General features: G+C 37.1%; 3 protein-coding genes across 3 annotated transcripts; all 3 read left to right on the top strand.

The window, feature by feature from the left end:
* The first annotated feature begins 47,264 nt into the window (after nt 1-47,264).
* On the top strand, nt 47,265-47,867 carry LOC141608195 (uncharacterized). Its single transcript, XM_074427558.1, has one exon. It carries the CDS (start codon nt 47,265-47,267, stop codon nt 47,865-47,867), a length of 603 nt encoding a protein of 200 aa, XP_074283659.1.
* A 5,037-nt stretch (nt 47,868-52,904) lies between these two features.
* Nucleotides 52,905-53,450, top strand: LOC141608197 (uncharacterized). Its single transcript, XM_074427559.1, has one exon. It carries the CDS (start codon nt 52,905-52,907, stop codon nt 53,448-53,450), a length of 546 nt encoding a protein of 181 aa, XP_074283660.1.
* Nucleotides 53,451-56,805: 3,355 nt separating this feature from the next.
* On the top strand, nt 56,806-57,838 carry LOC141608198 (uncharacterized). Its single transcript, XM_074427560.1, has 3 exons — nt 56,806-56,965; nt 57,153-57,425; nt 57,729-57,838. Exons 1-3 carry the CDS (start codon nt 56,887-56,889, stop codon nt 57,836-57,838), a joined length of 462 nt encoding a protein of 153 aa, XP_074283661.1. The 5' UTR covers nt 56,806-56,886.
* The last annotated feature ends 4,129 nt before the right edge of the window (nt 57,839-61,967 follow it).

Below are 61,967 nucleotides of genomic sequence, written 5' to 3' on the forward strand. Positions count from 1 at the left end.
TTTATAGGTAGCGGGTTTATTACTCTCCAGGAGTAAAACGTCATTCTCCTCGACCATACCAATGTATCTTTCCGGAGGATTAGAGACTCTACCCGACCTCCTAGGTTCCTCAGGAATATTAACCGTATCATCAGTTAGAGGAACAACTTCCTCTATCTGTTCCTCGGTTGTTGGTTCAGGAACCTCCGACAGCTCGAAGGTTCTATTACTTGTCTTGTTCTCGAGAAATTCTTTCTCTAAAAACGTCGCACTAGCCGCAACAAAAACTCGATGTTCGGTAGGCGAATAGAAGTAATGACCAAATGTTCCTTTTGGATAACCTATAAAGTATGTCTTGACCGATCGCGGGCCGAGCTTATCCTCGTGTCTCCACTTTACATAAGCCTCGCAGCTCCAAACCCGAATAAAGGACAAGTTAGGGACCGTTCCCCTCCACATTTCATATGGAGTCTTGTCGACAGCTTTAGTCGGACTTCGGTTAAGTATAAGAGCAAAACAAAAGAGCATAACCCCATAATGAATCGGGCACTACCGTGTGACTCATCATGGATCGAACCATATCCATGAAGGTTCGATTTCTCCGTTCGGACACACCATTTAATTGAGGTGTTCCAGGTGGAGTTAATCGTAGTACGATTCCACGATCTTTAAGGTGTTGATCAAACTCATTTGAAAGATATTCGCCACCCCGATCTGAACGGAGTGCTTTAACCTTTCTACCCAGTTGGTTCTAAACCCTGTTCTGGTATTCCTTGAATTTCTCAAAGGACTCACTTTTATGCTTCATTAAGTAGACATATCCGTATCTACTCAAATCGTCCGTGAAAGTGATAAAATATCTATAGCCATCTCTAGCGGTAATTGACATAGGTCCACAAACATCAGTATGTATGAGTCCTAATAGGTCACTAGCGCGCATTCCAACACTTTTGAAGGAAATTCGAGTCATATTGCCAATGAGACATGATTCACACGTGCCATATGTAGAAAATTCGAATGCGGGAATAGTCCCATTATCGACGAGTTTCTTTACGCGTTTCTCATTTATGTGTCCCATTCGACAATGCCATAGATAGGTTTGATCTTTGTCACCAACCTTTAATTTCTTATTATTCATGTGTAATTCTTCCATGGTTTGATCTAAGATGTAAATTCCATTCATGGAAACTGCTTTGCCATAAATCATTTCATGAAAAGAAAATACAGCTATTATCCTTTATTGAAAATGCAAAATCGTCTTTAACAAGTACGGAAACTGAAATAATGTTCCTAGATAAACTGGGTACATAGTAACAGTTATAAAAATAACTCAAAACCACTAGGGAGTTGGATTACGTATGTTCCCTTCGAGACTGCAGCAACTCGTGCTTCATTCCCGACTCGCAGGTCCACATCACCCTTTTCGAGAGGCATGATGTTCTTTAGGTCCTGCAAATAATTACACAGATGAGAACCACAACCAGTATCAAGTACCCAAGTTCCGAAACTTGCATGGTTTATCTCAATCATATGAATATAAGATGACATACCAACAGGAACGACGCGGCCTGCTTTTATGTCCTCACGGTACACGGGACAGTTCCTCCTCCAATGTCCAGTCTTGTGACAATGGTGGCACTCAATGTCATCGCCCTTGCTCTTTGTCTTGCCCTGTGAGCCACTAGTCTCACCAGGCCCACTCTTACCGTTTCCTGGCTTCTTGAACTTTGGCTTACCTACAACTAGGTCGCCATGAGCCTTGCCCTTACCTTTACTTTTATTGGAAATCATGAGAACATCCTGCTTCATGCTCCCACTCAATTTCATATCCTTCTCGGTCTGTACAAGAAGGGAGTGTAGCTCATGAGGACTCTTTTTCAAGTCATTCATGTAGTAGTTCGCCCTGAAAAGGGCAAAACCATCATGAAGAGAATGAAGCATTCGGTCAATGACAATGCTCTCGCTGATTTTGCAATTAAGTGCCTCCAATTTCTCGACATTCTCAATCATGTTAAGAATGTGTGGGCTAACCGGTTGGCCCTTTTGGAGTTTCGCATCAAAGAAGCGACATGTATGCTCATAAGTAACGATTCTCGGTGCCTTTGAGAATTCGTTAGTGAGCGTGGTGAAAATCTTGTTTGCACCTTGGGCAATGAAGCGTCTCTGCAAATCGGTTTCCATTGCAAAGATGAGTACGTTCTTTATCGCACCTGCTTCGATAACGTAATCACTATGAGCGAGTGACTCGTTGACTCCTGCATTGGGGCTTGGGTTTACCGGTATTGGCTCAGTTAAGTACCTGAGCTTACCGTCAGCAATGGCAGCATTCCGTAGTCTTTGCCTCCCGATCCGCAAAGTTGGACCCGTCATTTTTCGAGGCGTGTGAACTTATTCATGTTGTCCATAAAAACTTTCAGCCAGGACGCGCGATCAAGTGTGGCACTTGGCATTGGGATTTCGTTATTTCCATTTGTTGTAACAAAGAAAATTAACGTGTTCTACACTGCGAAAAAAAAATTGAATAATAAGCCTATGCATCGATTTGATTTTTAAGTCTAATGCAATACTGTTATAACGTGAAGACTCATGCATTTATACAATTGACCTTCCTCAAGAATTATATAAATGATCCCAAGACTCAATTTCTGTAAATTGATAAGCCCACCTCTTGGTTAATTCTACCTTTAGAATTCTTGGTCGATAAATTTCTGTAAATTCTATCTTTAGTCCATTATAATCACGAGAAACTCTTCGGACTATAATGTTGAGATAAACTAAGTCAACACAAACTACTTGCCCAACGTAGAAGGGGTCATATTATGCCTACCGACGAAGAAGGGATTCATAGTTGTTTGCCCTTATAAAGACTAATCTTAATTTCCGTTTTAGAGGAATATCCCATCAACTTTATTTTAATTCATTTTAAGTGAACTAATATCTAGCATGCGTGAATGAATAAACTAAGGTGATGGCTTAATAAGTATGTGACATCTGTATGTCCATGAAAACTAACATACAATCTATATGAGTCAATTTTCATGCATTTTAGTAGTAGGTGGTTTGGTTTAGGCGGAATATGATGCATTAACTAGCATGTGAATGAAAAACAATAAGAATAGTAAAACGTAAAAACAATAATAAAGTCCTAGTGTGGCCTATCCTATCAAAATGAACATAAATACAAGTTTGGAATCCATCCTTGGACCCGAGAAGCTTGTCTTGATGTTCCATCTTGATCCATGTAGCGGGAGTGAGCTCCAACCTCCATCTTTAGTCTTCTTTGAAATTACAATAAATAAAATTACATAATAAACCTATTTATTACATTCTAATTTCAAAAACCCAAAACTAAAGAAAAAAAAGGAGATTCGAGATCTCATAATTACATAAAAATTATGTTTCCTTCATTACGAAAACATAATTTGACTAAGGCCACACTAAGTATTACAAATTACAACCGATTGCAAAAATACGTAAATTAAACCATTCAAACACTACTACAAATCCAGGCAACTACAACGCCCCTTTAACAACGTTTATGCACGAAAATCACAATAGACGTTGTAGAATGTATGGCGCGATTTTTACTAAACTTAATTACAACGGGTATTGTTATATAACCGTTGTTATACGTTTTAACAACGGGTTAAATTTGCACAATCGTTGTTAATAATTTGGCGCAAAATTGGCGCAAAGTTAGTGAAAAGTAATCACAACGGGTATTTTTAAACCCGTTGTTAATACTTATTTGACAACGGTTGTTGATTTACAACCGTTGTTAAAACTTATTTAACAACGGTTGTTGTTGAACAACCGTTGTCAATACTTTCAATACTATAAACCACACAAACACGATCATTTCATGACCACAAAACACATACATAACCTAACACAAACACAAACACAGACAAACACAAACATACACAAACACAGCAAACACACTTTCTCATCGTCTCTTTCTCTCTTTCTCATCGTCGCTTTATCATCTCGCCGTCACTGTTGGTTTCATCGTCTCTTACTTTCTCTAATTATCGTAAATCTCGCCACCTTTGTTGGTTTCATCGTCTTTCATCGTCATTGTTTTCTTTTTTTAATTATTTCATTTGCATGTATATATGATGGGTTTTTATCGATCATTATTATGTTATTATTCGCTTAATTAGCTCGTAAAACAAATTAAATAAAATAAAACAAAGAAGAAGCAAGATGATAGAGAGGAATGCATGATAAACTTAATTAATAATTCATTAATATATATATATATATATAAATACATAAATTAAAAAAAGAATTACATTTCTAAAAATGCGATTCTTATATTTTCATAGAGAGTCTTATTCTCTTCTATGATATCCCTCCTCTCCTCCTTAGCTATTTGGAGGTTTCGTTCGCATGATTGCTATATCGTAGTCATATAGCCGCAACAATCTGTTGCTCTCTGTCAAGCCATTTCTTTTGGCGTCCTTGAGTGCGGCTTGAGCATCCACAAGATAGCTCCTAAAACTGTCCTCGATGTGGAGCAACCGGCGGATGAAGCTGTTGTTGTTCTCGGTCATAGTAAGAGTTTTAAGGATGTAATCGTTCATTTTGTTGATGAACTTTGGAGTTGTTAGTTTGAAAGATTAATTAGGGGTTGGAGATTGTTTTAGCAGTTAGGGTTTGAAGATAGTGAGATAATGGAATGGTGGTTGAGATAATGTATGTATTTATACTAAGTAATGTGTCCTTTGAGTTGTTTTTTAATTAATATAATATATGCATGTTTAGGAAGTTGTGCCATAATCATCATATCTCCCTGCTTCAAATCTAATGTAAACCCTTCTCATTCCATATATCAGTAATAATGCATGCATCGGAATTATAACGGGCCCCGTAATTATGCATGCATCTAGTAATATTTAATTTTTTTTTTATTTTGTAAAAACAAACAACAACGGTTATGTAGATACAACCCGTTGTCTTTAGTTATAACGACGGTTCCTTGTAAATTAACCGTTGTTATAACTTTCCCACCAAAATTGAGTCACACTTTCCACAACGGGTTTTGATACTTAAAACCGTTGTTAATAGTTTTAACAACGGGTTGCTTAAGAAAACCAACCGTTGTTAAAACCTTTTACAACGGACGCTTTAACAACGTTCACTATTTTATATAACAACGGTTTTTAGCCGTTGTTATAGCCTGTATCTGTAGTAGTGAAACGATTCATTCAACTAAATAAAATACATCAACTAAAAAAAATTAAACATGCAAGACATAATTCTTTAATTATGTAGATTAATTTTATCCAAACCACCCATTTAAATTATCAAATTAAGTGACAATTCCTCAATTAATCACATTAATTTCAATCTTAATTCATATTAAACTTGTAATATGAATTTAATCCGTCAAAATTTTAAACTTCTTTAAAATGATTAGGTATCCATGAATTATGAACCGCTTCACAATAATTAATTTGCCACAACAAACCCAAAAAAAATTTTCTTTAAAATTTATCTCGGTAAAAACCGAAACAACCCAAAAAAAAACTTTTCTCGATTTTACAGCTAAAACTGAAAAAAAAACAATTTTTTTAAATCATCCAAAGACGTGAACGAAAGAAAAACCCAAATTTTTTTTTTTTTTTTCTCTCTCTTGGATAGACAAAACAACAAAAACAGCCCGTTTTTATTTCTTTCTTCTTGCGGTTTTTCTGTAAAAACCATAACAAAACAAATTTTTTTTTTTTATTCTGGCCACTGTGAACAGTAACCACATGAACAGTAACAAAAAAAATTTTCTTTTCTCGAATGCTTTTCAAATCGGCATAAACAAAAACAGCCGTAAAAACTTTAATCGGTTTTTCAGGAGAAACCGAAAGAAAAAAACGGATTTTTTTTTAAGTACTGTTCATCCGTGAACAGTAACGGAAACGAAAAAAAAAAAATTTCACGGCTCAAAAAAAAATCCAGCCGATTACCTTTTTTTTTTCGCAAACCCTAATTATTGTTTACAAACAATTTTATGAAAATCATCAAAATTAAAATTCGTGGCCTTTGCTCTGATACCACTTGTGGGATTTATCTGTATGCATCCCTTTAAATATAAGGACTATAACGAATTAATCATGATGAAAGCATGTCATAAAATAAATTGCATAAACAAAAAGGGTAAAGAGATGACGAAATAACCTTCGGTCCTAGCTAATTCGGCCTATGAACAATATCGCAATGATATTCTCCTATCAGTTGCACCCAAGATGCTCCGAGAAAAGCCCTTTGATTTTGCTAGAATCGATTCCTAAATTTTCTGAAAAATTTTAGGTTATTTTTGTGTTTTTTCTGATGAGAGGAGGCAAGAAGCAGTGAAAAATTAGGTTAGGATTATCAGGGTAGAACAATGAGCTCCCTCTTCCTCTTATTCTAACCGAAAAAGAGGAGTGAATGGGGAGATATTTTTACCCTCCCAATTTTCGGCCCAATGCTAACCGAAATAAGAGAGATCCATTTCTATTTTTTTTTTCGGTTTTTCCAAAAATGTATAAAATGTGTTAAATTGTCATGTAGTGAGGATCGAACCCATGACCTCTTGGTTTGAGTACCCTCACTATTACCACTATGACACATTCATCTTGTTGATATTAAATATAACCGATTACATTTAATTATGAATTAACAGATTAATTCGTCCAAGCTAACATTACATACATTTAATTAAATATAACTTATTATATTCAATTTACGAATTGACAGTTAATTCGTCTCAACTAATATTATTTAATCTTCATTAAATAATTGTCTCATCAACACATTGACTAACTGTTTAGTCATATAAGGCATCAATGTGATTATATTTCTATAACCACATCTCTCAAACACATCCTATAGGTGTGACCTTTAGGGACCAGTTGATCACCGCCATCTGTATGATAATAACGTCAAACTTTCTAGCAAGCCAACCGTTATTAGGTAATCGTTAATCAACTGATTAAAATACGAAGTATACCCTTGTGAACCTTTAAGAGATTTATTAATATTATCACACTAATTTGTGGAGGACACAAGCTCCAACAATTTTGATTTCCAACAAATCTAGTTACCAAAATGATTTAACGTTTCAAAGTACTTAACTCAATTAAGCATGTGAGAAACAATTCATTGTAAGTAGATATGTTAGTCAAAAATCAAAAACCCTTTTGATCACGAATAACTTTTATCTATACTCTTCACAAGAGATCCTTACAATGGATAATACGAGGTTTTTAGAAGAAAAATTCAAATTTTGTCTTTAGTTACGATGTTTTAATGGAGATTTGAATCAAAAATCGAAATGATATCGTATATGAATTGTGGTAAAGAAATAGAATAATATGATAACGGAATAGTGGAAAACTTAACATTTATCGTTTTATTAATACTTGTAAATAACAAGTAAAGCATTTACATAGTGACCTCTACCCAACTATGATAAATGATTCCAAGATCCAAATTCATATTAACTTGGGGCACGGTGTGCCGAAATACCCTTTATTAACATGACTCGGTGGATTAACTCTTTAATCGATTCTAGTTTTAGAACTCTTGGTCGATAAAATAACATTAATATTTATCTCTAACCCGAAACACATCCGGAAATCGTCGTGAATACTTTCGTTGAGTTCAACCCAAATTTCGAATAAATGTATCCATGATCCAAATTCATATCAACTTAGGGCACGGTGTGCCGAAATACCCTTTATTAACATAAATTCGGTGGATAGACATTTATCACCCACTTCCCCTACGTAGCAAGGTTTGTACCCCGGTAAGGCCGAGTGCACTCCCTCACGAAATAGGTTTTCATGGTTTCTAATTTTTGGTAAGGCTAAGTCTCAATTGTTTATTTAAGCGAGAGGTCATGTCAATTTATTATCTATCACGTTTTAAGTGAACTAAAGCGGTGAACTACGATAATTGTAATTGACACGGTCGATTAACTCGATTTAAAAATGCATGTTTAGTTATGGCGATTTAGCGATGCATGCAACATATAAATAAAATGTAAAGCATAAATAAAATCCTAGTATGGCCTTCCTAAAATAGTAAATCTAATAAACTATTACACATTCGGAAACCAACTCCTTTGGTCCCTTGAACTTCGGTCTTGGCACGCATTTCAAGGCAACACTTTCTTTGATGGATCGCCTTCTCGAGTGGCACCGTCTTCAAGGTACTCCGGAATAAATAAATTACATAATAAATTACATAATTTCCTATTATACATTTGTAATTAAAATAAAATAAATCTATTAAATTACAAAACGGTGATACGAGATCACAATAATTACAACCGAATCGATATTCCCATACATTTCGGGTAATACCAATTAAAACTAAGGCCATACTAAGTAAAATTACATAATTCAAAAATTACATAAAATTAAAATATGACAATCATAAATAAAATGCAGCATTATAATATGTATGAACATGCTAGATTTTATGCTAAATCGCCTTTAAAGAGCCAATATCGTATATTAATCGGTTTTTACGGATTTGCGTGATTTAACCTTTTAAAATAACAATAATTACATAAAATCATATTTATGTACAAGTTAATTACCCTAACCATCTTAGGACTCAAAATTAGTCTCCAATAACATTTGACAATAATTAACCTAGATTTCTTAATATTGTTCATGAATGGACCTAAAATACAAAATTATGTCATAAACTTCAAATTAAATCATAAAAAATTTCAAATAAATTCAAAATTCAAAATTTAAACTCATGAACATTCTGGAAAAATAACATGACACTCATAATGTTCAAAACTTAGGTTAAAAATTTCGAAAATTTATCGAAAAAAACAATGTTGCGGTTTATCGGTATTAACAATTATGACCCTAAAAATATGAGAAAAATTATATTCATCAACTTTTCACTTTTAGATCTGAAATATATGATAAAATGCAACATGTGACGTTTTTCCTTTAGTCATGAAGTATGTTTTAGCATTATTACTAATTATAGTCACTATTTATGTGATTTTTCATCAAAAATTCATAAGCATCAAGACTTCATTATAGCCAAATATTTTACACACATCTTGTAAAATTTCATGTGACAACATACTAAATTTCCATGACCAGATTCGAAATATAACTCATATTAACCTATTTTCCCATTTAAATACGATTTTAACTTGAAAAATCCATATTTCGAGCAAACCAACTCATTTTATCATGAAAATTTACAGGCTATCAGTAGATAATATATGTGAAAACATATCCAAAAACCACTGGAAAAATCGAAGTTTAGCTATTTTTAGTCCAAAAATGACATTTTTATCATAAAAATCACATTTTAGTGCCATTATTATATAAAATGAACACTAAAATCCATAAATAAACCAAAATATCCTAAATACATTTTAGGACCAGAAACTTTAACATGCAAATAAATTTCGTGATATTTCATAATAAACACAAATTTATAAGTTTTGTTTGTTAATCTTATAACTCGGAAAAACAATAACTGATTTGCATGCAAACAACCTAAGGCTCTTGATACCGCTTGTTAGAATTTTTAATCTCATTAATTTACATATTCATATATGTGAGAAATTATTAAGTCATAAAATAATTACAAATCTTATGCATGCAAACATAAATAGAAGTAGAGAAGAAATCATCAATCTTTACTTTGATAGTTTCGGATTTTGGGCACAAGTAAGATCTCCTTCTTACTTATTCTTGAGCTTTCCTTATAATGGATGAACAAGTTTCAAATTAGAACCTCTCCCAAAAGCATATACCCAAGGAATACCCTTAATAGATTTTATTAACATAAAACTAGTATTAATAAAATCCTTCCTTAAAAATGACACAAATAAATTGTTATTTTGCTCTTGAAAAATCGGTTCAAGAGGGAGTAATTTTGTGAGGTTTCTTTCTCTAAGTTTATTTCACAAATTGTAGAGAAATGGTAGTATTTTTCTCACTCTAGAAAAATTGTAGAAAAGTAGAACGAATAATCTAAAAATGAGAACAATTCACGTCAATAATGGGGAAGGGGAAACCGGTTTTTAGGAGGGAGGAAAAAGAGTGCCAATGCATGCACATTTGCTTTTTAGGTTGTTCTATTCAAGAGGTAGGCATGCAACCCTATCATGTAGAGGTTGATCATGATGCCTTCCACTAAACAACTTAATTAAGGCACACTCACCCTTAATACTCCATTTTCGGTCACCCCATATAATATGGTGGTCCATTTTATTTTTTGTCATTTGTCAAATGTGACATATGTGACATGTTACAAGACATGTTTGAAGGAAATGTAGATTCATATACATAAATAACATACTCATATATGCTAAACTAATTTGTCATAAAATTAAAACGGATTTTATGCATGCAAACATTAATAAAAGAGAAGAGAAATAATGTCCTTACATTGTAGTATTTCGGTTTAGAGGGCACAAAAGAGATCACCTTTCTCTCTTGTTCTTGAGCTTATCCTTATGGAAGAACAAAGATCTAAGTATAAGATCTCTCCCTATGTATTATACCCAAGGCTTCTCTTAATTTGATTAATATTACAAATACTAGTATAATATTAATCTTATGAAAAATGAACCAAAAATTATTTGGTTTTATGCTCCTAAAACCGGGTAGGAGAGGAGAGATTATGGAGGATTTTTTTACCTTTCTAAAACTCTTATTTTAGATGAATAAGAATAATCATTCACTAGTTTTTCTCTAAGTGAATAATAGGTAAAATAAGAAGAAAAATCACTAGGATTTTTTCTCTTCCCAAAACCGGTGGGAGTGGAGAAGAAGGAGAGCCAATGCATGCCCATATTTGTCTTCACAAGATGAATAGGGTTGCATGGCTATTATAGCTTTTTCATCATTGTGTTTTCCATTTTAAATATTAACATAATGTTAGCCTAATGCTCCTCCATTATTTCGGCATTTTGACATAATATGGATTCCATATTATTTTGTCAATTGTCAATATGTCACATGTCATGTGTGACATAAATTTGTTATGTATTTTTAACACATTAAAAATCAACGTATTAATAAAAATACGTCACATACAAAAATCGACTTAGTAATTTCATAATTACTTGTGCCAAAATATTTTACCAATTTATAAATCGTATTTATAATAATTCATTCAAATCCAATTGTCACATTAAACAATTTATTTTATCCGAGTAATTATACAGTTTAATTACTCAGACCGTATCTTATTTAATCACATTTCAATATGATACGTAAATTTTACTTCCAAAATCGTCCGTCAATTTTCAAGTAATTTAATTAACTCGCAACATTATACGATTAATTAAATGATCAATTAAGAGTATTGCCCTTTAGGTATGACCTAGGGGGTCAACTGATCACCACCGTCATACGACAGTAATGTCAAACTCTAGTCAGCCAATCATTACCGATATATGTTGACCAGTTGACAGTAACAATATTACTTCCCAATTGTATTCTTAAAATGAGATTTAATAATGATATTTAAATCACGTGATCGCACTATTGTTGAGGACACATTTCCCAACAATCTCCCACTTGTCCTCGACAAGTGTGCGTCACCAATTCTCTTGTCCTATTACTATCTCCCACTCAATGCAAGGTGTCTTTCAGGTCGTACTTGCAAGTGATCATATCGAGAGTGGTTTCCTCGATCTGGAGAATAACTGATTGACCGGATTTATCCACTCTGGATACCTTCCGAGCGTGGCCACGCATTTCCAGTTCATTGCTCCTCGAGTGGCCCTGAGATATTGTTATAACCCTGACAAGGGGTGGACAATTCCTATCGCACTCATTCCCTTCGACTAGCCACAGCCATCATAACCCAAAATATGCCCATTTGACCCCATTTACGAAGGTCGTAGTAACACAAATCAAAGTTAATCTGAAACTGTGCCATCTTAGGCGAATAATCTCTAGTCAAAAGAATCGACTCATTAGAACACTATAGTAGCTCTCGCCACGACCAGGCTATATATAAATTTGCCAGAACTCTATAAGCGGTCATTAGGCCCGACAAAAAGTTCCTAACAGTCTGCCTATGTGATCGACTAGTCATCTCACATGACTGCATGGCACTTGAACTTGCCATCAATCGCCTCACACTCTAGTCACTTCGAGACGTCACCTCATATAAGTAACTATGGGCAAAACAATGTTAATCCATGTTCACTTTAACGGGGTTCAATTGTCTCTACAACCCGTTTGGATGTAACAAAGTATAAATTAAGGATAAAAGACAAATGTGATTATGAACATGAACAAAAATAATACTTTTATTTCATTTCAAAATCTAACAAAAATTTGGTACACGTTTAAGTCCCATGGACGCAACATGCCCATCATGCTTAGCCTGCGATAAAGGCTTGGTGAGCGGATCGGCTATGTTGTCATCCGTCCCAACCTTACAAATCGCAATTTCCTTTCTTTCAATGAAATCTCTTATTACATGATACTTTCTAAGTACATGTCTAGATCTATTACTAGACTTTGGCTCCTTAGCTTGGAAGATCGTCCCACTATTATCACAATAGAGAGTGATGGGATCATCGGCGGTAGGTACTACTTTTAGACCTTCCGTGAATTGCTTGATCCACATAGCTTCCTTGGCGCTTCGATGCTTTGCTATGTACTCGCCTCCGTTGTTGATTCCGCGATTCTGACTTCCTTGAAGCTTCTCCAGCTTACGGCACCACCATTGAGCATAAACACGAAACCAACTTGTGATTTCATGTCATCTCTATCTGTTTGAAAACTTGAGTCCGTGTATCCTGTAACACGCAACTCAGTGTCTCCTCCAAACACAAGGATAGAGTCCTTAGTTCTTCTTAAGTACTTAAGGATGTTCTTGACAGCAATCCAGTGACTCTCACCTGGATTTCCTTGATATCTACTCGTCATACTCAAGGCATACGAGACGTCAGGACGTGTGCATATCATGGCATACATGATTGATCCAACAGCGGAAGCGTAAGGGATCAACTTCATGCGTTCAACATCATGGGGTTCGGAGGGACATTGAGTCCTGCTCAATATCGTTCCGGTTACCATAGGTACCAAACCCCTTTTGGATTTGTCCATGCTTTGAATCGTCAAGAATCTTATCAACATAAGACTCTTGACTTAGTGCCAATATCCTCTTGGGTCTATCTCTATAGATCCGGATACCTAATATGCGTTGTGCCTCTCCTAAATCCTTCATTTGGAAGTGGTTACCTAACCACTTCTTAACAGAAGACAACATTGGAATATCATTTCCAATGAGTAGTATGTCATCGACATACAAGATTAGGAACACAACATTGCTCCCACTGAATTTCATGTATAAACATGGTTCCTCAACATTTCGAGTGAAACCATTTTCTTTTATAACATGATTGAATCGATGATTCCAACTTCTAGATGCTTGCTTAAGACCATAAATGGATCTCTTAAGCTTGCACACTTTGTTAGGATTTTTAGAATCAACAAAACCTTCGGGTTGTATCATGTACACCTCCTCTTCTAAATGCCCATTTAGAAAAGCGGTTTTGACATCCATTTGCCAAATTTCATAATCATGAAATGCGGCGATCGCTAACAAAATCCGTATGGATCTTAGCATGGCTACGGGGCGAAGGTCTCATCATAATGGAGACCTTGGACTTGGGTAAATCCTTTTGCTACTAGCCTAGCTTTGTAGACATCGTCATGTCCTTCTATGCCATTTTTGACCTTGAATATCCATTTGCATTGGAGGGTCTTGCCCCTTTAGGCAAATCTACCAAGTCCCAAACTTGGTTTTCAAGCATAGAATCCATTTCGGACTTCATGGCTTCAAGCCATAAGGTGGAATTAGGACTAGAGATTGCGGCCTTGTAGGTGGCGGGCTCGTCACTTTCCATAAGTAACACATCGAGTGTTCCATCTTCTTCGATAAGTCCCACATATCGATCGGGATGGCGAATTACTCGGCCCGTCCTTCTTAGTGGAGGAGGTACAACCGCGTTAGACGACGAAGGAACATCTTCTTGCGTCTCTATCTCGGTTTGTGGCTCTTGAACTTCATCAAGTTCAAAATTTCTCCCACTCTGTCTTTTAGAAATAAATTCTCTTTCTAAGAAGACAGACTCGCAAGACACAAACACTTTATGATCTTGAGGTTTGTAGAAGTAATACCCTCGAGAGGTCGAGGGATAACCTACAAAGATGCATTTTTCGGATCTTGGGGCTAGCTTGTTGTCGTTCTTAGTTTTGACGTAAGCATCACATCCCCAAATCTTCATATAGGATATATTTGGGATCTTACCCGTCCACATCTCACATGGAGTCTTTTCGGTGGACTTTGTGGGACTATTATTCAAAGATCGAATTGCGGTTTGTATCGCAAATCCCCAAAACGAGTTCGGTAACTCGGTTTGACTCATCATGGATCGAACCATATCTAGTAAGGTTCGATTTCTCCTTTCGGCAACACCATTAAGTTGTGGTGTTCCGGGTGGAGAAAGTTGTGATATAATGCCACAACCTTTCAAGTGTGAATCAAATTCAAGACTAAGGTATTCACCACCACGATCGGATCGAAGTGCCTTAATCCTTTTGTTCAATTGGTTCTCTACTTCGTTTTGGAATTCCTTGAATTTCTCAAATGCTTCACTCTTGTGTTTCATTAAATAGATATACCCATATCTACTTAAGTCATCGGTGAAGGTTATAAAGTAGTCATAATTACCACGAGCGGTGATGCTCATTGGTCCGCATACATCGGTGTGTATGAGTCCTAATAGCTCACTAGCTCGTGTCCCTTTACCACTAAAAGGATTACGAGTCATTTTGCCAAGTAGGCAATATTCGCATGTACCAAATGATTGATAATCAAATGGTGCAATCACATTAGTAGAAATTAATCTTTTGATGCGATTCTCGTTTATGTGACCTAATCGACAATGCCAAATGAACGCTTCACTTGTGTCACTTGTTTTGAGTTTCTTTGATTGTATGTTATAAATATCATTTGTTGGATTTGAGGTCTCTAAAATGTAAATGCCATTAATGGAAGAAGCTTGGCCAATAACCAAATCATTCCTAGAAATAGAGCAACGATTGTTCTTAATGACAAAACAAAAACCGTCCATGTCTAGCATGGCGATTGAAATAATGTTTTTAGAGAGCGTAGGAACATAAAAACAATTATGCAAATACAACTCAAAACCGTTTGGCAAAGCTAGAACATAAGTTCCTTTGGATTCGGCCGCTACCCGAGCTCCATTTCCAAGTCGAAGATCCACATCTCCTTGCTAAGCTTCTCCACATCTCTTAAACCCCGTAAATGATTACAAAGGTGAGAACCACAACCGGTATCTAGTACCCATGTCGTAGTGGAAGTATAATTTATATCAATAACATAAATTTCTTTAGGAATTGTACCTTTTGGAGTAATGAGTCCTTCTCTTATATTTCGCAAATACATAGGGCAATTCCTAAGCCAATGTCCCATGCCATAGCAATAATGGCACTCATCATTAACTTGCTTGAAGTTTTTGACTTTCTTTGCTTTCTTCTTGAACCTCTTGCCCTTTGAAGCAAGAACTTGATTGCTAGAGCTCCCACTAGCTTTGGCATCTTTATCTTCCAGAGACAAAGACCCTATAGATCGTATGAGGTAGTCTTCCTGAGACGGACTCACACGAGGTCTAGTAGTAGTGGGTGGTTTAGAAGAAGTGATGAAATTTAGGTTTCCATCCGAACCTATCCCGAAATGAAGTTCTCTAGTTGTATCGAAATTATTGTTGGAGCATACGTCGTCAAGGACATGGTGATATGACTCAATAGTAATTGGTGCGGTAGCATTTGTTGGATTCATTGTAATGCACTACAAATATGGAGGAAAGGAAATATTAACATTTGTCTTTTTAAATCATACTTGCAAATTTAACAAGATATGAACATTTATATAGTGACCTCTACCCAACTATAATAAATGATTCCAAGACCCAAATTCATATCGACTTAGGCACGGTGGGGCCGATACATCCTTTATCAATATAACTCGGTGGATTAACGTTTAATCGATTCTACTTTTAGAACTCTTGGTCGATAATATTACATTAACAATTATCTATAGCCCAAAACACATCGACAAGGGCACGGTGGGGCCGATACATCCCTTATCAAATACTTTTGTTGAGTTCAATCCAAATTTCGAATAAATGTGTCCATGATCCAAACCCACATTAACTTGGGCACGGTGGGGCCGATACATCCCTCATCAACATGAATTCGGTGGATTAACATTCATCACCCACTTCCCCTACGTAACAAGGTTTGTACCCCGGTGGGGCCGAGCGCACTCCCTCGCGAAATAGGTTTTCATGGTTTCTACTATTTGGTAAGGCTATGTCTCAATTAATTGTTTTAGCGAGAGGTCATGTCAATTTATTATCTATCACGTTTTAAGTGAACTAAAGCGGTGAACTACGATAATTCGAATTGACATGGTCGATAAACTCGATAAAATAAGACAATGCATGTTTAGTTATGGCGATTTAGCGATGCATGTGACATAAAATAAAATGCAAGCATAAAAAGATAAAAATCCTAGTATGGCCTTTCCTAAAATAGAAAAACTATTAATCTATTACATATTCGGAAACCAACTCCATTGGTCCCTTGAACTTCGGTTGTGGCACACATCTCGAGGTAACACCGTCTTTATGTATCGCCATTCTTGAAGAAATCCGTCTTTTGGAACTCCGGAATGAATAAAATTACATAATAAATTACATAATTTCCTATTATACATTTGTAACTAAAATAAAATAAATCTATTAAATTACAAAACGGTGATACGAGATCACAATAAAAATTACAACCGAATCGATATTCCCATACATTTCGGGAAATACCAATTAAAATCTAAGGCCATACTAAGTAAAATTACATAATTCAAAATTACATAAATTAAAATTATGACAATCATAAAGAAAAATGCAGCATTATAATATGTATGAACATGCTCAATTTTTATGCTAAATCGCCTTTTAATTAGCCAATATCGTATATTACTCGGTTTTTACGGATTTGCGTGATTTCAACATTTTATAATCACAAAAATACATAAACTCATATTTATGCATAAGTTAATTACCCTAACCTCTTAGGACTCAAAATATAGTCTTCACTAATAATTTGACCATAATTAACTTTTATTTACAAAATTGTTCATAAATGGACCAAAATTACAAAAATAAGCTATTAAACTTCAAATAAATCCAAAAATTTCAAATAAATTCAAAATTCAAAATTTAAATCCATGAACATTCTGGAAAAATCCATGACACTCATAATGTTCAAAAACTTAGGTTAAAAATTTCGAAAAATTTCCGGAAAAACAATGTTGCGGTTTATCGATATTTAATAAAATAATCATAAAAACATGGAAAAATTATTTTCATTAACTTTTCAATTTTAGATCTGAAAAATACAATAAAATGCAACATTTGACGTTTTTCCTAAGTCATAGATTATGTTTTATTAATTTTACACTAATAATGTCACTATTTATGCTAATTTTTCTTCAAAAATTCATAAATCATGCTAAAAGACTTCTTTATAGCCAATTATTTTACACAAATTTTGTAAACTTGCATGTGACAACATATTAATTTTCTATGACCAGATTCGAAATTTAACTCATATTAACCTATTTTTCTCTTAAATCCATATTTAATAATGAAAAATTCATTTTTCGAGCATAACAAGTGCAAAAATTATGAAAAATTACAGGTTATCTCAAAATAATATATGTGATAACATATCCAAAGATCAACTTAAAATTCGAAGTATAGCTAATTTTCGACCAAAAATGACATTTTTATTCATAAAATCACATTTAAATGCCATTATTGTAAATTATGAACAATAAAAATCCGAAAAATTAACCAAAATATCCTAAAACATTTTAGGACCAGAACTATTAACATGCATGTAATAATTTCGTGATATATCATAATAACACAAATTTTACAAGTTTTATTTTGTTATTCATATAACTCGGAAAAACTTTTAACCAATTTGCATGCAAACAACCGTGGCTCTTGATACCGATTGAAGGAAATGTAGATTCATATACATAAATAACATACTCATATATGCTAAACTAATTTGTCATAAAATTAAAACGGATTTTATGCATGCAAACATTAATAAAAGAGAAGAGAAATAATGTCCTTACATTGTAGTATTTCGGTTTAGAGGGCACAAAAGAGATCACCTTTCTCTCTTGTTCTTGAGCTTATCCTTATGGAAGAACAAAGATCTAAGTATAAGATCTCTCCCTATGTATTATACCCAAGGCTTCTCTTAATTTGATTAATATTACAAATACTAGTATAATATTAATCTTATGAAAAATGAACCAAAAATTATTTGGTTTTATGCTCCTAAAACCGGGTAGGAGAGGAGAGATTATGGAGGATTTTTTTACCTTTCTAAAACTCTTATTTTAGATGAATAAGAATAATCATTCACTAGTTTTTCTCTAAGTGAATAATAGGTAAAATAAGAAGAAAAATCACTAGGATTTTTTCTCTTCCCAAAACCGGTGGGAGTGGAGAAGAAGGAGAGCCAATGCATGCCCATATTTGTCTTCACAAGATGAATAGGGTTGCATGGCTATTATAGCTTTTTCATCATTGTGTTTTCCATTTTAAATATTAACATAATGTTAGCCTAATGCTCCTCCATTATTTCGGCATTTTGACATAATATGGATTCCATATTATTTTGTCAATTGTCAATATGTCACATGTCATGTGTGACATAAATTTGTTATGTATTTTTAACACATTAAAAATCAACGTATTAATAAAAATACGTCACATACAAAAATCGACTTAGTAATTTCATAATTACTTGTGCCAAAATATTTTACCAATTTATAAATCGTATTTATAATAATTCATTCAAATCCAATTGTCACATTAAACAATTTATTTTATCCGAGTAATTATACAGTTTAATTACTCAGACCGTATCTTATTTAATCACATTTCAATATGATACGTAAATTTTACTTCCAAAATCGTCCGTCAATTTTCAAGTAATTTAATTAACTCGCAACATTATACGATTAATTAAATGATCAATTAAGAGTATTGCCCTTTAGGTATGACCTAGGGGGTCAACTGATCACCACCGTCATACGACAGTAATGTCAAACTCTAGTCAGCCAATCATTACCGATATATGTTGACCAGTTGACAGTAACAATATTACTTCCCAATTGTATTCTTAAAATGAGATTTAATAATGATATTTAAATCACGTGATCGCACTATTGTTGAGGACACATTTCCCAACAATGTTACATTATAATGCATTTTTAACATATTAAATATCATCATATAAATTAAATATGTCACATACAAAAATAATTAGTAATTCACAATTACTTGTACCAAAATGGGTCATACAATTATAAACTACAACAACTTGTATTTATAATAAATTATTCATTCTATTTCAATTGTTTCGTAAACAATATTTTAATCTAAGTAAGAAAACAATTCGATTTCTTAGACCGTATCTAATTTAATCGAATTACAATAAGACACGTTAACTTTACTCATAAAATTATCCGTCAATTTTAAGCAATTTAATTAACCCGTATCGGCATACGATTAACTAAATAATCAATTAAGATTATTTCCCTATAGGTATGACCTAAGGGGATCAACTGATCACCACCGTCGCACGACAGTAATGTCAAACTCTAGTCAGCCAATCATTACCGATATGTGTGGACCAGTTGATTGTAAAATATTACATCCCACATGTATTCTTAAAGTGAGATTTAAACATGTGATCATCATGATCGACAGTTGTGATCGCATTATTGTCGGAGGACACATATTCCAACAGAAATATCTCATTTCGATCAACTCATTCAACCATTTCAAACAAACACGAGAAATTGCGATAAGATTCAAAATAAAGAGAATGAGAGGTTCATACCTGTCGTCCTCGGCCACCTGCAAGTGCCTCGATGGCCGTGGCCCGTAGTCGGTTGGCCACCCTCCACAACGCCACATGCTGAGATGGCGCCACCTGCATTTCAATAAATAAAAGGTTTTCAATAATAGACGAATGCATTCTTATGCAACAAAAAACAGCGAAAGACAGCCGAAGCTGGGGGCTTACCCTCCTCACTAAGTACTGCCACTCCTCCAGGCCAGCATCCGTCACCTCCTCAGCGAAATCACGGATCTCGGAGATCATTGTCATCCCCGCCGCGTCGGTGTACTCAAGAGTTTCTGGGTACGCTGGGGGCTCGACGCCGGCCACCTCGATCTCCTGCAAAGTTCAAATGATTTCTTTATTCGACGATCATTCGTCAGTTTGTCAAATCAATTCAAAAAAAAAGAAGGAAAGTCAAATACTTACCACAATCGGCCAGTACGCCAGTCTCCGGCGAACAAACAAGGAGTACTCCTCATCAGGAAGGAGAAGGGCGTCACCACCAACGTCCGCCAGGTCAATCTCTCTCTCAGCGTCCGAAGGCTCCCTAAACATCGCCCGGGGAGGATCGAAGGGAACCGTGAAGGTGTCACGAGAGCACTGACAAGTCAAACGCTCGCCTGGGTACCACACTGGTCCCATGGACGTCCTCAATAGCAACCGTCTCGAGCTCCTGTGTCGAAGGACCTCAGCCACGAAGGCCGGAGCATCGGGGTAGTACATCCAAGGTCTAGGCACCCACTAAAACAAACAAACGAAAAATCATTCCTATGATTGCTCCTACACGAAGATAACAATGAAGAAAGATAGCTGAGGATACTTACGTCGCTCAACTTCAGGGCGTTCACCCCCACCGAAAAACATCATAAGAAGAGCGATGTCTCTTCCTACGACACACCACCCAATCTCTCACGACCGGGTAAGCCTGCGGCTCAGGCTCCGTCCGCTTGGGCGCGAAGCCCGGAAAGTAGGAGTACACCCACGCCTACAAAACAAGATATTCGATAATGATCTTTCACAATTCGATAACAAAGAAGAAGTAATGATTTCATGATACGTAATGAAGGTTCATACTTCCAACAGCAGTCTAGGACCGACAGTAGCAGGAGAAGTCCCCTTCTCCATCAGCTCAGAACGAACCATGGCCCTCATGTAGTGCGTGAGGACCGCAAAGCCAGGAGTGACCCAATCCCACCGACCCATGTCACTCAAGTAAAAAAGGAACGGAAGAAGCTTCGTCGACAGCCTCTCCCCCTTATCTCCGAGGTAAAATGAAGACAAGAACCACCAGAGCCACAGACGAGCCCTCTGCTCCGCAGTACAAGCAGAAGGAGTCACCTTCCTCCCATCCATCGTCACCGTCGCCGGGGTTCTACCCGCAAAGTAGTCCCTGACGTAAGTGCTCGGCACCAACCCAGGAACGGTGGCAGCACCCACTGCCAGGTTCCAGCCAATCAGCCTCCTCGCCTCTGCCGAGTCCACCCTCATGGCCGTCAACGACCGCACCACAACCTCCTCTTCACACGGCAGATCAGAAATCATGTCGTAGTCCTCCAAGGTTACCCCGACCTCCTCAAAAGGCATGTTAAAGGTCGAGGTCATATCCCAGTACCGATCGAGGAAAGCTCGAATAAGGCAAAGGTTAGCCCGAATCTTCCTCTCCTTGATCGCCCTCCATGCTCCCACCAAAGCTGTGAAGGCTCCCAGCTCGATGATGGCCTTCTCCTCCTTCGTCAGTCTCTCGTAGGCCTCCATAATCGTTGTGTAACCGAAAAAGGATCTCACGTTCCTGGCCTCCTGTATCCATTCGACGCAGAGCTATCTTTAGCACAAAGCAAAAGAGAAATGAAACAGCAAATTAATAAGGAAAGATGATAAGGAAATGGCAAAGTTCGAAATCTACCATACTCCTCGCCGTCCTGTAAGACAGGCGGCTCTCCGCTGCCCAAATGAGATGTCAACCATCCCATTTTTCAGCCCATTTAGGTGCCCTCGCTAGCTGGCGACCACCTCGTCTGACGTTGGCCCGCCTCTGGACCTCCTCGACAACCTCCTCAAAAACCTTCTCGACCACCTCCTCAAAATCGAGAGAAGGGTCGAAGTCAGTGTCCACGTCCATGAGAGCCCTCCCCGACGTAGAAGCCACATCACCTGCAAAATTAAAGCAGTATAGGCCGCGTCAAATGACGACGAGCCTCGGTGAAGGTGGTTTTAAGCCTTTAAAGCCCTGAAAATGGCCTTTTCTCACCATCTTTGGCCATTTATTTCAAAACCCGACCTCTCATGTGGTAAATTGGGTCAAGTCAAGTCTAAGTCCAAGCCTAGTCACGGGTTTGAGTCGAAATTTCGGCAGCATTTCGTTATAATGACGATTATGTCCTAAGTAAAGTGTCCTGAAAAAGCCGTCGCAAATCAAAAATCCAACATGGTAGGAAGTTTATCCATCTCACAAGGATTCTGAAAAATCAAATTTCATCAAAAATGGGCAATCCTAAGACCATTTTCGAAGCGATTTTCGAAATAGCTGAAGAACCGTCTCAATTTCACTCAAATGCTCAATACTTGACGAAAATTCAAAAAGAATGCATGGTTATGTTCCTAACATTGCCAATTATCCATTCCTAATGTCAATTTTACAAGGCAAATCCATTAGGAGGAAAAGCCCCAAATTTTCGAAATAATTGGGTTGAAAACCCTAATTTTTTCGATCAAAATCAAGAAAATACAAGAATTAAAGCAAGGATAAGAGACATACCTCGATTAGCCATGATTAATGGAATGATTTGATCAAGTTTTGGCGAATTTTCGTTTGAATTTGAGAGAGTTTTAATGGAATTTGTGTTTTGTTATTATGAATAAAACACGTCTTCCGTCGAATTTTTACTCAGATAGGGACGAGCTCAGGAAAGGACGTAGCAGATGCTGCACCTCTTCGAAGCACCTCTTCCCCAGCTTCCCTCTAGCTCACTTTTCAAAAGACCGTTATAAGTTCGTTATTTGTGGGCCCATCTTTGGTGCGCCTCTTCTCCAGCACCATATATCATATATTTGGTCTATCGGGCATTTATTTTTGTCTGGACCAATATTTTATTTTCAAAGCAGACCGTGAACCGTCGCAGTATTTTATCAGTCCGTGTATTCTCCCGAACCAGACTGTGAACTGTCGCAGTATTTTATCTTCCAGCAAGGATTTTTCATCAGGACTTCGCTTGCAACAACGAGCGAGCGGATTTCCCGAGGTGTTGAGACACACCTTCATCGACATCTTATTATTTTCCCGTCGAGAGTTCATGACAGTCGATTGCACTTCTCGGGAGATGGAGTTTCTTTGGAAGCAGACACAAGCAGATTCCTAGAAATGATTCAATCCGGACAGAATCATCAGCATATTCCCCGACGAGAGTTCGCTTGAGACCGACGCAAGCAAATTCCCCCGGCAGTTTCTACCGACGTCTTGCTGTCCTCCATTTTATTTGTTCCGAGAAAGAAGTCTCAGTTATGATTTCTTCTTATGGCTGGTGAGCCTCCTTACGTAGTCTAATGGACTTTAAACAACCCTCCCCAATAGTCGACATACTCTAAAATGTTCCCGACGATAGGTCCTTGGCTCAGACCCCTTGAGCTACCTCGCGTCGCCATAGTCGTCTGGTTGTAATCTTCGATTGACCTGATGGCTATACTTTGACTTTCGCCTTGTCCAAGCCTCAGTCAAAGTGGGGGCTCTATAGATACCTCATTTCTGCACTTCCCGCAAGCCACCCGATGATGATTGGGCCGCATGTTTGGTACAGGGAACGATTTATGATAGTTTATTAGTTTATCGTCAAGTGATAGCTCAAATACTTGTGTCTACCCCTTGGTCGACATCTACGTGCCATTACGGTCATTTTGACAGTAATTAGAGTTCATTTGGAGTCCGGGTCAAAAACCGCATCATTTTCTAATAACCGTTTACAATACCGAGTCGGAAAGTTCTAGAATATTCTAGATATTTATTCCATAATTCAATTTTATATCCTTTTGGTAAAATATATCCCGAAAATTTTATTTTAAGGAATAAGGAAGTCGAGATCTACCGCAGTTCCATAAAAGAAACGCGGAAATCTTTCTTCTGCAGGAGGAAACCTCTGGGGAAAGGACGCAGCACTTGCTGCGCCTCTTCTAAGAGTCGCAGTGGCTGCTGCGCCTCTTCCCCAGCCTTTTTTTACATATTTTCAGATCTTTTCGAGATTTGTTTCCAAAGTTTTAGTCATTCCATAATTCCTCCGTGTGATTAGTATAAATAAGGACCTTCGTTCCACATATTTCTCACGCGAGTGTCCGCCCTTCTATTCTTCCTTTTCATTCTAAGACCATGCTCTAAGCTAATTGACGTCTACGTGCTTGATCAATCGACCACGTAAGCTTGGATCCTTGTGAGTACCAGTCACGTTTGCATGACCGACCAATTTGACCAAATACACTCAATTAATCAATCAATTTAATCAAAATCCTCTTACGAGGGCACTTTAATCGTACATTCGAGTCGAGCAATCGCTAAACGTTAACTTAGTTAATCTCATTTCGTCGAACATGTAAGTCTGAGGGTGTAAATCCCATCTTTTATTATTGTACCAATTAATGTAAGGTTTACGTCAAAAATATGCTTAAGAACGATTTCTAAAAACCCTTTTATCAAATTGTTTTCACGGATCAACAGTTGGCCGACGTCGAGAAAAAACGCAGCAACTGCTGCGCCTTTTCGAAGAGTCGGAGCATCTGCTGCGCCTCTTCCAGAGGTTGCCGCAGTTCCTGTTTTTCGTCTTCTTCCTCGCCTCTATGTTAATTCGTCTTCTTTTGTTTTCTTTTTTCTTATTTTCTTCTCTTTCATCCGCATATAATAATTTTAACACGTGTTCTTAACAATTTATCACCTTAAATACCTTATAATCAATATTTGCGGGTTTTCATAATCAAATCAAACCCGGATTTTTGAGATTCGATTCGTTCATATCAAATCTATGGAGTTCGACTTTTGTATATGTTTTCATCTGTTTATCATGACTTTCATATTATTTCCGTCTTAATAGTTTAATCTAAATAACCCAAATTAATTTGTAATTGATTTCTAATTAGTCTCAATTCGTTCTAATTCGTTTTAATTCGTTTTTTTTATCGCTTTTATGACCAATTCATATGTTAATAATATGCTAAATCACTTTCATCCGAATCAAATATCAATAATCAATCATTAAACACACCAACAAACATTAACAACACGCAGTTCTGACTTCACAGCCAGAACTCACCTCAGGAACAGACGCAGTGACCATTGCGCCTCTTCCAAGGGACGCAGCATTGCTGCGCCTGTTCCGGGTTGAGCTCTGTCTCTGAATTTCCATTCTTGATTTGACCTAATTCATTAGTTTACATATTAATCGACTATTAACCGTAGTATTACCTCTAATCTGTACGTGTTAACCTAATTTCTTTTCTCTTGTTTTTCTCAAATTATCCGTCTTAAATATATTTTTGACGTAAATCAATTAAACCGTTGTAATTATTGTAATTTCAATTATCGTTATTTATTTATTGTATTGTATGGTTTATTTGTTTTCACATGAAATTAATTTTAAACCCTACTTCGACATTAATGAGTGCTAATTATTTGTTCACCGACTTAGTTAATTTTCACATGCTAGGATCAAAACGTTGGATGTTGCATTGCATGCATGTAATCGACAACATATCGATTATGAATAATTTCTCTAATCATTAGTAGAGGCCGCTATCGAGGCGGGCGGGATTAGGTGTTCAGTAAAAGGACTTCCTAATACGTACCCTCACCCCTTACTCCAGATCTCTGTGAACATCCGTGTTCATTGGCATCCACGAGAGTCATTCTAGACATAGAATGCTAAGGGTAACGAGTTCTTAGTGTAATGTCAATACTTTGTGTCCTGACATGACGCGAGGTATTCGAACGGTTCCAATTTCCCACAAAAATTGGTGGCGACTCCACAAATGCAAACGCTTGTTTCCCAAGCGCCCTCGTGGGCCCCCCGTGTCCACACCTTTCCATAATTCATACAGGGTTTTACCGGTTTTCTTGTGAGGTACACAATTTAGAATGTGACATGCATATAAAATGGCTTTTCCCCACATGTTATTAGGCATTCCGGAACTTATAAGTATTGCATTCATCAAGTCTTTAGGAGACCGATTTTTTCTTTCAGCTATTCCATTTTGTTGTGGAGCATAAGGTGTTGTATACTCATGGATAATACCGTGTGACTCGCAGAAATTTTTAAGTGGACATCCCTCATATTCTCCACCTCTGTCTGATCTAACTCGTTTGATTTTTACATCTAATTGATTTCCATCCTCGGTTTTAAAAATCAGAAATTTTTCTTCAACCTCGTCTTTAGTACATAACAAGTAGACTCTAGTATATCTGGAGAAATCGTCAACAAAAGTAATATAATAATGTTTACCTCCTCTACTCATTGTGTTTCAAAAGTCACCTAGGTCGGAATGTATTAACTCTAGAAGACTCGTAGATCTTTCAACACATTTACTAAATGGTGTTTTGGAATGTTTAGCCTCGACGCATACTTCACATTTATCAAAACATGTATTCCTAAAGTTATGAATCAAATTTTGTTGTTTTAGTCTTTTAATAGACCCCACATTCACGTGTCCTAATCTAGCATGCCATAAAGAAACGGACTCAGCAATATAAACGGAAGCAGAAATATTCTTATTAATGGTCTCTGTTGGGCCTGGAATTTCGCACTACTGACAGGATAGAATTCTACCCTGGCCTGACGATCAGGGTAGGTCCGTCAGGGTAGTCCGAGTTTGGCACTAGTTGATGAGCCTAGACTCCCACATCATCTTCAGGGTCATCTTCAGGGTGTCAGGACGTCAAGCCATCAGGGTGTCAGGGCGTCAGGCTATCAGGGTATCAGTAGACAGGCACCAGGCCGGAGAGGACAACGATCAAATCTAAGGTCAACATTTGACCAAGTCAAGGATAATTATATATAAGATTATTACCACATTAATATGGTAATTAAGAATATATTAATGGTGAAGATTTTGTCATAAAGAGGGAGCATTAATAGGCATTAATGCGCAATAAAGACAGCAATTAAAGAGGAATATTCAGCATTAAGTACAAAGATTTGGCAGCCATTCAGCTTGGCTATATAAGGAGCATTTGAAGATCATTTGGTAAGACAAGGCATACTCCAACATACACAACACATCCTACACAAGAATCATACTACGAGCTAAACAATACTTAGAGATTATATTACAAATATTATCATTATCACTCTTATATTCTCCCAATTACATAATGAAATCTTCTCCTGGCTTGGTGCCCGTGGGTTTTTCTCATTAAAGGGTTGTCCACGTATAAATCATTGTGTCATGTTTTCTTATCTCGTTTATTACATTTACATTTGTTTCCACTTATATTACAATCAACCATGCCTAGGTACGATCACGATAATAGCGAAATAGGATAATACTAGTTAACCCCCATACTATTCTACCCTGGTCATATTTCCAACCTTGCGTAAAATATGGACAAAACAATTGGCGCCCACCGTGGGGCAACTAGTTTATTAATCTTACAAAAATGTTCAAAAGAATTTTTCTTGTCACAAGTTTGAGAGCCTTGAGAAAAATTGGTACAATGGTTTTTTATAACCCTCGTTTGGAACGAAGAAATGCTAGATCCGAGGGAAAAATTACTAAAACCAGTCAAAAGTCCTTCCAACGATCATAAGTGTTACAACCTCCGGTGTTGCCTAAGGAGAATTAAAGGGCATATTTGTCACCAAAGAAATTCAAAGATAAGTTTTTCCTTACCTAATACATGTTTTGCAAAGTATAAGAAGTATATCTTAAAATTTTGGTACTTGCTTTTATTCTACGGTGAATTTTCCTAATTATAATAATTTGATGTTTTTAGGAAATGTAACCTTAAACTTCAAAGAATTCGAGCCTGGCTGGAAAACTTAGTCCTGACCGGAACAGGCTTGAAAGTCAGTTATGAATAGTATCAGTGTAGGCATGATCATCATTTCAAGCCGGAATATTCAGTTCAACCCTGAACGGTTATACCAAAGTCAGATTATTCTTAAGATCTAATCAGGACAGGTCAGCCCTTTCAAGGCAGAGAATGCTAGCCTGATTATTTGTAATATTTGGTCAGGTCAGGTCAGTCCTTCTACCGCCATAGCGCAAAAATCATAAAGGTATTCAAGTATTCCTGCAATGGTAAGTTGTTATTCTTTGCATAACGTTTAAATAAATATGTCATCATACCACATATTACAAGGTAGATACGAATCAAATACTTTTTAAGTGACCATATTATATATGATAGTTTTTGGGCTGTCCTGATATGCCAGGGTTAGTCAAGCTTAGCCTGGCCTGACTGACTTTTTGAAAGATGAATCAACCTAACCTGACTCATCAATCCTGGTATACTTAGATCTATTATCATATTACTGTTATGAATCCTTACATGATTACTCATTAACATTTTCTTATTATATATCAAGCATGTCTAGCACGATTTTAGAACCTTTGATCAATAGAATTTTTAATATTAACATGTTATACACGTTGCACAACATGAACGTTTGGAGACATAGTCTATCCTGGCCTGCTAGTTAACATGGTTGTGATTTATAACTCATGTGTATTATTTATAAGCTACTTGTGATATCTATGTAAGATATTTCGGTCCTGCCAAGTGCAACTTTATGTGACATATGGTAAGTTTATGAGTTACACGGTGACCAAAGGAGACATAACAGTCAACCCTGAATGGATTAAAGCAATACTGGAGTTCCAATTACCAAAAGCAGTCAGGGACATCCAAACTGACATGCTGGATTCTGACCTGAACAAAAATCAGCCCTGGATTGTTATTTTGAAACCTTAAAGCCTTTCGAGCCAGGTAAGTTTCTCACCTAGCAATTACAGTATCCAGTTAGGGGCACATGTGTAGCATCACCCTGCATGGAAATAGATCAGGTATGAGTACCCTGACATGCATATATTAATAAGATCTCACTCCCCTGATTCTGTCAGGCCTGAATTAGCAATTTCAAAAAAAAAAAAAAAAATTATATAGCTTTGCTTGATCTCATTTTTATATATGCTAATCTCATCACCTATAGGCTCAATATTGACACATCTGTGAAGTCTGTGCGAAAGAAACATCACAAATCCGCCCCTGAAAGAAATATAAACATCTACGAGGAAGTCAAAAAACTCCTGACGAGGCAACATTATCCAAGGATTAGAAGCTATATTTATCATCGCCTCCATTTTTACTTGCCAAGCCAGGTAAAGGAAAACCCCCTGCCGGTTTATCCCTCTCTCATTGACAATACTGTCAGTGGCTAGTCAAAATACAGGAAGGTCAGCAACATCATGTCTACGATGTAAGTAAAAGTCTACTAGATGCTGAAATGAGGTATGATTTACTTGAAAAATATATTTTAGCTTTAATTATATCGTAAACCAAGTTGCGCCCTTATTTTTAGTCTCACCCTATATTAGTTAAGACTAACCTACCCATAAAAGTTGTCCCGCGAGAGCCTGAATTGTTAGGCAGGGTGGCCAAATGGTCAATCCAGCTTAGCACCTATGATATCACCTTTGAACCCAGGACAACAATCAAATCATAGGCCTTAGCAGACTTTGTGGCTGATTTCAGCCCTAACCTGGAACCTGATCTGAAAAAAGAGGTTAACCAACTAGAAAATAAAACCTCAGACCAAGAATGGACCTTGTTCATAGATGGGGCATCCAATGCCAGGGGAACAGGGTTAGAGTTAGTACTTAAATCACCACAGGGAGACGTGATAGCTCAGGCTATAAGTTGTGAGTTCAAAGCTACCAACAATGAAGCAGAATATGAAGCTCTAATAGCAGGCTTAAAGGTATGTCTAGACCTCGGTGTTCAAAACCTAAAGGTAAAAACTGATCCACTTTTAATTGCAAATCAAATAAAAGAAATTTATGCAGCAAAGGATTAAAAATAAATTTTATGTTTAGAATATGTTAAAAACTTTGCGCTAAGTTTCATTCATTTGATATTGAACAAATACCTAGAGACCTGAATATCTAGGCTGATGCTTTGGCCAGCCTTGATTCAAACTTCACCCCTGCAATTTTTAAACAAGGTACCTATTCCGCATTTATTTGAACCTGCCATCAGCAAGTCTGAATAGGTGAACCCTGTCAATACTGACAATGATTCATAGATTAAGCCTTATCATGATTGGTTCCTGCGAGATATACTACCTCAGGCCAGACATATGGCTGGATCATTTAGAATTAGAGCTTCTACCTATTTTATCATCAATGATAATTTGTTTAAAAGATTTCAGGTCGGACCATACTTGAGATTTCTCATACCACATGAAGCGAAGTAAAGTTCTCAAGACTGGCTATATTGGTCAACCCTAAGGGCTGACTACCTGGACAACAGCATGAAATGCGAAGCCTGCCATAAGCATGCTACGACTATTCATCAACCGTCTACGTCATTACATTCAATCTCTACACCCTAGCCATTTGTGAAGTGGGGCATGGCTAACCTAAAGCAAATGGTCAAGCTGAATTAAATGAAAAGGTGGTCGTCAAAAAAAAAAAATTGCCAGCCTGGCCAATCAGCCTGAACCCAACAGATTGAAGAACCTTACATGCCACAAACACTGCAAGGAGACATGATTCTAATATCTTGGAATGTCATCCACCTAAAAGCGCAACCATACTTGTGGTAATTTCTACTCTGCATGTTCTAGGTAAAAATTCCAAACTTATTCATCCGAATGTGTGTTATGCCGTGCATTTCCTGAACATGTTACGTGACAATGTGCATTATTTTCTTGCCTACTTGTTTGCGTTTCACATGCTGGATGTTCTAACCAAATTTGTTTTACTTGAATCCTGAACAATTATACATGATAAATGTTTATATGCATAAATATTCAGGATTGAGGGCTACTCTACTATATATCAATTTCTGAAACAAAACTTTGCACTTAATTGTGCCTACCGAGTTGGTAACCATCACCGGATACAGTAAATGTCAGGACCAATCAGACATGAAATAATTGCCTGACCTGACTAGGTTTACTGCCAATGATTACAACCAGCTGGACGCAGCAAGACAGGTGCAAGGGTGTTCTCTCCCAACCACTTAGTCTAAAAGCCCTCCTAACAGGCCGAATACCAAGCCCTCCAGTCAGGCAGGGGGCATAAGCCCTCCTGTCAGGCCGGTTTTCCCACCCCTTCAACCACTATGGCAAAAACCATACATGGTTGAATTACTCACGATAGCTCAAATGACAGGACAAATTCAAAAATGTCTTACAGGTTAACAATGTAAATATTTTGACAGGTCCTCGGAATTAGAAAAACAAAGTTCACAGGTTTAAAGAAAACAGGTTAACAGGTTTGAAGAAAACAGGTTAACAGGTTTAAAGAAGACAGGTTAACAGGTCTGAAGAAAACAGGTTTAACAGGTTAACAGGTTTAAAAAGAATGACCGGATTAAACAAAGCAAGCCTGAAAGACGATCTTTATATCATTAATAAAATCCTTACCCTCTGGGGCAAAGGTAGCAAAATGTATATCTATCCTATCAGGGATAATCTCCCTGACTAGGACCAACAAAATATAAAATTATCTTTACAAGGACATTCCCTCGGGGCAAATGTACAAAATGATTAATGATTCTACCAAGGACATTCTCCGTGGTTGGATAAAATACCACTGTTTGACATTGCTGCGAATGACATCCCTCTTGTCAGGGCTAGATACTAACACCGATTAGAAATTATTCCTCGCCTGACCGAGCACCATAATTCCTCTTTCTCACGAAACATACTAGCCTTCATCGGCTCAGAATACTTTTCCAATATAATCCTTGTCTTACCCTGCCTTGTTGCAGCAATGAACATTGACTCACACACTCCACGAATACACTTGATCAAAAAGCAAACATTACCGATTCACATAATAAGGCAAAGACAAGCCAGGTCAACTATACGCAGGCTACATGACTGAATCAGACGCACATGGTAACATGTTGAATATAGCAAGCAGGAATGACGGGGGCATCAATTAGATCAATTAGCTTATCAGGATCAGTCCGAGTACTGAAGACATGCCTACCGCCTGTGAACCCTCCTGATTGACTTTGGCAAGCCTGGCATTCAAGTCTTACTACTAGAAGTCGAAGCCCAACAGCCTTAACATGCTTAGGAACCTTGAGAAGCCTCCAACCTTCAAACAACGAAGAAAGCATTCCACCCCGCAGCAGAATAGCCAGGACCTCTCAATAAGAGGAATTTCCAAGAAAGAAGTTACCCTTTTAGAGGGATAATAACTATTAGATAATAACTATTAGACAGCTAATCGTCAACTACAGAGAAGGATGGGAGAATTTTCAGGAATCCATACATAAGGATCAGCGAAGATGGTGACCTTATCAAACAGCTAGAGCAAGGGATACATCTTCAAATGCGATGGGTTTTTTTCCAGAAAATTCAGGCATATTTTCAAAGTTTGGGACGAAAGGTGTGCCAAGAGCAACAACAACCCTGGTTGATTATCTTTTTACAACCATGGTTAGATTTTCTGGTAATTTCAAGGAAAATAAACGAAGTTTGAAGATAAAGATGGAAGAACGATTGAGAGAAATTTAGAGGAATTGATCAAGTTTTGGTGGATAGTAAAGCATGAAGTGAAGAAATTATTTATAGACGGTAAAGATTGGGATCTACTGCAACTAGCCGTTTCTTGATGATAAAGCACGCTGAATCATCCTAGAGAAGTTATCTAAAGATCAAAAGAGAAGGTTATCTCCTCATTACTGGCCTGACCCAGCGATAATAAGGAGATAAGGGGCAATTATTGGGCCTGGAATTTCACACTACTGACAGGATAGAATTCTACCCTGGCCTGACGATCAGGGTAGGTCCGTCAGGGTAGTCCGAGTTTGGCACCAGTTGATGAGCCTAGACTCCCACATCATCTTTAGGGTCATCTTCAGGGTGTCAGGACGTCAAGCCATCAGGGTGTCAGGGCGTCAGGCTATCAGGGTATCAGAAGACAGGCACCAGGCCGGAGAGGACAACGGTCAAATGTAAGGTCAACATTTGACCAAGTCAAGGATAATTATATATAAGATTATTATCACATTAATATGGTAATTAAGAATATATTAATGGTGAAGATTTTGTCATAAAGAGGGAGCATTAATAAGCATTAATGCGCAATAAAGACAACAATTAAGGAGGAATATTCAGCATTAAGTACAAAGATTTGGCAGCCGTTCAGCTTGGCTATATAAGGAGCATTTGAAGATTATTTGGCAAGACAAGGCATACTCCAACATACACAACACATCCTACACAAGAATCATACTACGAGCTAAACAATACTTAGAGATTATATTACAAATATTATCATTATCACTCTTATATTCTCCCAATTACATAGTGAAATTCTCTCCTGGCTTGGTGCCCGTGGTTTTTTCCCATTAAAGGGTTTTCCACGTATAAATCATTGTGTCATGTTTTCTTATATCGTTTATTACATTTACATTCGTTTCCACTTATATTACAATCAACCATGCCTAGGTACGATCACGATAATAGCGAAATAGGATAATACTAGTTAACCAGCCTAGGTACTATTCTACCCTGGTCATATTTCCAGCCTTGCGTAAAATATGTACAAAACAGTCTCAACATCAAGTACAAATAAACCAGCGTTACAAACACCCTTTCCCACGAAATTCCCATTTTTGGTGAGAACAAGCTTAACAAATTCAAAGGTTAATTTAACACCAACCTTGTTAAGTAGAGAGCCGGATATAAGGTTTCTCCGAATATCGGGTACATGCAGCACATTATTTAGTTCAAGAGTCTTTCCAGATGTCAACTTGAGAAGGACTCTTCCCTTCCCTTGTACTCTAACAGTGCTAGAGTTTCCCATGAATACACATTCACCTCCGAGTACTTCTGAGTACTCTTTAAACATCTCTTTAGAAGTATATATGTGCCTCGTAGCACCAGTATCCAACACCCATTCGGAAACATTATTGACTAGGTTAACTTCAGACACAACAGCAGCCTGATATCGTTTGACTCAGCTAAGTGGGCTTGTGGTTTGTTTTGTTTATACCTGACATTGTGATCGTCCGGACAAAATCTGGCAGGATGACCCAGTTTACCACAAGTGAAACAATAATCACCCTTGAATTCCCTTTTTCCCTTTGAAGTTTTCAGTTTTCTTAGGCCCAGTATTGACCTTGTTTGGTCCCTTTGAAGAGTGTTTTGGTCCTTTTGAAAAATGTTTCTTAGACTCGACCAAATTAGCAACGGAGGAAGAGTGTTCAATATGTTTCCCTTTAGATTGAATCCTATTATGTTCCTCTACTTTAATGTGAGACACAAGTTCTAAAAGGGTAAAGTCTTTTTGTTTGTGTTTCATATTGTGTACGAAATTCTGCCAAGGGGGTGGGAGTTTATCAAGTAAGAAATTAGCCTGGAAAATTTCACAAATGCTCATCCCCTCGGCAGTGATTTCGGAGCACAAATTTTCGTACTCGTGGACTTGGTCTATGACGGGTTTATGGTTAGTCATTTTAAAAGCTAGCCACCTACTGCAAGTATATTTTTTAGACCCATAGTCGTCAGTACCATATTTTGTTTTAAGGGATTCCCATAAATCTTTAGCAAGTGAAATGTTACTATAAATTTTATAGAGAGCGGGAGTCATATAGTGAAGAAGCATTACCCTACAAGTTTTGTTATCGAAAATAAAATCCCTCATATAGTTTTCAGGGGCAGTAGTTCTGGTGAGAGTGTAGTCTATTATAAGTTGACTAAAAAAGAAATCCATTTTATTAGACCACATTTTATAGTCTTTACCGTCAAAGAGTTCAAGTTTAGACATGTCAGGAATGATGGGATTTGACAGAAAAGGTGTGGTGATAGGGATAGCATCAAAAGTTTGACTACCACTGGCCATGATAAAAATAGAGTTTTAATCGACTTTAGATTGTTATGCGAGTAGTAGTAAAACAGTAAACAAGTAAAGGAATGATCTTATTTGTAACGGAAGTTATGGCGTGACTTGTGGTCACTGTCCTAAAGTCGATTATGCCTCGTCTACTACACACAGACTCAATAGCATTCGACCCCCAAGATTACACAACGGCTGCAAACTCCGTGTAGGTAAGAGTGCAGATGAGAACTGCCAAAAACGTTGCCAAGACTTCAGATAAGCAAACACTAACAACCCGGGTGGACTATGTTAATGTTGATAGTAGGAAACATTAACAACCAGGGTGGACTTTATTAATGTTGATACCAGGAAACATTAACAAGGGTGAGCCTTGTTTTATATTTAAATTAGTAATATTAAGAATATAGATGAATCCTTTTAGTGTGTAAACCATGACATAAAGATAATCATTTGAAACATTTTTTAGAATAGTATAAGAGAAAGAAGAGAACTGATTGTTTTTGTTGTGTTTCAAATGACTGGGTTGTGTGGCTATTTATAGTCGAAAAAGGGGAAGTGGCTGTTGTAGTGAACATCATGCATTGGTCACAACTAAGCAGTGGCATGCAATGGGCGCAGATAAGCAGAGGCATGCAATGGCTCCGTCAGGAATCTGTTGTGGCTCTAGGTGACTCTACTGCTGCAAAGTTGAAGGCTACTGACTGCAGAAAAGACAAGGACTACAAAAGGGAGAATCTAGCTAATAAAATAAAACAGTAGAGTTTAGGCCCAAAAGCCCAGAGCCCAGATCCCTGAGCCCGTAGCCTAGAGCCCGTGCCCGACCGTGGCGTGGCAAGGCGCGCGCGCATGTGTGGTTGGTTAGAAACTTACCACATACACCTAGTAGGGTAGTGTAAAGAGAGATATATAAACCCATTGATATTTTGTTATTTTGTCAATGTGGGACAAAAGGTTACTACTCAAAGCTTCTTTTGAAGCATATATCCAACAATCAAGAATTCGAAGACTAGATATATCAACCGTTATTGTCCCATCGACATGTATAGAGTGAAATGCACCAAGCGAGTTCAAACTACTACGTCGAGGAATTAAAACTTTCTGAAATCCTGAGCAACCTTTGAGCTCCAGCTTTCTCAAAGGGCACAAGCTGATAATATCTTGGAACGTACGTTCATCTATGTCGACTTCAGATAACTTCAACGATCATAGCGACATAAACAGCAAATTAGGCCATAAATTCACACGAAGCCCACTACATTTAATTTTTGACAGCGATTTTGTGTCGAACAAAATCGCAGGCAAATCGTAATGACCTCTAGCTGAAGCGTTTATTGTAATTGCCAATTCTTTAACTTGTTTTTCCAAGATGATTTCAAGCCAGCCGTCAATATTATCAACCATGTTTGTGGTTAGATTTCTAAGTTCAACATTCCTTATTACAGACAGATTTTGTTTTTACAACGTTGTGTCAACAAACATCTTGAATATAGCAGCTACTTCTTTATCCACATTTTTATCCTCAAAACATAAATAAGAAGGATTGAAAACCAGAAGTAAACCTGTATACCAGACATGCGTCCATCGTTTCGACAAACCGCTAGTTCGACATGCTTCTTTGTTATCAAGAAACGAAATGATATGATGGACGATATCATCTGATAACCCCGATAACCTATCCATGATATGTAACCGTGTTACTTTCTTACTATACTTTGAGGATATTCATAAAGAGAGAAAACAAGAATGATGATTTTTTGTATTATGAACTTGTTACTTAGAAGAGTTAGTTATAATAGTATACACCTCATATAATCCGTTACACTTTATAAGTAACTCTTCTAAGATCCAACAAACTTATAATTTACAGTAACTAAATAACAGGGGCGGACCGGGGGTGCTCACATGATTTTTTTATATAAAAAACCGAGTTAAAAGTAGATATATTATTTGCTAGTCTTAAATGAAAGAAAAGTAAATGTGCTCCAGCGAATAAAATTGAGAGCTTTAAGCGGCTGGTCAGGGGTTCAAACCTTCATGCTGTTATTTTTTAGTTATTTTTTTTACATCGCCCTTTCTTTTATTGGTTCAACCTGCTCCTAATGTGAAATTGTTGAGACTTGAAAGCTCATTACGAAATTCTCAGTTCCCATACTTTTGTTTCAATTATTTGTTGTGAATGTTAATTATTTATTAGTTCAACGTATATTTCCAAATTATATAAGAATCCTAATTTTGAAATTGGCAATTCTAAAACCCTAATTTCATATTGCTTTACCAATTCAAATAAGTTAGATATGTTATGTTTTTTTTTTTAAATTGATGACGAAATACCAAAATTTAGAGTTTTTTGAGATGATATTTGGCTATAATATTCACTTTTTCCCTAAAAATGATTGAAAATTTCTTTATAAAACAAAATAAGAGTCGGTTCAATTTTTGCATGGAGGTTTGTTGAATTTTACTTTCTAGGATTCAAATCAAATTTTCATTGTGTATGCTCTAACTGGGTCAATCGGCTCTATTAAAAAGAGCACCCCCTGCTCCCGAGTCCTTAGATGGAACAAAAATTTACAATGAACTAAAATAGAATTGAGACGCCACTTATTTAGACCCGGCAAAATTAACCCGACCTGTACCCGACTCAACAGCCCAACTCTAGACTCGAACAGCGGTATGCAGTCCAAGAACTAACTAAAGAAAAGAGAAATGTTTACAGAGGCTTAAAACAGATAGGCTCTAGTAAATACGTATGTCACTATTATTGTTACGTTTGCTAATATAAGACCAAAAAAAAGTTCAAGCACAAAATGTATATAAAATTTACGTCAAAGGATTATAACTTATAAGGGCAATATGAGGATAATACATTATACTCTGAATTTGCTTAAGTTGAATTGTCCTGAAATCGTCAATGCAAAGACTAATTATTGGATATATAACTATAAATTAGTTATGAGTTAGTTAAAGAAAGTTGTTTACAAGAGTTAGTTATAGTTAAGTCAGTTTAAGTTAGTATGTCGGTTAAAATAGGAGAGCTACATGGCCTATATATACTCAAGGCATACAACATTGTAATTTAGAATTTCATATATACAAATTCAATATTTCTGATTCAATATTATAGAATATAATTCTCCCTCTAATGTCTACATTCTATAGTTTTAACATGGTATCAGTGGATTCTTAATTTCTGGGTTTTTCGTTGATTTTTTCTGGGTATTCTCTTCTGTTGTTCATTCAAAATCATACTACAGAGGAATAATTTTCAGTTGGTTTGATTCTTTCTTCATCTTATTTCACGCTTCTACAACATAATTCATCTTTATGCTCTTGTTTTTCATTCCAAATTCATTAAAATTGTGTCAATATGCCTGAAACAACTGTCAATTCTGGTTTTAGTTATGAATATTTTCAGGATCCGTTTTTCTTTTACAATATGATCAGCCTACTGCTACTCTTGTCAGTAACCCTTTTTAATGGTCATGATTTCTTGGGTTGGAGAAGGGATGTCATAATGGCGTTAACTTCTAAAAATAAAAAGAATGTTTCATTGTTGGTACTTCACCAAACCTCCTTCAACTGATAAAAAACACAAGCAGTGGGTCAGATGTGACTTTATGGTTAGATAATGGATTATGGACTCTTTGATTCCTTCCATTAAAGAAAGTTTGAAGTATGTTAATTTAGCCAAAGAACTGTGGTCTGAATTGCTTGAAAGATATGACCAGGCTAGTGCTCTTGAGGTTGATCAACTAAAGAAAGAATTAGAGGGAGTCTCTCAAGATAATTCATCTTTAGTTGATTATTATGGAAAACTGAAGAATTTATGAGAGACTTTAGATGGTCTGGATCCTTTACCTATGTGTTCTTGTGGCAAGATCAATGAATCTACATGTTCTTTACTGAAAAAGATCATTGAAAATTGATACAATTTCTGATGGGTCGTCATGGTGGTTATGACACCATTAGGTCTCAGATTCTCTCAATGGATCCATTATTGCCTTCAATAGACAAGGTTTTGTGCTTATTACAAAAGATTGAAAGATAGAAGCATATTACAGATGCTGTTAACCCTTGTAGACACTCGGTATCTTTTGAATCCCCAACAAACACCCGTTGATTATCGGATTACAATATGCTTAGGAATCGCTATGTTTTTTGACGGTTTATATAACTAAATGTCGGAAAACTGAAAAAACGATTTCGAAAACGAAAACATTTTCAAAACATTTCAAAAATACCTGGATATTTTATGCACGACGACGGGGTCGCAATGATGCTAACTAGAGTCAAAACCGACACCGGACAAAAAACCGACTCAAAATTCAAATCCCGACTCCAACAACGAGTCAAACTGAGTCAAACACGAAAAACAAACCTCACACAATGCTTCCATTCTAAGTATACCTGGTATACTTGATGGTCAATTACAATCATATCCTATAAAACCTAGGATAGAACAAACCACAAATTCAAATGCGTGATAGTGACAAGACAACTCGAAGACTCGCGGACATGCTCGCGCCTCTTCAAGCAACTTTTACAGCCACATCGCCCAAAATGCACACCACCACACAAATCTTCTATAAATACCCCTCAAATTCCACTATTTTAAAGTACGTGAGAGTCCGCCTCTTCTTTTCTCTCTTAACATTCTAGACCTCGACTTCTCTCGTCAACAACCGACACGTATTTTTGACCTACCAATTGAAAATACGAGCCTTACACATTGTTTGGTACCGTCATCGTGTATTAAATCTAGTTTTTACCGTCATCGTGTACATTCCCGAGTTTTTACCACTTCGATCAACTACACCATCACCAAAGCAAAGTAACACTCCATATTTTACAAAAACGGTTTTAAATCGAGTTTTTACACCTTGTCGATTTCTCGTCAAGCAACCTAGCATGTAAGTATGAGGGTGTAATTAATCCTCTTCTTTCATGTTCTTTTTATCTGTTTTCATGACTTTAACATGATAAAACACGCATAACATGATCCAAAATACGGATTGATTGAGCCAAAACCGAGTTTTGACTGGAGAAAGAGGCTGGTAATCACCACTACCAACCTCGCGCCTCTTTAGGTATCCCCAGTCAGAACTCAAACGTGTTTGAGTCCGTCTTTTCTCTATTTCATTTCTTATTTGCAATCGTTTTTACCATTTCAAATATTTCAAAACATTTTAATGATGAGCATTTTTAACCATGAATTATATTCACCCTTGGCTCTTCATGTCATGACGGTTTAACCCGTGACTCGGTGGTAATATTTGGTTAATTACATTTTTAAAGGGTATTTTAAAGCCTCTTATTCATTTGTTTACATTTGAAAAAAACTATATTAGTCATACATGGGTAATCATCCTTGGTTCTACATACCATGTCGGTTTAACCCGAGTACGATGATAAACTTTGACTAATTACAAAGCAATGAACTTAATACAATTAGTTCATATCAAGCATTTTTACACTTTTCATTTACAAAACTATTCATGTTAAACTTGCAAATCCGAAGCCGACAATGATAATAATTCCGAGTCATGTTCTTCATATTAGCACAAAAACGGTCTTAACGACCTTTACAACAAAAGCGGGTTTTAACACCCTTTTACAAACGATTTCACAAACATTTTCAACAACTAGGAGACACCCCTTTGGGTCGTCACCTAGCTCGTGCCTAAACAAGCTCTCTGAATTCCAGTTTTTAAAACTGGGCAGACCCTCTTGCATCGCCAACAGGGTCGCGCCTTAATGGCTACCTGACACTGCTCCTGTCCCATTTCTAGCACTCGACCAAGACGATCCCGACTTCGGTTAACCCGAATATAGGACGGATCAGATTGATGAGTTTTCATTTTACACTTTGCATTCTAAAACATTTTTTTAAGCCAAATGGATCATGTTAAGCACCATAAACCTACCTTGGTAAATAGATTTTTAATTTCCATCTTGCATGCAAATCAACATTAAATCCAACTCGACATCAATTACTTGATACTTGGATAAACAACCGACATAGAAAATCTCACATGTTAGGTTTAAACTTGTGGATGCGCATTCATGCATTTAACCCGTTTTATCAACTATTGCACTTAACCAACCAAGATCGATCAGTAGAGGCCGCTACCGCGGGCGAGATTGGGTGTTCGATTAAAGAGCTTCTCAATACGTACCCTTACCTCTTACTCAGAAACTTTGGATAATGGATGACCTTATCCAGGGCGAATGCGAGTCATTTTAGCGATAAGATGCTAAAGAGGGATGATTCCTTATCTTTAGTACCTATGTCAAGTACCGCTTTTTGCTTCATTTGACCGAGGTATAAAGTGGATTCGAACAGTTTTCCGGCATCCCATAATTGCTTGGTGGAGACTCTGAACATCTCTAGTAATTGTTTCGAGACCTTCACTGAGACGAAACCGACCGATATAAAGCGATCCGGTCGAAAGCATTTTTACGTCACTGAGCATGGCTTTCCGACTGCTGCATGTCCACAGATTGGCATGTAGGTGGCCCATGTCCACAACTCTTTGTCAGAAACCTCGGCATATGACAGTTATAAGTTTCCTGATCAAAAGAAAGGGAAGTTAAATGAAGGTCCTAGTGGTGGGGTCAAATATTGTGACCATTGTGATAAGAAAGGTCATACTTGTGAGACTTGTTTTGGGTTTAATAAGTGTCCTTACTACAATAAGTATGGACATAATCCCGATAATTGTTTCTTAGTCAAAGGGTTTCCTTTTGATAAGAATAAGGGAAAAGGCAAGTTCAATGGTACAAAGCCAGGGGCTTTAGGTCTTCCGAAAAGAGTTGCCAATAATGCTGCTGATATGGAGATTTTTGAGTCTCCTCTTCATGATGGTGTCTTAGCTTCAGCTAGTTGTTCAACTAATACTCAAGTAACAGATGTGACTTCTGCTGTATCTTCTGAAGTCATCAATGGGATTATTTCTTATGTTGTTGATCAGGTTTTCAAAGAATTTCTGATCAACAACACTCTGGTTTAACCTCCTTTCAGTTTGCAGGTATGAGTTCTTCTTCTTTTTCTACTATTTTTGCTGCTCATATATCTCTTTCTGTCAATGATTAGATTGTGGATACTGGTGCTTCAGACCATATGACATACAAAAGAGATTTGTTAACTGATATTCATAATCTTAGATGCCCTATTAAAGTAGGTTTGCCAGATGGTTCAGTTAAGTTTGTGCACAAGATTGGTACTGTACAATTGACTGATAACATTAGTTTGCATAAAGTGTTTTATATACCAGATTTTAAACATAACTTAATGTCTTTAGTAAACTAATTGACAGTAATTGTTTATCTGTTATTTTCAATTGACATGATTATATTTTTCAGGACCATTCAAGTAAATCTATGATTGCTAAAAGTGATAGGATTGCTGATCTTTATAGATTTTCTGATAGACAATCTACAATTCTTTATGATAGCATAGCTTCTCTTGTTCAAAAAGATGTTCAATCTAAATTCATTCTGTATTAAATAAGTCAGTTTGTTCTGCTGTAGTTTCTGATTCTTTACAATTGCTTCATCATAGACTAGGTCACATGTCTGTATCCAAACTCAAGTTTGTTTCTGATATGAAAGTGGCAATAAAATCAGATTTTTCCTGTGAAACTTGTATTCTTGCAAAGCATCATAAGTTGCCATTTTCTGTCTGTCATAAAAGAGCATCTGTTTGTTTTGCATTGGTTCATATTAATATATAGGGACCCTATAAGACTCCTTCTATTTCTAGAGCCAGGTACTTCTTAACTATTTTGGATGATTACTCTAAGAATACATGGACTATGTTGTTCCAAATTAAAATAAGGACAAGGTTCCTGGTTTACTTACAGATTTTATTGCTTACATTTCTAATCATTTCAATAAGACTTTTAAGACAGTCAGGTCGGATAATGGCACTGAGTTTTTACAACAATATTGTTATGCTTTCTTTAAAACACACGGTATTCTTCATCAAACAAGCATTATAGGGACACCTCAGCAGAATGAGAGGATAGAGAGAAAACATAGACACCTTCTTGAAACTGCTAGGGCTCTTAAGATACAAGCAAAGTTGCCTATTAAGTTTTGGGGATATTGTCTTTTGACTACTACTTATTTGATCAATTTAATGCCTTCTACTGTGATTGACAATAAGACACCCTTTGAGCTCATTTTTGGACATGTTCCTAATTTTGACAGTCTCAGAGTTTTTGGCTGTGTTTGTTTTTCTACTATGCCTCCTACCTTTTCTGAAAACCTTGTCTTCCATAAGCATACTAAGCACCTTAGTATTAACTGCCATTATGTCAGTGAGAAGCAGGCTAAAGGGTTTCTTTCTACAAAATACATCAAAACAGGTTTGCAGATTGCATATGTTATAACTAAGGCTTTGGGGACTGAGTAGCATCAATATTTCACTCGCAAGCTAGGATTGTTTCTTAATAACGTCTAGCTTGAGGGGGATATATTGGATATATAACTATAAGTTAGTTATGAATTAGTTAAAGAAAGTTGTTATAAGTTGTTACAAGAGTTAGTTATAGTTAAGTCGGTTTAAGTTAGTATGTCGATTAAAATAGGAGAGCTACATGGCCTATATATACACCCAAGGCATACAACATTATAATTTAGAAGTTCATATATATAAATTCAATGTTTCTGATTCAATATTATAAAATACAATACTCTCTCTAATGTCTACATTCTATAGTTTTAACACTAATCAATAAAAAATTCAGTTCAGTTTAGTTCAGCTTATCTTTATCCGAGTTCATTTTTATTATTCACGTCAAGTTAAGAGCGTATAAGTTCCAGTTACTTCAAATCTTATAAATTTAATTCAGATCCTTTTAGTTCATTTAAGTTTAGATAGTTTCAATGTAAAAGAATAAGATCTACTTACAATACTCGAGCTTATATATAAGGTACAGTAGAAAAAAAATCTGAAAAATTTAACTAAAAGCTACGAAAATTTTGTCCGTCGCCTCCCCCTCCCCTCTCAAGCTCCACCACTATTTAACAACACACCTAGCTTAATGAAGAGCTTCTAATTTTTTTTATTTTAAACCACATAATTTTCAAATAATGTATAGAGATTAGGCTATTTAAAAATCGTTCGAAATATTCGTGCTTATACATACCCACTCTAAAAGCCTCATAAAGTCCCTTCGCTTGAATATACTGTTGTTTTTTAGTATAAATTTTGTATATTTACTACTATATTGTTAATAATAGGGTAATTTGATAACTTATACTTTGAATAAGTCATTTTTTCAAATCTTATACCTAAGATAAATTTCTTTAAAATCTTATACCTAAAATAACATTTTCTTCAAAACTTGATACCAAATCTGAAAAAAAGCCTTGAATTGGCAATTTTACCGTTACTAATTAAAAGTTGTCATCATTTGCCTCACCCATTAACACACATACCACTAAAAACCATCAAATTAGTAAGGGCAAAATCGTTAATTTATTTTATAAGATTTGGTATCAAGTTTGTAAGAAAATGTTATTTTAGGTATAAAATTTTAAAGAAAATTATCTTAGGTATGAGATTTGAAAAAGAGAGTTATTCAAGGTATAAGTGATCAAATTACCCTTAATAATATGATATAATTAATGCATTTGGATGTAAATCTAAAAACCCTCTAAATATACCTGAGTGAACTACATTTGAAGGACCCGAGATATGCTAAAATGTAGCAATAAGGACCCACAATATAGAAGGGTACCCTTAAGGACCTGAGTGACGTTTTCCATCTATTTCTGTTAGTTCCCACAAAAAATGATACACTATACAACGTAATTAAAAAAATATACACTAAGTGGATCATTATCAGACAAAAAATAATTGATACTATGGGAGTATATGTCCTAAATATCATCTAAAGACCATGATGTGAAATAAGAACTTAAGTATGTGTATATCAGTATATCATATTTCTTCTTGTGCTATTAATCTAGATCTGTCAAACGGGTCGATCGGATCGGGTCACGGGTTGAGGTATACGGGCGTGACAGGATACGGCTTGAGTCATACGAATTACGGGTCAGGTCAAAAAACTATTCTCAACGCCTTTTTTCTACCATTTTTTAAATCGAAAAGTTATTTTTTAAACACAAAAAGGATTAAAACATATTCGTATTTAATATTATTACCTCCGTCTCACCCATTTCTTTACATTTACTTTTGGCACTATTTATAAATGGAGATAATCCCATTAGGGGTATGGTCTCTCTAGGGTTTCTACGAGAATTCTTGTCTAAGTCAATCTTTGTTTCTTCCTTCTTGATCAAGGTAGCTCCCTCTATGTTATTAGTACGTAAATCGGGGTAGTTCTCTTTTATTTTATTTTTAGGTTCATCAATCTAAAGTTGCGTATTAGGGTTTCCTGGTGGTTAATAATTGAGGGTTTGCATTTTTTGTTGCTTCTTTGGTATGTACTGGTTTTCTTCTTGACTTTGATTATTGGGGTTTATCTATGGAACACGGTGGTTGTAGCAAGGGAAAAGGGATGATGGGCATGCCTTCGATGAAAGGTGGAGGGGTATTCGACTGGGATGTTGAGGGGAAGAAGGCGGCGGTTGTCCGGGCGGAATTAATTCTTGTTGGTAAACTATGGGCAGCGAAGGCGGTCAATAGTCGTGCAACTACGGATACCATGCTCAGATTGTGGAACCCAAAGGGTAGATTGATGGGTAATCTTGTGGATGCTAAGGATAAGATCTTTGTTTTCAAATTAGAGGATGAACGAGACAAGATAAAGGTTTTAGAGAGGCAACCATGGCACTTCGATAAGTACGTATGGTGCTTCAATGAACCTAGTGATACGGGAAAGATGACGGATACTCCGCTTTATTATCTACCAATTTGGACTCGTATATACGACCTTCCTCTTAAGGGTCGAACTAATATGGATAATCTTCGAAGATTGGGGGCGCAGCTTGGGAAGTTTGTCGCAAGAGATGAGACTCGGTTCCCTGAGATGGATAGAGCTATTCGATTAGGCATATTGCATGATATTCGTAAACCATTTCAGCCTTCTACTGAAATACGTTTTACGAATGGGAGGATTGATGTTTTTGATGTCAAGTATGAGCGGCTGCCGTTATATTGTTTTGGGTGTGGGGTATTGGGACATGGGGAGAAGGATTGTGAGTATGGTCTGTATGAGGAAGACGAACTGAAATATGGTAACAGATTACGTGCTTCGCCAAGGAAAGGGGGGAGAATGGGTGTGGCTGAGGATCGTAAAGTCGAAAGGGATTTGAGGCCGGAGTTTGAGGAGGAATATTTGAGGAACAAAAAAGAGATGATCGATAAATTGATGAAATTCTCTTATCTTCCAAAAATAGAGTTCAGCAGGGGAATGAGAATGTGGAGGTTTGTAGTGTACTTGAGGATGATGGGTCTGTAATTCGGAAGGTAGGAAAGGTGGTCGTAGACACGGATTGGAGTTTTAAGCAGGGGAATGGGCTGGTAATCGGGTGGGGGAGGAGTTGTATACACAGGGCAGTGGAGCTGAGAATCTCCTGGAGGAAGAAGGAGTTCAAAAGGCCATGACGGGAGTGCAGCTGGGGGTGTTTTTGTGGGGGTCATAAAGGATACGGTGGAGTTGGGGGATGAGGTGAGGAAGGGTACGGATTTGGCGGGGAAGAGGAGGGCTCGTGTTGGGGTGATGAATTCGCAAGAGAATCCCGAGCATCGGGTGGAGGTTGTTCTTAGTGATAATCAGAAGCGTATGTGAGAGGAGGATGATGTTTGGCATGACGGTATCGTTAAGAAGGCTACTATGCACATGGATGTGTCGATAATATCTAAGGCGGACTTGACTCGGTTCAACCCCGCCGGGCCCAATGAATTGTTTGAGCCTTAACTGCAGGGGGCTGGGCAACCCCGGTGCAATAGGCGGTCTTCGTAATTTGCTCTAATGAGAGAGTCCAAGTTTTGTTTTTTTTTTGTGAAACTAAGCTTAGTAGCTTTGAAATGAAGAGAGTTGTTCGGCGTCTCGAGGGGTATGAGAGTATGGACGTGGATAGTGTGGGTCGGTCTGGTGGGTTAGCATTTTTGTGGCAAAAGGAGGTGGGGTGTAATTTCCGTTCTGCTTCTGTCCATTATATGGATTTTGACGTTGAGTTGGGTGGCACTAAGTGGCGGGTGACAGGGTTTTATGGATGCCCGACAATATAAGATCGACATTTATCATGGCAGCAGTTGCGGTTATTCTCTTCTCAATCTTCAGGGTTGTGGCTTTGTTTTGGGATTTTAATGAAATTTTATATTCAACAGAAATGAAAGGTGTTCATCGGGCTCAGTGGCAGATGAATAATTTCAGAAATGTTGTAAATGATATTAGAATTCGTGATCTGGTTTATGAACGATATGGTTTTACTTATGAGAATGGTCAGGTGGGTGATGATAATAGGCAGTGCCGGATTGATAGAGCTATGGTTTCGATAGATTGGCAAGATATATATCCGTTTGCTAGGCTTGTCCATCTTACCAGGGAATGGTCGGACCATTGTCCTATTAAAGTTGTTTTTGATGGGCGTGATGGTGTGGAAGGTGGTTGCTCACAAAAATTCCGGTTTGAGCAAATATGGGTTGGGAAAGATGGTTGTGAAGAGGCGGTTAGAAGTGCGTGGAGGAGGGATAATGAGGACTTAATGACTTCTATTGAGAATTGTGCGACATCTTTGTTTCAATGGAAAAAGGTTAGTAATGGGAAGATTTTGAAGGAACTTAGTAAGAAAAGAAATCGTCTCAAGATTCTTAATGAGGGTGAGAGAACGGAAAGTAGTTTTTGAGAAAGGAAGCAGGTTGTTTTGGAAATTGATAAGCTTCTCCGATAGGAGGAGCTGTATTGGCGGCAGAGGTCTCGGGTGGTATGGTTACGTGATGGGGATCGTAATACGGTGTTTTTACATAGAAAGGCAGGGCAAAGGAGGCAGCGGAACCATATAGCTAAAGTGAGTGATGAAGATGGACGGATTTATGAGGGTAACGAAGCAATACTAGGGTGTGCTAAGACTTATTTCAACGGTCTTTTTTCTTCAACACAGCCGCAGATCCCGGATAGATTATTAGATGGTGTGGAGGGTATAGTTACTGATGAAATGAATCTGGCTCTAAGGGCCGAATAATCGGGTGAAGAGATTGTTGATGCGCTAAATAAGATGCACTCGTTAAAGGCTCCTGGCGATGATGGTATGAATGCTTTATTTATTTTTTGAAACATATTGGCATATTGTTGGACCTTCTGTGAGTCGTTTAGTGTTAGACATACTAAATGGATCACCATTTCCGGGAAGGTTGAATAAAACTAATATTGTACGGATTATAAAGAAAAAGGCGCCGGATAAGTTGACTGACTTTCGACCTATAAGCTTATGTAATGTGATTTATAAATTGGTTTCAAAGGTTCTTGCGAACTGTCTCAAGCCGTTCTCAGGTGAGATTATGTCGGAAAACTAAAGTGCCTTTACACCTGGTAGACTTATTTCAGATAATATTTTAATGCTTTTGGGTTATTTCATCATATGAAGAATACTCGAAGTAGTGGCGAGCATATGGCCCTGAAGCTGGATATGGCCAAAGCATATGATCGGATAGAGTGGTGTTTTCTTGAAGCGGTATTGATGCGTATGGGTTTTGATCACGCATGAGTGGCTCGTGTGATGTGCTGCATTTGGACCGTCTCGTATTCTATTACTATTAATGAGGCGTATTCCGATGAGTTTACACCTGATCGTGGTTTGAGACAAGGTGGCCCTATTTCCCCTTATCTATTTATATTATGTGCATAAGTGTTGTTGAGTTTGATGAGGAGGGCGTTTGTGGATGGATCGATTCATGGTATTACGGTGTCCCCGACGGCCCCTATTGTGTCTCATTTACTATTTGCAGATGATAGTATATTTTTTGTTAAGGCAAATGAAAGAGAAGCACGAGTTGTGATGAGTATTTTACATAATTATGAGCAAGCGTCCGGTCAACTTGTGAGCCTTAACAAGACTATAGTTTCGTTTAGTAAGGGCACATCTTTGGCACGAAAAGCTCAGGTAGCTGCGGTTTTGGGCATGAGGGTAGCGGAGGAGTACGAGCGATATCTTGGTTTGGCTACTGTAATTGGCCAGTCCAAGAAATTGTGGACAGGGCCACCCGCGCGTTGTGGTTTTGAGGCAGCGTCACTTCTTCCACGGAACCTTGGTTTGCCAAAGCACGGCATGGGCCGTTACCGATTTGTGAGGCATTGAAACCGGTGAAAGGTTGAATAAGCTTGCATTTGTGGAGTCGCCACCAATTTATTGTGGAAAATTGGAAACCGTTCGAATACCTCGTGCCATGTCAAGACACAAATTAATGACATGAACACTAAGAACTCGTTACCCTTAACATTCTATGTCTAGAATGACTCTCGAGATGCCAATAAACACGGATGTCCAGAGATAAGTGGAGTAAGAGGTGAGGGTACGTATCAGGAAGTTCTTTAATTCAAACACCTAATCTCGCCCGCCTCGATAGCGGCCTCTACTAATGATTAGGGAAGTTGTTCAAATTTAATATGCCGTCGATGTAATGCATGAAATGCAACAAACATGGATTAATCCTAGCATGTGAAATTAGACTATGTCGGTTAACACGTGTTTTAGCAAACAATTTGGTCAAAGTAAATGTTAGATTCAATACATGTGAATGCCATACAATTAAATCATACATAATAATAATTATGATAAATGAATTACAATAATTAAAATTACAAAAATTACAAGCTTTATTTGATTTACGTCAAAAGCACGCTCAAAGACGGGATTTCGAAGAAGAAAATAAAAGGAAAATAAAGTTAGAATTAAAATATGAAAATATGTCAGATTAGAGGTGATAATATGAATAATAGTTGATTTAAATCGTAATTTGGAGCTACGTCAAAACGAGAAAGAGTTCAGAGGTAGAAACCAATCCAGAACAGGCGCAACATATGCTGCGTCCTCTGGAAGAGGCGCAACACTTCATGCGTCTATTCTCGAGCTGGGTTCTGGCTGTGAAGTCAGAATCGCAACATTATTATTGTTTATTGGTAGATTTAAGATGGATTATCGATATTAGACTCGAATTGAAGTGTTTTAACCGATCATATATATCTGGGCAAGTCATAAAACGAATTAAAACGAGAAATTACAGCGGTTTACATGATTATGATTATACGATGAACTCGTGTCGGAAATACAAAAAGGCGAAACTTGAGGTTAGATTAAGACGAAACTGGACAATAAAGATTCGGAAGAAAACTTATGTATCAAATTGGGACTCCAGAACCTCGACATGAAAAAGTCGAAACCCCGAAGAATCGATTTGAATTAAAACGACGAAAATCCGCAAGTATTTAATTACTCGGGATTAAGGACGAATTAAGCATTGTAATTAAAAGGGATTTATTAAAAAATGATTTATATACTAAAATAACAAAAAGAATGAAGGAAAATGAAAGAATAAGAAAAGGAGGAAATTTACAAGAAGTCGAGGAAGAAGAAGAAGAGCAGGAGCAGCAGGCAGCCTCTGGAAGAGGCGCAGCAAGGCTCCGATCCTTCCTAAAGGCGCAGCTGCTGCTGCGTTTCTTCCCGACGTCTGACCTCTGCTGTTCCGTAAAAACGGCTTTAAAAGGTGGATTTTAAATCGGTTTTCGAACGTGCTCTTGATATAGATTTACATTAATTGATACAAAATAAAAGTATAATAATAAAATGGGATTTACACCCTCAGACTTACATGTTTGACGAAATGAGATTGACTAAAGTTATCGTTTAGTGATTGCTCAACTCGAATATGCGTGGAAAGTGCCCTCGTTAGAGGATTTAGTAGATTGATTAAGTTGATTAAAGGTGGAGTTGGACAAGTTGGTCCGTCTGTACAACGTGAATGGGACTCAGAATGATCTGAGCTTACGTGGTCGATTGATTAAGCACGTAGGCGTCGAAAGGCAATAGCGTAGTCTGTAATGCAAAGAGAGAGAGAGAGAGAGAGAGAGAGAGAGAGAGAAAGGGCGGAACACTCGTGTGCCAAATATGGAGGCCGAAGGCCTCTATTTATACTAAACATATGGAAGAGTTTTAGAATGACACGGATTTAGAAACAAATCTCGAAAATATTCTGGAAAATGCGAAAAAAGGACTGGAGAAGAGGCGCAACAACTACTGCGTTTCTTCGAAGAGGCGCAAATTTTGTCGCGTCTTTTCTCCAAATTTCCTCCTCGGCAAGAAAGATTTCCGCGTTTTATTATAGAATTTCGGTTGATTTACACTTCCTCATTCCATGAAACACAATATTACGGTAGATATTTACTTAAAATATTAATTTTAATTAGAAATAAATATCTAGAGAATTCTAGAATATTCCGAAATATTCCGACTCGGCATTTAAACTGTTTTTAGAAAATGAAGCGGTTTTTGACCCGAACTCTAAATGAACTCTAATTACGGTCAAAAAGACCGTATCGGTGCGTAGATGACGACCCAGGGGTTGACTCGAGTGTTTGAGCTATCACTTGACGACGAACTTACGGACTGTCATAAATCGTTCCGCGTATCAAACATGCGGCCCAATCATCACTGGGTGGTTGGCGGGAGGTGCAGAGATGAGATATCTACAGAAAGGTCTATATGCTAAGAAATTGCAAGGATGGCAGGGTTCGTTGCTCAGTAAAGTGGGTAAAGAGGTTTTGATTAAGGCTATTGGTCAAGCTATACCGACTTATGAGATAAGCGTTTTTAAACTTCCTGCAAATTTTTGTGATGAATTGCGATCGTTAATCTCGAGCTTTTGGTGGATGCGTGCAATGGGAAGCGTAAAATTCCATGGGTGGCGTGGAATAAGCTGCGTCGGCTGAAATGTAAAGGCGGTTTAGGTTTCCGAGATATGAGTAAATTTAATATAGCTCTTTTAGGGAAGCAATCGTGGAGGTTATTGACGACCACTGACTGCCTTTTTGTCCGTCTTTTGAAGGCAAAGTACTTCCCGAACTCGGGTTTCCTTCAGGCTAACTTGGGATCGAATCCTAGCTATACTTGGCGATCTATATGGGAGGCGAGACATGTGTTGGATTTGGGTTTGAGAAGTAGGATAGGAAATGGTCTGACGACTAAGGTGTGGGTGGATCCGTGGATTCCTGGCACCCAGAATCGACGGGTGATCTCACCAATTGGGCTTAATAATATGGATATGTCGGTGTCGTAATTGATGGCTGAGAATGAAGTTGGTTGGGATGAATCAAAGGTGCGGCTGTGCTTTTTGCCTTTTGAGCAGGAGAGGATATTGAATATCAGACTATGCCATGGTTGGGAAAAATGGCATATATACGGTAAAATCTGCATATCGCTTATTACTTGGTTGTGAAGAGGCGGGTGAGGAGCAATCGGATAGGTCACGGGATCAATGGCTGTTGAAGAGAATTTGGAAGGCTCTTGTCATACCTCGGATCAAGGTTTTTTTAAAGAAACAATGCAATGATGCGATCGCCGCAAAGTCTAATATTGCTGCTCGTATTAGAGGATCAGACGTATTTTGTCCTCGATGTCATCATCACGTAGAGTCGTGCCTACATGTTGTACGAGATTGTGGGTGGGTGAGAAGAGTGTGGGATGAGCTTGGTATAGAGGATTTTGTTGACTGTGAGTTTTCACAGGTTCGGGAATGGGCAGATGGTGTTGCGTGGTTTGGATAGGAGAGGTGCTATGGAGTTTATGACGGGATGTTGGGCTATATGGGAAAGACGGAATAAAGTTATATTCGAGGATGGTGAATGGAGGAATGATATGGTTCTATAGAGGGTGGAGCACCTTTTTATTAAAATGAGAGGGATGGAACAAGAAGAGGTGACTGGAATGCGGGAAGTGGCGGTGGAGTTAGGCGGATGGGAGAAGCCGGGTGTGGGGGTGAAGAAGGTTAATGTGAATGCGGGTATTTTGGCAGGTTTTGGTGTTGGTTGGGGTGTAGTGTGTAGAGATGAGGTTGGTCGGGTTGAGTGGGGTATTGTAGTACAAGATACTGTTGTACGGGATCCCAAGTTTGCAGAGGCTGAAGCTATTTTATTGGGGTTGACGGAAGCTCGAAATGTTGGAATAAGGAAGGTTATAGTAGAGAGCGATTGTTTGGAAGTGCTGAAAGATTTGGAGAAGCGAAAGGCAGGAAGGAGCGATATCTTTTTGGTATATGAGGAGATCCATTTAATTAGTTGTTGGTTTGAGTTTGTATCTTTTTCTTTTCCACGTAGGAAATATAATACAGTAGCCCATGAGCTAGCTCATTTCGTTCCTTGGTCGCTCGGTCGGCGAGTTTGGACAGATGAGGTACCACATTATATTGCTAACGTTGTGAACGATGATTTAAAATTATAAAATTTAGTACCAAGTTATGGTGCTTTCAAAAAAAAAAATGGAGAGAATTTCTAATATAACTTTTAATAAATAAAATAAAATATAGTCATATGAGATCTTTTTTAAATCTTCATAATGAGTACATTAAGTATATCAATTTTTTATACTTTTTAATAATATATATGTAAATAAAGATAAGAACCAAACAAAATGTACATTAGCAAATGTGAAAAAGTAAACGTCAAGAAATGGATGAGACGGAGGGAGTAATATTTTAAATATTATATTAAATAGTCACATTAATTATACTGACACAATTATAGAAACTAAATTATTTTAATAATTATTTTATTATTCAGTTAGTCTCCCTTAATACGAGTGTATCCGTTTTAACATTAAAAGAGTTCAAATATCACTTCACTTGTGCATATAAGACAAATCCGCTTTGGTTTCAAAACCATATAAGATTTACAATTTCATAAAAACTCCAGAGAGACGGTCTCTCAATAGCGTTATTGAGAGACCTCTCACATGATGGGGTGAGGGATCCACTAGATTTCTTTTTTTCTTATTATGTCTCTCACTAAATTAATGAGACGGTCTCTCATGAGACCTACTGAATCAATTTTACTCACCCCTATTTTTAATATCCCACATGTTTTAGTATCCGTTTATAATTTATATGGAGTATATGTTATTTTTCTAAAAGCGATTTAGCATAGATGATAGATTTTCATTTGTTTGGTCTGATAATGAGTATTAATGACTTAGTTTTGTTATGAAATATTATTATATGAATGTCCATATCTTAGAATAACTCTATAATATATTAACTTATGGAAACTCCATCACATTGTATTGTATATATATACCCTTCATAATGGAATAAGAATACAGTTTTGTCTCTCTATATTCTCTTTAACTTTTCTCTACAATTCTCTCGTCTTTATTTCACAACACGTTATCAGCACGAGCTTAACCCGACTGAGCCAACATAATTATTATTAAATCAGATAAATAAAAACGGCGTACAATCAACATAGTTATTGTGTACGTGTTTCATCTTCGTACCAACATTACAGTTTGTATCAAAGGGTACGTACATATTAAATTACTATAATTTATTCTATTGCATCTAAAATAACTAACTGTATGAATTGTATAAGGGTTTTATATGCGTAAGGTTATAATTGTATTATATGTGTAATTTTAAATGGTAATTTTAATATCATATTTTGGAACTGAAGTTCTATATGTATGAGCAAATTTTGAAAAGGATACAATTTTGGATCGAGTTTGAAAATCTTTATTTTATAAAGATGGGGAAATATGTCTATATAATAACTTTGGCCTGAAGTTCAAAGTTTTAAAGGAGTGTAATAATTTAACACCGTCACATCCATGATTTTATGAACTGCATTTGAGTTTCAAATGGATAAGCAGTCTCTATTAAAGGGAAAATTATTTTTACATTAATTTTTGTTCACTTGAAGTTGAACAGTATAATGAAATCTGAAATCTGATCCATTCCTGGAAGTGAATGTGACATCTCATAAAGACTCTGCTAATAGTAGAGATCGAGCACATGACATTATGTTAAGCCTAATATTGCGGCCTTAATTGAGCCTATTTATGTGGTCTTATTGAGCCAAAATTTGTTCATTGAAAGAAGTGAGAACATCTCATGAAAATGAATATCTTATGAAAAATCATGTGAGACTCATATATGCTCGAAATTCGATATGAGAAAGGGAAAATTTATTTATGGGTTGAAATTTTGACATTAACACTATGACCTGAAGTTCATAGTATTTACAAATAATGAAACTATGACACGAAATTCATAGTATTTACATATACAGAATTATGACCTGAAGTTTATAATATTTACAAATAATGAAACTATGACACGAAGTTCATAGTATTTACATATACAAAATTATGACCTGAAGTTTATAATGTTTATAGATATTAAAATTGTAGCCTAAAATTCATAGTTTTTCTCACATGGTTTTCTACCTATTACATGTGTATATAAGTAATATACTCTAAAATATTCTTGATTTCAATGTTTTGAATTTGATTGATATGCCTTGTTATTGTTAGTGTTGATTAGCGGTAAAATTTTGACTTTTCATGTCTAGTTATTATTGGTATTGCTCTTTCAAGTACGGGTTTTACTCTTTCATGTACGCATTTTCCGATTTTACCCCTTTCATTTTTTAATCTATCTTGCCTTCTCTTCCTTTTGTCCCCGAATTAATAATTCACCATCATCATTTCATGAAGATCATCAACTGTTTCAATGAGGCTAGGAATTCATTGACAATGATTCCATCGTCCAACTATACATAAAAGTTCAAACCCGTAAAAAGGGCTATGACATTACCAAGATCCATCATTAAAGCATTAAAAAAATCATCCCAAAACACTTAATTGTTTGACGGAACATGTGAATTCAATGGGTTTTAATGATTACGATGATGATATTTTGTTAAATATGAAATGGGAAAAAAAACGTCATATCTCAAATATAAGACTAGCAATTCTTGTATTATCATGCGAATGAATGCATGATTATACTCTCCACAAGAGAGTCTTGCATAATTATGTTCTTTTATATGAAGTTTGTTGATCAATCGAAGTAAATTACTCATTTGGTATGAAAATTAAGGGTTATAATTGAATAATTTCGGGGAAAATTTGATTAGGTTTCAAGAGGTAGAGAGGAGAGAAAATTTTGATTAATTGGTTAAGGAAAAAGGGTAATGTTTGGAAACTTTATGGAAAAAAGTACATGAAAGAGTAAAAGTAGTACATGAAAGAGAAACTACGTTATTATTTTGATTACTTACGCAAATCAGAGAGTCATAATAATAACAGATAAAATTTATAGTTTTAGATATGTTATAATCATCACATCATACGTACACAATAAGAGATATATGCATCATGTAAAACTTACTAAGTACCTTACTTTTATGTTACAGCATGATAAAACTAATAATTTGGATATGTGTTGGAATAGAGATGCATGAAACACCTTAATTAGTTTTGTTGGACACTACTGAACTTGTCCGCACACCACGCATATTTATTACTTCAATAATTCTTGCTTGTGACGGGTTATCCGTCACAAGCTTGCGACGGGGCGAATAGTAGTGTTTTAGTGGAAAAGGGTTGTGAGGTGATGTGGGACTGTGTCAGCGTTTTGCATGGGGAAGGAAAAGAGAGATTGAGAGAAATTATTAATTAATGCATCCTTCCCAATGCAAAGAAACCGTCCACTTTTCATTTTGAAAACCAACCATATTCATTATTATTTCCACATTTACTCCTCTTCATTCATCCTCTTCATTCATCGTCCCAACTTTCTTTCTTCTCTCTTAATCCTCTCTCTTCATATTCTCATAACATAACCACCTAAAATACCCACAAATCAACCAAAATCATCATCATGCCAACGAAACAAGCAGCAAGAAGGGGGCCAAATAAGAAAACTACTAGAGGTTCAAAGGTGGATGATGCAGGAGAAGGTAATGATATGTTTTTTTATTTATTAAAATAGTATGGTTTCGTTCATATTTTTGAAATGGTTTAAATTTCAACTGGTTTGGTTCATATTTTCAATTATTCCTACTTAGTGGGTTTTTTTTTCAATTATTGGGATGTATCGTCTACTTAGGGTTCATTAATGTTGTTTGTTCATTTTATTGTTGTTAGGTTCAGTGAATGAGGTTCAGGCAGAAGGCAGAGGAAAGAAAGCTGTGGCCGCAAAAGTGCGGGGAAAAGGTAAAGCGGTTGTGGCAGAAGAGGATGTGAACGAGGATGCGAATGAAGATCTTGCATGTCAGAGAAAGGGGACGAAGAAGAAGTTGACGTTCAGCGTTGGTAATAGTAAGGGGAAGGATAAGGCTGTGGAGGAAGAGGAAGAGATTGAGGAGTCGGGTGAAGAAGACGCTGATGAAGATGAACAGGCGGATGATGATGACGAAGGCAAGTTTATGGTTTATAATTTTGTATTTACATTTTTCATTAATTTCTTGTCATCCTAATAATATTATCTTTCGCCATAAAAAAATCGTGTCAATGCCGCTGTCAATATGGCGGTAATGGTTGGGAAAAGCGCGCTGAAGAAGAAGACAGTGTCAAAGCCAATGGAGGTAACTAAAGGTAAAACCTTTTGTGTATGTCATATTTTATGTGACCATTTTTTTTGTGTATGTTACAAATCTGAAGTGGTTACAAATGGATGTATGTTGTGCACATTTTGTGTGCTAAATAGTTGTAACTGTGCAGATCGTCCACTAAAGCCGAAGGCATTGAAGGTTGTAAAGGGGAAGGCAGAAGTTGGTGAGGGATCCAAGAAGCGGAAGGGAGATGACTCTTCTCTTGTGGTGGGAAAGTAAGTTATTCAACCTCATTTTTGGTGTGTTGTTGATAAACTGTTTATATGTTGATAAATTGTCACCATTTTTTTGGTGTGTTGTTGATAAATTGTTTATATGTTGATAAATTGGGTATTTTTTTTGGTGTGTTTTGATTATAAAATGGGACAGTATTTGGGATAAATTTTTTGAATAATTTGGGATAAATTTATGTCTGTTGATTAACCACCTTTGTTATCACTTAGCTGGATTATGTAGATAGGTTCAAATAAGCAAATAAATATGAACTGTGTAGATGTAATGCTGCATTATTTGAATGGTGTCAAAGTTTGTGAATTTGGTGTCTTTTTGGGGTTAGTTTTGAATGTAAAATGTGATCAAATTGGTTAGGAATGATGGGATCTGACATTATTGTATATATGGTGAACGAAGTCTAATTGAAATGGTGACAATTTTTGATTAATTGGGACACAATTTGTGTCTGTTGATTAACCCGTTTTGTGATCACTTAAGTGGATTCTGTAGTTAGGTTACAAAAAGCAAATAAATATGGACTTTATATGAAATGCTACATGGTTTTATTTGTAGGGTAATATCCGTATAAGACCCTCTAAATTTAGGACTATAACGCAAATTTAACATGTGAAATATTGTCATAAAACGTAAATACGGGAGAAACGATAAAGGTAAAGAATTAACCTCGGGTCCTTTATAGTGCGGCATAAAGAACAGAAATCAAACGAGATTCCCTCCTAATTGTTGCACCCAAGATTTGTCCGAGATATGCCCTTGTGCTAGATGGTGTTCTCCGATTGCCTTGCAATATTGGGAGAACTGATGTGAGTTTTTCGAGATGAGAGATCTCGGTTTTTCAGAGAAGAATGCTCTTCAAAACCCTAATAATTTTTGGCAAAAATAAATTAGGTTAGACAAGAGGAGAAACTCTCCTTTTGTCTATGTGAGGCTCGGCCAAACCGAGTGAGAGGAGAGCTCGCGGGCTTTTTAATTTCATCTTCACTTAAGCTCGCGGTCCGGTCCAAAACTCGCTAAGTGTATATGACGCGGTTTTTATAAATCGTCATCGGTTATCGGCTATTAGAACATCAACTAATAACACGGGTTAGTTGAAGTATTAATACATGTCCGACAAAGACGATATTGTATAATTTATTCAATATACATTAATTAAATATAAATCGCTTATATTTAATTTTACGAATTAACTGGTTAATTCGCCTTAGCCCATAATATTTAATCCGTATTAAATATAATATCTCAACATCACATTTTGACTAATTACTAGTCAAATAACTCGGACTAACTGGTTAGTCAAATTTGGCATCTACATGACTGTATTTTCATACCGTCACGTCTCTCAAACGTATCCTATAGGTGTGACTTTTAGGGACCAGTTGATCACCGCCATCTGTATGACAATAACGTCAAACTTATCTAGCAAGCCAACCGTTATTGATAAACGTGGATCAACTGATAATAATACCAAAAGTATGCCCTTTGATCCTTTTAGAGGTTTATAAGTCCTTGCACTAACTGTTAAGGACACCAACCCCAACAAGCTCCCACTTGTCCGTACAAGTGCATGTGCAATGACGTTATCCGCACTAACTGGAGGACACAGCCCCAACAAACTCCCACTTGTCCGTACAAGTGTATGTGCGATAACCGATTCTCATATTCATTTAAAATTTCTCCCACTCAATGTAAAACAATTTGCAGATCCGGATCCACAAAGGTCGTATTTTACAATCGATCTGTATCTAGAGTGGTTTCCCCGACTAGAGAGTAACTTAACTGATAAAACGAATCTGCATTCGAGCATGGCCATGCATTTCGATTCTGACTCCTCGAGTGGCCCTGAGAAATATCGAGTACCCGATAAAGGCTGAATATTTCCTTCAACTCGAACTCCTTCCGATCTAAGCACGACATGAAATGACCCGAAAAAAATCTACTTGGCCCCCCGTTACGGATGACCGTGAGAAAGAAACCAAAGTCACCCAAAATCTGCCTTAGTCTCAAGAGACAGTCGATAGTCAAAAGAATCGACTCTTAGGATCACCATGGAGGTCCTATCCACGACCGGGCACCGAATGTTATTAAACATTTAGGACTCCACGTCGATGTCACAATTGTGTCCTACGAAATATCCGTATAAATCGCCTCTCGTGATTGGTCACCAACTGGTTGACTTATGGCTCGTTGAACCCACCATCAACCAACGTCACAAAATAATTGCCAGAGTTATCAGCTCATGTGGGCAATTAAGGACTAAAAAGATATGATGTTTGTTCAGTTCACTTTGTGGTGTTCAAAATTGTCGTACAATTCCACATGAAAAACAAAATATATATATAAGATATCAAAACGATGATGTTGTATAGAGTACAAAAGCAAATGAATTTAATCCATAAAAGAGTACTACAACTTAGGAACACGTTTAATTCCCATGGAATTGACGTGCCCTTCATGCTTATCTTGTCGTAATGCTTTAGTGAGAGGATCTGCTATGTTATCATCTGTAGCAATCTTTTCTATCACTACTTCCTTTTGCTCCACGTAATCCCGGATTAGATGAGCTTTCCGTTGTACATGTCTAGACTTGTTGCTAGACTTTGGCTCCTTAGCTTGGAAGATGGCACCACTATTGTCGCAATAGATGGTGATCGGGTCATTCGAACTAGGCACTACAGATAGCCCATGTAAGAATTGACGCATCCATATCGCTTCCTTTGTAGCTTCGACGCGACATAGTACTCGGACTCGGTCGTAGAATCTGTCATAAGCTTGTTTGTTTCGAACTCTTCCAGACCGCGGCGCCATTAAGAGTAAAAACGAATCCAGACTGAGATTTCGAGTTATCTCGATCCGTTTGGAAGCTAGCATCTGCGTAACCGGTTGCGCATAGCCTTTGTTCGCCTCCATAAGTCAATGCCCAATCTTTAGTCCTCCGTAGGTACTTAAGAATGTTCTTGACACCACCAATGTGGTTCACCTGGATCTTTGTTGGAATCGACTTGTCATACTCAATGCATATGCCACGTCCGGACGTGTGCATATCATGGCATACATGATTGATCCTATAGCCGAAGCATAAGGAATCCGTGTCATGCGCTCTTTCTCTTCCGGTGTCTCTGGTGCCTGAGACTTGCTCAAATGCACCCCTGGAGCCATGGGAAGAAACCCCTTCTTGGAGTTAGTCATGCTGAATCTCTCTAGGACTTTGTCTATGTAAGACTCCTGACTGAGAGATAGCATCCTTCGTTATCTATCTCGATGGATACGGATGCCCAGAATTCTTTGTGCCTCTCCCAGATCTTTCATCTGGAAGTGGTTCTTCAACCATACTTTCACCGAAGTTAAGAGAGGTATGTCATTCCCAATCAGGAGTATGTCGTCGACATACAATATTAGGAAGACAATCTTGCTCCCACTCGACTTGATATATAGACATGGTTCCTCGACCGATCGAGTAAATCCATTTTCTTTAATCACTTGGTCGAAGCGATGATTCCAACTCTGAGATGCTTGCTTAAGTCCATAAATGGAACGCTTAAGTTTGCACACTTTCTTAGGATGTAAAGGATCGATGAAACCTTCGGGTTGTACCATGTACAACTCTTCCTCCAAAAAGTCGTTTAAGAAGGCGGTTTTCACATCCATTTGCCAAATTTCATAGTCATGAAAAGCGGCGATCGCTAAGATAATCCGAATGGAACGCAGCATGACTACGGGTGCGAAAATTTCATCGTAGTGCAAACCTGGCACTTGGGTGAAACCTTTAGCAACTAGTCGTGCTTTATAGATGTCTTGTTGACCTTCCACAGAATGCTTTATCTTGTAAAGCCATTTGCATTGAAGGGGACGAACCTTAGCAGGTAAGTCAACAAGATCCCATACGTTGTTCTCATACATGGAGTCCATCTCGGATTGCATGGCCTCAAGCCATAGCTTTGAGTCAGAACTAGTCATGGCACCTTTATAGGTTGCGGGTTCACTACTTGTTAAGAGTAGAACGTCATCTATGTCATGTTCCTCGACCATACCAATGTATCTGTCTGGAGGAATAGAGACTCTCCCCGACCTCCTAGGTTCCTCAGGAATATTCACCGCAGCCGAGATTGAAGGAACA

The sequence above is a fragment of the Silene latifolia genome, chromosome 10 (genome assembly GCF_048544455.1).
Source record: "Silene latifolia isolate original U9 population chromosome 10, ASM4854445v1, whole genome shotgun sequence".
In the NCBI taxonomy this organism is placed as follows: domain Eukaryota; kingdom Viridiplantae; phylum Streptophyta; class Magnoliopsida; order Caryophyllales; family Caryophyllaceae; genus Silene; species Silene latifolia.

What these genes read in the sequence shown, in the direction of transcription:
- LOC141608195 (XM_074427558.1), top strand. Translation starts at nt 47,265, where the DNA reads ATGGCAGCAGTTGCGGTTATTCTCTTCTCAATCTTCAGGGTTGTGGCT.
- LOC141608197 (XM_074427559.1), top strand. Translation starts at nt 52,905, where the DNA reads ATGAGAGGGATGGAACAAGAAGAGGTGACTGGAATGCGGGAAGTGGCG.
- LOC141608198 (XM_074427560.1), top strand. Translation starts at nt 56,887, where the DNA reads ATGCCAACGAAACAAGCAGCAAGAAGGGGGCCAAATAAGAAAACTACT. An exon ending in GGTGGATGATGCAGGAGAAG is followed by an intron (nt 56,966 to 57,152) that starts GTAATGATATGT and finishes TATTGTTGTTAG; the next exon opens with GTTCAGTGAATGAGGTTCAG. An exon ending in GGCGGATGATGATGACGAAG is followed by an intron (nt 57,426 to 57,728) that starts GCAAGTTTATGG and finishes GTAACTGTGCAG; the next exon opens with ATCGTCCACTAAAGCCGAAG.